The sequence below is a fragment of the Siphateles boraxobius genome, unplaced genomic scaffold (genome assembly GCF_051911475.1).
Source record: "Siphateles boraxobius isolate OS27281-9 unplaced genomic scaffold, OSU_SipBor_1 130, whole genome shotgun sequence".
In the NCBI taxonomy this organism is placed as follows: domain Eukaryota; kingdom Metazoa; phylum Chordata; class Actinopteri; order Cypriniformes; family Leuciscidae; genus Siphateles; species Siphateles boraxobius.
Window position 1 is genome coordinate 14,304,431 of NW_027508734.1, and position 72,089 is coordinate 14,376,519.

Here is a 72,089-nt window from a genome sequence, read left to right on the forward strand (position 1 = left end):
AGATTTAATCTCCTTCAGCGAATACCTTCTTTGCTGATCTCCGATCCTTCGCCATCGCCAAGCCCCTGCAGCGGAACGAGCGTCCTGAATCAGCGGACGCGGCACCTTTAACTCGGTGCCGCCTTCCCCTGAATCGCCGTTAACCTGCAGCTATCCGGTGAGATAAGCCTTATATCCTTTTTGCTACCTCTGTAAGGGTAGCAAAGGTAGCTACCCGCACTGCAAGAGCCTGCCCATCTCCATCCTGTGCTTGCGTCTAGGTAGGGGTGGGCGATATAGCCTCAAAATTATATCACGATATTTCAAGAATATTTGCGATAATGATATTTATGACGATATAGATTTTTTTTTTGTTGAAAATTTTCTTATTAGGTTTATCTCGCCTAAATGTTTGCTCACTCATTGCATTTTTACAATGTGGTAATTTTGTTGTTAAGAGTTTAAACAACACAAGGAAGCTTGATTTCAATCTTTGAATTAAATGTTAAATGTGTGTAGGTCTAACACCAGTATTCAGAAATACTACAGAAACATAATAAAGTAATCAAATTTAAAATAACACATAGTCTTTTAGTTCTGTTTCCTGGTTAAATTAAATACATAGGCTAATAATTCTCATTCATTACAATTAAAGCTATCTTTTGTTGTTTTGAAGACAACATTAATGACAGACCCATAGCCTATGGCTGCGGTCACTTTTACAGCTAGTGCACGGATCCATTGCTGTTTTCATTATACTGTCTGTCACACTGTCACATGCGTTTTATACATAACCGACTGTGTTTATGAGAATACTTACCAAGACCGGAAGTTTTACACAATTTTGCGTTTTTCCCCCCATTAAAGCGATATAATCCACGAAAAATAACTTTAGTTTCTCGCGAGCTGTAGGCTACTCTATGTATGCACGCAGTGCAACTCTCTCAGAGAGTGCGCGAGTAGCTTACTGGATAGTTTAAAACCGCTTGAATGTTTAAACTGATAAGAATTAAGAAGACTTGAAAATTATAAACTTTAGTTACGATGCACTGATGGCCCGATTGTGCAAGAGACCATTCAGTCATGTCCCGACTCCTAAACGCGCGCGAAAGACGACGCGCGTCGGCAGCCCCGCTGAACACTATAGCTGTTTGTGAAATTGCTAAATCGTCACCGGAGGCTGACAGGCTGCTCTCGCGCTCAGACAGGTGGTGTTGTTGTGCGTGCTAGGGAACGTAAATGCGCCATGCGTCATTGCGTCGCTATATCATTGATATCGCGATATCACACTTTTTTATCATGTAAAAATGTATACCGGTATTATCGTGGACGGTATGATATGGCACACCCCTACGTCTAGGTCTCCTTTTGGACGGTGACCCTGCCCCTCGCGCCCCTGCGCTTCCCTCCCTCCTCTATGCCCCTCCTCTCAAGCGTCAGGACTCGTTTCGTTTGGCACATCTGAGGAAGATGGCGACAACAGCCTGTCCCTGGCTGCATCTGAGGGAGAAGACTGGTCAGGCTCGACAGTTGAGCCCGCCCCTTAATCCCAAGCCAGCGGAGACAACGTTAGAGCAAGCGGGGACGCTGAACTAATTTGCGTCCTCACTAAAGCTGTCAAAGGCCTCGAGATCGAGTGGTCTCCGCCTCAGAAGCCCACCAGAAGCCGTCTCGATGGGTGGTTTCTGCCGGGGCGTCAGCAGACCCCTCGTCAAAGACCAGCACCCTGCTTCACCGAGGTACACGACGAGCTAACTAAATCATGGCGTGCCCCTTACTTGGTTTGCATAAAGATATCAAATACCGCAATGCTCTCCACTATTGACGACGCTGAGGAGAAGAGTTGCAACACGTTGCCCGCCCCAGAAGAAGCTGTGGCCGTGCATCTCTGCCCGCCCACCTCTGCCCGCCCATCTCTAGCAGATTGAGAACCAAGGCGGTCCACCCATCCAAGCCCTGCAGATGACATCAGCCCTCGCCGGTCGCGCCAGGCTGCATCGGCTTTGCACACCATGGCAATCCTCCAAGTGTTTCAGGCCAAGCTCCTCCGCTCTATGGCTGAGACTGGCCTTTGGGGACTTGCGCAGTGCCACTGACTTAGCCCTTAGGGGACCCCCGTTTGAGCCGCTCCAGGCGGCTGACCTTAAACCGTTTTTTTACTTAAAACTGCACTCCTGCTAGCGCTGACATCAGTCAAAAGAGTAAGCGACCTGCAAGCGCTTTCCATAAGTGCTGCATGCCTTGAGTTTGGGCCTGGCGACTCCAGAGTCGTGCTCAGACCGAGGCACGGCTATGTTTCTTAGGTGCTCTCAACACCGTTCAGAGCCCAGGTGATATCGCTATCAGCTCTTCCCCCGTCAGAAGATGATAATAATTTGAATCTGGTCTGCCTTGTCATGGCTCTCAGAATCTATCTGGAGCGCCCCACCGCATTCGGACAGTCGGAACAGCTCTTTGTGTGTTTCGGTGGCCGCACTAAAGATCTGCTGATCACAAAACAGAGACTTTCTAGATGGTATCTCTCTAGCCTACACCTCCATGGGCCTTCATTGCCCCATAGGTGTTAGATCTCATTCAACTAGAGGTATGGCCTCCTCATGGGCTTGGTCCAGTGGTGTACCAACCGAAGACATCTGTGCGGCGGCAGGCTGGTCCTCACTGTCCACATTTGTGAGATTCTATAACCTAGAGGTCCCTGCTCTGCAGGCACGGGTACTTTCTACCTAAAGGCCTCGGCCCCGAGTCTCTGCAACATTATACCTTAATAAAGAGCTTGACCTTTGTCTGGTCCTGGGGAGAATTGTAACTTTCAAACTTTACTGTTGACCTCGGGCCACTTAGCCCCAGGTAAGGGTTCAGGGCACTAGCTAATAGCGCGGCATTTTAAAATGGGTTCCCACTGCGTAAAGTGAACGTTCTCGAAAGGGAACGTACTCGGTTACTAACGTAACCTCGGTTCCCTGAGAGTAGGGAACGAGTATTGCATAGCATGCCGTGCTACTACGCTTGGCTCAGGTGCTGTCGCTTCAGTCGATTTAACCTGATTCTATGGCAAAATGGTCTGCTTATATAGGCATCAGCCACGCTAGTGATGCGCGGCTCGGCTTTTTTTCCAAACCGTGGGTCCCACTTTTATGAAATTATTTGGCCTGGCCCAGCCCGCCCCGCACCACTGTATCTATTTTTACAACCCACCCTGCCCCGCACCCGCGACCGTTAAATAGACATAGACATTGTAATGTAAATGAAAACAGCCTTTATTTCAGCCTGAAAGTGCTTGGAAACATCACCCTGTAAACTGGCAACAACATTGAACCATAAATTATTATGAATATGAACCATAAATCAGGTCATATTAATAAGATACATTTTCAACATTTACAAAGCAGCGTTTGTATTCATCTAATAGGCTAAACCATTTTTATTTCTTAGACCCCCCACAAATATGTCTTGACATGCTGGAAGTGCCCGTTTTGTGGCTCTCCTGTTTGTATATTTTTCACACGAGTTGCACTTCACGTAGCCGATACTGCTATTGTCTCCTGCTGCAACCATTTCTGAGAACCGGTCCCAAACATTAGATTTAGAGGCCTGACCTTTTTTTTCTTTTAATTATGTAAATTCCCGACCTCAATTTCTCCTGCACCTCGTCTTCCATCTCCACCTTTATTTCTCCGTTCTTGTTGTCGTGGCTGGCGGTGGGAGCTGCTTGGTGCGCCGCTTTCGTGACGTGTCACGTGATGCCAAAGGTTTTGGGACATCACGCAAGTTACGTTGCTACGGCATTCGTATTGTAACCTTATCAAAGAACCTAATAAAATATGCAAATAAATATTCCCAAATATTTGATATAGGCTGGAAATTGCAAAGTAACATACATGGATTTTTTTAAAATTTTGTTTTTAATGACCCGCCCCGCAAATAAAGTCAAGTCAAGTCAAGTCACCTTTATTTATATAGCACTTTTTACAATACAGATTGTATCAAAGCAGCTTCACAGTGATAACATGAAAATAATATAACAGAGTTTGTTTCTAAAAGAAAATTGAGTCAACGTCCACCTTAAGTAAGGCAGATCAATAATATTATTGAATATTAAATGTCCCCAACTAAGCAAGCCAAAAGCCAAGGCAACAGTGGCAAGGAACCAAAACTCCATCAGGTGACAGAATGGAGAAAAAAACCTTGGGAGAAACCAGACTCAGTTGGAGGGCCAGTTCTCCTCTGGCCAACAAAGGAACAGTGCATGATTTATGATTCGGGCAGCATTACAAGGCAGATTGGATCGGAACATTTAGAATATTTATCCATTTCCATCTTTTAGTAGTCCAAGTAATCACTCCGGTGTCGAGACGAGTTGTTGAGGATCAGTGCCGTCCACCATAGAGGGTCCATATCGCCGGTGTTGGGTCATCTCTTCACAGGCTTTGTGATTGGGGTATCTGAAGTCTCCATGAAAGGCTGAATACAAACTGGAGCTGACGAACGCCGTTTTTCTAGGGACTCGCGTCCCGAGATAACAGCAGAAAAGCAAAAAGGGAAAATAATTAGCGTAGCTGCTGTTCATAATGATTTCCATAACACGGGCGTAAATGATTAAAAACATGAAGACAGTGATTCTTGCGTCCCAGAGTCACCCCCCTCCGTCCCCCACTCAACTCAGCCCTGCTTACTGACCTCTACATCCCTCCTGCTGCTGAGACCCAACCACAATCTCACAATCTCTCCGCAGCCCAACCATACGCGCCGACCCGTTTGACTAAGGCTGTCGAGCCCCACTGTCGTCGTTAAAGCAGGTTCAGTGGCAACGGTTCCGTATGGCATACCACCTACCGCAAAACACAATATCTACCCAACCACCCGTCATTCACGCAATATACACAGGAACGTAATGACTGTAAATACTATGCAACCTATACAAATAACCTACAGACTCTTCAAGTTTTATGATATTAAATGCATTTGATCTGATTCAGCAGTGGTATAAAAGGTAAGCATTATGTAAATGCTTGGCTAAAGAGATGCGTCTTTAATCTAGTGACAAATAAAGTGACAATTTCTTTCCTTTTCCTTTCAATTTCTTACGAGTCGTTACGAGTCGTCAGCGGGTTACGAGTCGACCCGCGCATCACTAAGCCACGCCCATTCGGGCGGGTTCTGGTTTCCAATTTCTAATGTTAGGAATGTTTTTTTTTAACCATAAACAGTTTTTGTGTTACTTACAACCTAATAACAACGTTTTCTAACGTTTTCTGCTGATTTGTTTTATAACCATGAATTAGCTAACATTCCCATTGATAGATAACATTGAATAAACACCAGTGTTGGGTGTAATGCATTACTTAGTAAATTACTGTAATTTAATTACATTTCCCTTAAAAAAAGTATTCTTATTTTTTTTCTGTAATTTAATTAGTTACTTCTGTTATTGCATTAAATACTATATAGACTATAGAGCAATTCTATATAAAACAATATGGATTTTACATAAACATTTAATGTTTTTTATGTATCCTTCCTTTAAAAAGTTGGTCAGTTAAAAAAAAATGTATGCAATTTTATAATATTTATTTGAAGGAATTAAGAGTAGTTTAATTTCTATCCTTGTATTGTTCAACTGGTTGCGGTTGATATCAGATTTAGAAAGTAATTAAGGCACTACTTTTTAGAGAGATTATTTAGTACTGTTGAAAATGTAAATAGTAGCTAGCAATTAATTGCTTTTTTGGAGTAACTTACCCAACACTGAAAAACACCCATCCAACACAGAATGTACGTTCTCATTACTTTTTTCATTTCTAATGTCCTAGGAATGGTGGGTTTCATGGTTCATAAATACAAGCCAGAGTTACGCATAGTGTGAAAATCATACAGACGCATGCACTATGTAAATGATCATTTACAGCATTCGCAAGGCAAGTACTACATTACAATTTGTCATGTTTCACACTTTTCTTCTCATCATTCAGACTAAAACATTTTTTGGCAGGTGATTTCAGCCTTTCCGTATGCTGGGTTTGTTTTTCATTTATCTTTAAAAAGTTTGATAATCTACAACTGACAAATGGTACCATTGCTAGTAATTATATCACAGATGTAGTAATGATTGCACTCAACGTACTGTCAGAAACCAAACGGCAATATTACACAATGTGCAAACCACTGCAGCGTAAAATCAAAAGCAAGATTTTTCAGAAGTTTAAGCAACAGTCTTACAATAACTTTTAATACTAACAGTATACACAGATGTATGTAATTAAAACAGGGCATGTATACTAAGCTAAATTGATTCACTAGAGCCCTTACTACAGTGTGACGTGTAAAACTTTATTCAACATGAACACAGTGTATTCACAAACATAAATAATATCACTCGCACCTTTCACTCACTCGAATAAATGAACTATAGGAAAAATGTAAACCACAGTCTGTAATGAAGTGCAAAAAATCTGTTAAACCAGAGATCGCAGTCACGCACATAACTTGTAAAACATGTATTCTTTTATATTAAGTAATTTGTCTAATTTTCTTGCTAACAATCCTTGAGAAAAATGAAAATAAAAATTAAAGACACATTCTGGCAATGGTTTTAACATGCAAGCTTTGTTCATCACCAGAAATACACAGCCACCCCGAAAAGTAGTCCTAACATGAGAACTTAAACCCATTTAGTAATGCAAATTAAATTACTGCAATTATATAAATATTTTGCGGTTTACATACCAACATATTTTGTAAGTAAATAAATTTGAAGTGTAAAATGAAACAAAGGGACAAAACTTTGCGTAAATGTTTCATTGTAGCATGCACAATTCAAGATCTTGTACAGGGTGTTTGTAGGGGAAAAAGAGGGTAAAAAAAACATCTCTGCAATCTTCAGCTCAAATCTTCTTGATTTTCTCCCCAACGACAAGCGGGTTTTCTTGCCTTATTTTCTCAGCTGCATCAGCCTTATAATCAAAGCTACAGTTGTGAACATCTGAGTATCGGTGCATGCTGCAAAACAACTGTCCACACCGGCAGTCAAAGCCTGTTAGATAGAAACAAAAGTTAGATTAACTCAAGAGACCTTCATACAGGAAAAAAAAAGGAAAATCTCAGCAAACCATTTAGGTATCTCACAATGTTTTGTAACAAAGCCTGCGTGTATATGTAAGGAATAATCCACGGCCAGTTGTGCATTAAACGATTTTAATGCACAATGTGGAGGCAAAGAACCACCCGACGCCAAGCGGAGTGCATTCAAATCAGTTAATGCACAGCTAGCTATGAATTATTTCTCTTATACCATGGTCATTTGCCAGCATTGACAGGTTAAAGCTGTTATTGATGCTTGCAGTGCAATTTGGCCAAAAGGGTAAAAATGACAGTTATTTTCATCAGTTACGGCTTGTTAGATCTAGCATCCTGCCAGCTCTGAATCAGACACAGAGATAGAGCAGTAAGATTACCTTTATTTAAATGAATGAATTATAGCATTTATTTAAATTATTATTAGAGAGAGAGAGAGAGAGAGAGAGAGAGAGAGAGAGAGAGAGAGAGACTTGTGTGTGTGTTCACTTCAATTAAAGAAGTGCATTAATATAGAACACTGATTAAACTGACTGGAACTACCTGTGCATCAAACGGTTTTAATGCACACCTTCCAGCCAGTCAGTATAGAGTATTCAGACAGAGCATGGTATCAATTTAAATGTATAAATATAAAAATAATGTATAGTATATCATTTTGCATACCCGTGAGCCCCACTTTCTTGCGGCAGGTGAAGCAGCGGTTCTTCTTGGGTTTGGATTGCTCTGGCACATCCGAGGTCTGCTCTGAGACTTCTAATTCTGAAGCTGTTAAGAGTTTAATAAAGGTGGCAAAGATTTAGAAATGCTGCTAACAAGAAGAACATCTCAATGAGATTCTAAACATCAACAATTCTTGGTTGGCACCCGGTTAGAGTCTGAAACTTTTCCTCAGATATTACTGATTAAAATGTGCTGAAGGAGCGCATGTTCTCATAACTATGAAGTTATGGCAAGCATGAATCAAACCGATAACTATGAACTCTGTACTCACCTGACACTGCTTCTGTGGGTTCAGAAGTTTCATCTAACTTTCTCTTTCCTCTCGATGTGCCATCCTCCAGTGAGAAGCTACCTGCCGTAAGCAGCTTTTCTGTGGTGGATTCCTGAAGGTTTCTCGCCAGTTTACTGCATGATACTTCTATACAATCAAACACACAGGTCATTTTCCCTAAAGAATCTGCATGAAGGGTCCATAAACTCAAAGACTCTTAACACTAGTATACACCGATGTAACCCTGGGTTATAAAGCCCTGGTTTAAATAATGTTTTACATAATATTTATTCATGAAGTACTAAACTTGATGACTACTATGTTCTGATTCATATATATATATATATATATATATATATATATATATATATATATAAATAAATAAAGAAATGTTAGTCAAGTCCATTTCAGCTGTAAAGCAGCTCTACAATAGAGAATGGTGTCATTATTCAGTTCAATTTAGTAATATTGTTTCAATTCAGTTCAATAACTGTTAATGTTGCAAAGTTCATCTATTATGAAACAAGTTTAATTGAGCTAAAGTCATGTGAAAAATAAAGTACACCCTTTTGAAATCTATGGTTTTACGCATCAGGACATAATAATAAAAAAACATCTGGTCCTTGGCAGGTCTTAAAATTAGATAAATATAGGTTCAGATGAACAACACCACATGACATATTACACCGTGTCATGGTTTATTTAACAAAAACTAGGCCAAAATGGAAAAGCCATGTGTGAAAAACGAAGTACACCCTTACTGCTTCCATAGGAATTAAGAGGCTATATAGCAGTCAGGCACTGCTAATCAAATGCCTTTGAATAATTGATCATCAGCAAGCGTGGCCAACTCTATAAAAGCAGAAGTTTTGGCAGTTTGCTGGTCTGGAGCATGCAGGTGTGTGTTAACACAATGCCAAGGAGGAAAGACATCAGAAATGACCCGATGATTTTTCATTATGTCCCGATACGTAGAATTCAAACGGGTGTACTTTCTTTTTTTCACAATGGTGCCATTATTCAGCTCAAGACAGTTCAATGTTGATTCAATTCAGATCAATAACAGTGTCAGTGTTGCAAACAGTGCAGCAGAGGGATTAGACCCGATGAACAATTTCAAATGTGGACAGCCCATATGTAAAATAAACTACTCAACTAGCATTAGTTTGCTGGCAAAAGTTAAGTTTGGTAAACCAGTGTGCTCTGTTATTTAGTGACTTTCACTATTAATCTCTCTAATAAACAACTCTACCTAAGTAACAAGTAACAAACAAGAGTCTTTTGATCATTAGACAAAGACATTTACACTTGTTTAACACTGAAAAAAAAAGACAACAATGTAATCAAATGTAAAAAGGGAACTTTGAACAGTTTCTAGCCTGGTCTCAAAGCAAACAATCAGATGCATTTGAAATATGAGTTCTGGCTGTTTCTATGGAATTTGAGAGCTTTTGTCTCTTTCTGTTTCATGGTAATCTGTTCAATGTCTGGTTTTGGAGAGGTGGATGACATAATAAACAGGTCAAAGTGAAAAAGGGATGGTACCTTGCATTTTCAGGCCTGATTGAGCTGCTACTGAAGCACCATCTTTATGTGTAACTGCTGCTACTGCTGCTGTTGTTGAGAAACACTGACTGGAGAGGATGATGATGAGAAAAGATTATGTTATATAACTGAAAATACATCATGTCAGTGTAAAACATGTGGGAGTGGGTGCTATGACCAAAACCTTATATCACAGGATGAATAATTTTATATCGCAGCTGGAAATTAAATGAGAAAATATTTTAATAACCATGCTGTAATGCCTATTTGTGGATAATCATTTTAATCGAATACATTACAAATAAATGGTACTCATTTGATTGGCATATTTTGTAAATTTAATTGGAACTTGATGGACAGAAAATGAAAAAAAATAAGATTTATAAATGAGCAAGTCTGGCATCAGGGCAAAAACAGCTTCACGTTATGCAATATGTAATACCAGAGTTTAACAAAAGAATCAAAACCTTAGAACTGCCCACTGATAACCATACAAATATATCTATTGTTATATACAGGGTTCCAAATTTCCTACACATTTTCCATTTCAAAATTCCATACTTTTCCACACTCAAATTTCAAAACCTGTAGGTTTTTGAGCCCATATTTGTTGGTTCATACAGCATTATTTTCAGCATTAAATTTAGTATATAGGACAGTCATCTGTAAATATTCTTATTTTCCCCGGGGTTTTTTGTCATTGATATTCTCGAACTGATAACATGCGCTTACATGATGAGAAGAAACCTAGGTAACATTTTAATTTACAGTGTCATTGTTACAAGTTATATATAGTCACTGTAGTAATAACTATAAATTATGCATAATTACATGCTATTAACCCTAAACCAACCCCCATTCCTTACCCTAACCCGATAGTAAGTGCATGTAGTTAATTATTATTACTCAGTACTTAAATGATACCTTAAAATAAAGTGTAACCAAAACATAAAACACTTTATAAACTGCATATATTCACCTCACATGGGTTTGATACTGTAATCATGGTTTGATGTTGAATGATCACCAAACAGCAAAGTACAGTCTGATTTAGATGATTGTTCGTTCCTTTATCTGCTTCTGGTTTGAGTGGCACACGCACATTCATTTAGTGAAGTTCAAAAGAGACTCGCTTATGGTACAAGACAAAGAGCTTTGCATAATAAAAGTGTGCCTTGAATTTATTCAATTGTGTTCGACAGTCACAAAAGGATCACTAAATTTTTGCCATGAAAACACTGGTTGTATGATACATTTTTTTTTTTTAGAAATTCTTAATTTTATATTTTAGTAAACTGAATAGGGTTGATTGTCTGTAAACAAATATTTTCCATACTTATTCACCTGGAAAATAATCAAATTCCACATTTTCCATACTTTTCCAAACTGCCTAGGAACCAATATGAAATGGTAGAGCAGAATGATACATAGGGCTGAAAACAAGCTTTTGATATAATAGCCCTTCTGATATAAAAGTTGCACAAATAAACTAGATCCTATGCAATTGCAACAACTTTCAAAACTGCTATGAGACATTTTGGAGGGGTGGTAAAGAGGAAGATGTTGTACCTGTTTTGTTCATGCTGTGACGTCGATTGTACAGTCATAGATTCTCCTTTACTGCTTATGCTGGAAGACGCTGCAGGAAATAAAAGAGCAGGAATTCCAAAATGTCAACACTTCCATTTTAACTTCTCCTTATGTGAGGGTTTGTTTTTTGAGACACGTTTCCGTATGACACTGTGTCCCAACCAGGCATGACGGAACAACTTACAAGTTTCCAGTGGCATTGCATTCCTGAATGAAGGTTAAATGCTGTAGAGAATAATGAAATTACAGAATAAGCAGATGAAATGTAGATAAGCAGGATTTTGGTCCAATGATATTTCATTGTGGGAGGTGTTGCACAACACACACACCTAAGACCATAATGAGACTAAATATTAGAAACTAATTTAGAACAAAATCTCAGCGTTAGCGATAGACACACTGCAGTTCAAAAGTTCAGGAAAAGTCAAAAAAAATTAACCCGTTTATTCATCAAGGATGCATTAAACTGATCAAAAGTAAGAGAAGGCTTTTACTATATATTGTTACTGCAAAAAAAAAACTATTCATCACTTGTCGTATTTTAATGTTGATGTTCTCGTCAACAGCATTTTGGTTGTTTTTCTCTCCGCTATAGCTATACCTTTGCAAGAATTTAAATTTCATGCATTTCAATTTGTCAAATGGCTTCAATATTTGTAGATGTACTTGTTGTTGTGATATTTTAGGATGGCTGCTGCAGAAGCATGTATAGGGTCAGGAATGAAAGAAAATATGTGGGACTGTCATGTAGAGGGAGTAAGAGTTGATGATTATCAGCATTTTCCATACCTTAGCTTTTGGTGAACTGATGCCACTGCCTGACATGATCAAATACCATTGTATTTTTACACAGGGTAAAAGTAAAACAGTGCTTGGTAACAAAGAACAGTTGGAAAGGAGTCTATTTTTGTGTGACTTCTGACTCACCTGGATCACTGGATCTGCCACTGTTGTTCTGCCGCTGTAAGGAGTCTTTGTAGCAGACCGAGCACATGCTGTTATTACGTGGGTTCCCATAAAACCCGCAACCATTAGAACAAAGCACTTGGGTCTGATTGGTCTCCTGAGCCATATCCCTTTCCTGTGGAAAACAAAACAAGAGATTACTATTAAAAAGTCACAATTGTATGTGGTACAATTTCAGAAATCTTTTCACCTATAAATTGGTCACATTGGAGTAACAGTTACTTTGATGACAAAATCCATAATTCATGAATTTATCCTTTTTGGGGGCAAACAACAGACAATTGCATGCATGAGAAACGAATGGTCCGTTTCACCTTAAAAGAGCTCTGAGTCTACGATCTGTGCTTTGAATACTGAGTGCATGGCTGAATTACACTTTGTGCAGATGTTTGAGTGAATAAGACACTTATCTGATTGTCCTCTGACATGTTCTAACTGTCTCCCTGCACCTGCCTGTAAGGGTCTGGTTCTAAGACTACCTCTACAGCTGTCTCACACTCATACTGTACAGAAAATATCCTCGCTGTGTTGGGAGAAAGGAGGCATTAATAGATGGATAGATACAGATAGACATAGACCTAGAGAGACAGACAGATAGACCAAGACAGACCGAGAGAAACAGACCGATAGGACAAGTGTTGCAAATTAGCAGTTTTGCTATAATGTATCTGGCTAGTCCAATGCTATTGTTATGTCCATATCAAATAAACAAATAAATAAATAAATAAAAAATAGATCCAGACCGAGACAAACAAACCGATAGAAAGATGCATACAGAAAGATAGATAGACAGACCGAGACGGACCGACAGATAGACCGAGACAGACAGACCGAGGCAGTCAGACAGACCAACCGACAGATAGACCGAAACAGTTAGACTGAGACAGACAGACAGACAGATAGACCGAGACGGACCAACAGACAGACCGATAGACCGGGACAGACAGACATAGACGGACCGACAGACAGATAGACCGAGACAGACGGACCAACAGATAGACCGAGACAGATAGACATAGACCGAGACAGTCAGACAGATAGACAGAGACAGACAGACAGATAGACAGAGACAGACAGACAGACAGACAGATAGACTGAGACAGACAGATAGACTTACCGACTGTTAGACTGAGACAGACAGACAGATAGACCGAGTCGGACCGACAGACAGATAGACCGAGACGGACCGACAGATAGACCGAGACGGACCGACAGACAGCTGGACCGAGACGGACCGACAGACAGACAGATAGACCGGGACCGACAGACAGACAGATAGACCGGGACCGACAGACAGATAGACCGGGACCGACAGACAGATAGACCGGGACCGACAGACAGACAGATAGACCGGGACCGACAGACAGACAGATCGAGACAGTCAGACAGACAGATAGACCGAGACAGTCAGACAGACCAACTGACAGTTAGACTGAGACAAACAGACAGATAGACCGAGACAGACCGACAGATAGGCAGAGACAGACAGATAGACCGAGACAGACAGATAGACCGAGACAGACAGATAGACCGAGACAGACAGATAGACCGAGACAGACAGATAGACCGAGACAGACAGATAGACCGAGACAGACAGATAGACCGAGACAGACAGACAGACAGACAGATAGACCGAGACAGACAGATAGACCGAGACAGACAGACAGATAGACCGAGACACACAGACAGACAGACAGATAGACCGAGACAGACAGACAGATAGACCGAGACAGACAGACAGATAGACCGAGACACACAGACAGACAGACAGATAGACCGAGACAGACAGACAGATAGACCCAGACAGACAGACAATCATAGCTAGACCAGGAGAAACAGACAGATAGACAGATAAACATATAGACATAGATAGATAGACAGAGCGAGAGACAGACAGATAGATCCAGACAGACAGGTAGACAGACCAAGACAGACAGAAAAAGAAAAATAGACAGATATATAAAGACAGACAATATGCATTTTAATAAAAGTATTATTAAATAAAATAAACAAACAAACCAGGTATAAACACTGATCTGTCTTGCCTGCCCACTTGAGATCGGGTCACACTAGGTAGATGCTTTTGGTTTAACACAGGTACAACTCCATTTAGATGCAAAATAACTGGAAAACAAAAAAATTAAATAGTCACTACTGCTTCCATGTTTACTTTAGCATTACACAAACACTCAATAGATTTCAGTAGCACTAGAGTGAAACCAAACACAATGATTCAACATATCAGTGTTCAGTCAATGTTTAAGCCAAACAGCAGCTTTAAATCAACTTTCAAAAAGGTTTAAGTTGGACCTAGTGCTGACACGAGGCATGAAAAATAGCTTAATTCTGTTGTAAAGGTTAAAAACTGAAGCCACCAAGCAATTGAAGTTGCTTCAGAACAATTATATTACTCAAATCATACTCATCAAAAACAACATGCAGACAAACCTACACTGTCTGGCTAGTGTACAGTAAGCCGGTGTGCTCACATGTGTTGCCCTGTGAGAAGGTTATTAAGCGACATGCCCTGGCACTAGATCAAAAGGTCAGATAAAGACAGTTTCACTCCAGCCCCATGCAACAGGAAGTCAAGAACACTAACCAAGACCATCATAATTATCACTGCTCGAGTTCAGTATGAACTACTAACACTGAATATTAAACTTTGGGGTGTAACTTGTCACACACTTTAAATAATTTACTTGTACTGTACATCGGGAACAGGGAAGCTGAGCGCATTTCATTTCCTAAGGTCAGAAACTCAATCTCATTTACAATTAGAATAGACAAGGTGATCCAATAACAAATGCGATAAAGCCAGGTCTAAACATTGTCCAAATTATGTGTAACTGGATTTTTCAATCAAATGTAACTTAACAACATTGTAATAGGTTTGCGGTGACGATTGTGTGCATGTAAATACTCACTGTTTAGTACAAAGCCTATAGTCTTCATAAATCACAATGAGTTTGTTTCATTATCAATTAACGTTAGACTGACTACAAATAAAACTTGTAACAGTCGGATCTGAGCAACTGGGGTAATCAGGTTTCCACGGTAACTCTTGCACTATTTACACTGTCCTTTGTTTAAAAAATCATATACTATAAATGACAACACCACAAGACGTAGATTTCAACGTAATATCTCGCTCATATGTCGATACGTTTGCCTTCCTTACCTGGTAAATGGTTTATAGTGAGCACCTCTGTTTATCTACTAAGTAACGTCGCTAGCTGTTTAAATGAAAGCTGGACATCGTAAAACACATTGAGTAATAATAGAAAGGGTTACGTACACGCCCACTGAAACGCTATTGGCTGCGTGCTGTAAGCCACGCCCACGTGCATCACGATAGTCTTCCAGTCATGGTAAGTCCGATTCATTTTAGAGAATCGGTTCATTTGAAAAGTATATTTAAAGGTCAATTCGGTCTGATTTGTAAATGAAACGTTCAGACCGTTTTGTGAACTGGTTTAAACAATTCATTGATTGGAATCGACTCTGCAGAACGATTCGTCACGAATCAGTCATCGCTATTTTCTTTAACTTACGCGTAAAGTTAAAGAAAGGTGCATGTTGAGTGATGTCGTGGACGATTTTTGGGATCATTACGGATTAGCAGCAACAACTATGGGGAATATGAATACTATATGGGAAATGTTAAAAAATGTATTGACATCACAGCTACTTCCCTAAAGATATAAACAGAAGTTTAAACATCTGGCATGCAAATTTGTTTGTTTGCACAGACCTTGTAAACTAAAAGGCAGCAAATGGACAACGTACTAGTTACCATTGCACCAATGTTTGTTTACTTTTCCAACTAAGTTAATTATCTCGCTGTTAGCTTGTTAGTGACAAATGTACAAAGCTTTTCTAAACTAACAACTATTTCCTCTCTTACGAATAAATAAGTAATTATTAAGTAGCTTTCGCCACGCGACCTTATATAACAACAGGTTTTGCTCTTGTCAAGTTGGTTAGCAATCACAAAACGCCGCAGCTGTTTCACTGAATCAATTGACTAACATTCGCATTTACACTCACCTCCCGACTCCTGACGATTACTATATCAATATCGCTGGGTTAAAAGAGTTTGGTTTATTGTCTTGCACTATTAAAATGTTTGCGAAGTGTTTTCGACGTTCACCAGCTTCCCTTCCCCCACCGAGAAACAGCCTGTTTGTTAGTTTTGACACTCCAGCCCCCACTTTAACCTACCCAGTGACGTCATGATGCGACTCGTTTGTGAAACACCACCAAATAAAAACATATTTTGGACTCTTTTTGTTTTTTATATATTTAGTCCAGAATGTTGTTGTATTGCTATTCTTTTAAAGTTACTTTTAGAACAAAACCAAGTATGATATCCAAACATGCATGTAACCTCCATGTGATTAAAAAAAATAAAAAAAAAATAAATATATATATATATATATATATATATATATATATATATATATATATATATATATATATATATATATATTACCAGGAAAAATGACTTATAAAACATAACCCTCACATTGCTTTGTATTATGATTATGATGAATCATACCATTGGTCTGTATAAAATAATAATAAAATCCTCTCATCATGTACTCACTGTCACCCTCATGATGTTACAAACACATATACTTTATTATTTGAATGTGTATTTTGTGTTGTGTGTTTATGTGAAACTTATGGTACAGTCATCTTGGCCAGGACTTCCTAGAAGAAGAGATTTGTATCCCAACGGGACCTTCCTGGTAGAATAAAGGATAAATAAATAAATACCACAGGCCACCAAAGGTTAGGCAAATGGTCTGTGATCATGCACTTTCATTGTAGGCCTATGCCAATAAAAGACGAAGTAAAAGAGAAGGGCAACTCAGGCTGTCAGTCCTTAAAAGTCTGTCAAAAATCCTATTTTGTGTCCCACGGAATATATTAAAGTAAATCGAGTTTGTAAAAACACGAGGGTGGGTTTTCAAAAGACTTTTAATTTGGGGGTGAGGCTTTTCCTGGGTTTTTCCTTGAATGTTCATGTTTCCTCGAAAGGCATGAGCTGTAAACTAACTCCGCCCACTCAGGATGGCTAATCCATTTTTACACTGGCCACGCCAACTCAGGACGACTAATCTATCCCGTATGAATAGATTACACGCACATGTGCAGACTCCACTGATGTTATCACTTTCTCACGAGTTAATAATTAATTGAGCTGCTGCAATGATTACAACGATCTGTATTTTAGTGTGTCTGTTTGCAGTCTGAGTGGATTTGAGCAGTGCAGATTCATTATGGCAGCTTTGCGTGCAGCAAAACAAGCTTTAAGAAGAGAAATCAAGAGTCGAGTGGCTGCAGTGAGTGATCAGGAGAAACTCAGACAGTCTCGAGTTGTCTCTCAAAAGGTAAATGTCATCGATGTGTCAGTTGAGCGACACGAGCTTTCAGGGGTCTTGTAATATACGGGACAGTAGTTAGATTGTACTTTGCACATAGGATCTCTACATATACGCGAGTACTTAGAAACTTTACCTGATATCCACCATAAAAAAATATTTTTTTTTGCAAATATTTGAGAGCATAGCAAATATGCACAATCACACTAACTTTTTCTTATTTATAATTTTGAATATGTAATCTCACACCTTTTTTTACGTTATTGACAACTTTTTTGCTACCACAAATTTCCTTTTGAGATTTTGGATATAAAATAAGCAGTGTTTCTCATAGACAGTAAAATGTATTTCTGCACATGACTCAGGAGTTTCTTTGCCCCCTGGTCTTTTTTCTTTTTTCTTTTCTTTTTTTCAATGGCTGTACCTTTCTTGCACAATGTCCCTGTATGGACAGTTTTAGCACATGGGTTTTCAAACTTTGGTCCAGGGGGCCACAAGGGAGTGCTGGGGTGTTGGTGGAAATGTTACAAACAACATTTTTGTTTTTTAAACAAAAAATAAATGCATTTAAAAATAAGATTTGAATAAATAAATGCAGGTAGGTTTCTTCAAGCGACTTCGAGACGTTGCCACAGTTCTTCTGGATTTAGCCTTAGTTTTTTCTGTTTCTTCATGTAATGCCAGATGGACTCGATAATGGTGAGATCAGATCTCTGTGTGGATCATACCAGCTGTTGTCAGACTCCTTGTGCATACAAAAATCTCACTGGATTCTAATGGCTGGAAATGTAAACGTAAATGGATTATGTTTAGAAATCTAAACTGATATTTCCTACTGACACACTACAGCAGAAGATATAAATAACTGGCTTTAAAACCATTTTGTGTGTGAGAATACTAACGTGCCTAAGACTTTTGCACAGTACTGTGTGTGTGTGTGTGTGTGTGTGTATTTTATATATATATATATATATATATATATATATATATACTTATACACGCATACATGGTCAGAATTATTGGAGCCCTTGGTCAATATAATCAATGAATGCTGTGAAAATATATCAGCATTGTTTATCCTTTTGATCTTTCATACATTTTTTTTTTTTAAATCACAAAAATCTAACCTTTCATTCAAGTAAAACTAATAAATGTGGCGAGAAAATCACATTATGAAATAAATCTTTTTCTTTAATACACGTTGGCAACAATTATAGGTACCCCTAGAAATGCGTATGAGTAAAGTCTCATATGAGTAAAAGTATATTTCCTCTTCATATTTACAGTTTTTAGCCCACCAGGGTGACTAGGAACATTAAATTGTCGTTTCACAGGAGTATAAATATGAGGAAACACAAAGGGCAAATTCCTTTAATCATCCATCACAGTAAAACTAAAGAATGTAGTTCTGATGTGCATCAAAAGATTGTTGAGCATCACAAAACAGAAAGTAACTGTAAGAAAATAACTAAAGCATTGAAAATTCCAAATTTCTACCATCGGGGCTATAATTAAGAAGTTCCAAACAACAGGAAATGTCACGAATCTGCCAGGAAGAGGACGTGTGTCTATATTGTCTTAATGCACGGTGAGGAGGAAAGTTTGACAGGCCAAAGACTCTTTAGGGATCACAGATGAAGAATTGCAGAAAATAGTTGAGTCATGGGCTCAGAAAGCATTAAAAAATATCAAACAGCACCTACATCACAAGCTTGCGATGGTTTCAAGAAAAATCCTCTGTTCTCATTAAAATCTCATAATGGGCTGTGGTTGGATCTTCCATCAGGACCATGATCCAAAACAAACATCAAAATCATCACAAAAATGGGTCGTTAAGTACAACATGAATCTTCTGCCAGGACCATCCCAGTCCCTTGAGCTGAACCCTACAGAAAACTGAAGAGGAGAGTCTCTGATCTCTTCAGGAATTATAGGAGAAAACTCAGAGCTGTTACCTTGGCAAATAGTTGCAAGAAGTATTAATTGTTTCCATTAATTGTGGCCAATGTGTATTGGAGAAAAACATTATTTCATAAAGAGATTTTCCCCACATTTTCAATTATTTTACTTCAATGAAAGAATTGTTGTTGTTGTTTTGAAAAAAAAGGTCAAAAGGATTAACAATGAAGATTTTTTTTTTGCAGAGACTTATTTTATTTACCAAGTGTGCTAATAATTCTGACCATGACTTGTATATGTGTTAGACACACTCTTGAACCTAATCAGATTTGCGAAACTACTCCCTTATTGAGGCATTTTGAACCTATTTTCATACTGAGACATTATTACATACAGTATCCTATATGGAGCAAAATACAACTAAGAAACATGGCCTATGTTACTGTAATCATATATTGCAGTAAAACATTTATGTTAAGCATGTTACAAAATAAATAAATGATTGTAAATATGGTTTGTGTTTATTAACTACTATCCAAATGTATGTATGTAGTTGTTCAGGCATCCCAAATACCTGTCCAGCCAGCGTGTCGCTGTCTTCCTGAACATGTATGATGAGGTGCGCACAGAGGACATCATCAAGGACATCTTCAAGAGGGGCAAAGTGTGCTTCATTCCCAGATACTTCACCAAGAGCAGTCATATGGACATGTTACGACTTCAAGACATGGAGGACATGAACACGCTGCCCCTCACGTCCTGGGACATCCGGCAGCCAGCAGACGAGGACACTGAGAGAGAGGAAGCCCTAGATACAGGTGGGTTAGAACAGAAGATTTAGACTATGTACCTGCCCTAAAGAAGCTTGTGTCTGCCACGGGAAAAAAGGGTTTTTAACTCAGAAAAAAGTCAGAATTACGAGTTATAAACTTCCAATTGTGAGAAATAAAGTTGGAATTGTGAGATATAAAGTCTGAATTGCGTGAAAAAAGTTAGATTGTGAGATATAAACTCACAATGGTGAGAAAAGTCCGAATTGGAAGATTAAAATACGCAGTTACCTTTTCTAATTGCAAGTTTATTGCAAAATGTTCGAATTGCGAACTATAAACTTGTAATTGTGATAAAATAAGAATTGCGAGTTATAAAGTCAGAATTGCAAGATATAAACTCACAATTGTCTGTGTATGAAATCCAAATTGTGAGATATAAACTCTCAGTTGCAAGAAAAAAATTCAGAACTGTGAGATAGAAAGCAGAACTTACCTTTTATATATTTTTTTATTCTGTGGCAGAAACAAGTTTCCATACTACCCTCTTACAATATTTTTTAAAATTATGGGTAAAATAAAATGCATGTTTAAAAAACAGCCGAATGCTGCACATTTTTCCAGATATTGTGTTGTTGACTAGTTATATTCTCAACCTAATTCATCATAATTTAGTTGGAACTATTAGCTGATTTATTGCATTTCATTTATTCTAAAACACAGTTTGTAACATGTATTAAGACGAGGGGAAATTATCCCATCAGACTGAATTTATTTGTTATTTAATTTACTTAAAAACAGCAAAAACAGCCGTTGAAGGTCTGTGTCAAATACTGAAAAAATTGGTATATATATGACTTTGCTTAAGCTCAAAAAACACATCAAAGTTCAACAAGGCGAGGAGCTCACACACATAATACACAAACGCTTTGTCATTGCATTTGGCCTCTAAATAAAGTATTGTTTGTAAGAAATCTTCTATTATTATGTGTGCAAGCTCTTCTCCCTGTTGAACTGATTTAATTTACTTGTAATAAAATGTACAAAAATAAATTAAAAATACAGCACATATTTGCAAAGCTATTATAATTGATAATTATATAATATACTATTATAATGTGAGGAAAGTGTTGTACAGGTATGTAGTGTTGAAAGGAAATATATTGTACCATTAGATGGTGCTCTCACCCCACAGGTTAATTTGGCGTCATATTCACTTACACTATAATCAGATTTTGATGTTTTGTACCATAGAACACAAGATTTTGCATCTAAACATTAACATTAGGATATTTATTTTAGTTTGATACTTTAATATTGCATTTTGTGGTTGAGCATTTGCACTTTCCAAGATAGAAAAGGTGGGTTACTGCATTGCAGTATTTAGGAATTGTAGGCTACAAATGCTGACTAGTAGTAGTTACACCAAACTGCTCAAATCATGTTTTTTAAAGTCCCTTATGAGTTTACAGCTTAGAAATAGACTAAAAGACCACAGTGACACCTAATTTTACTGTAATCTCAATATATTATCTCTGAATGTTTGATTTGGAGTCATTTATCAAACATGAAATGCACTTAGAAACAAAATTCACTTCCATAATTTTTGCATATTTCAATTAATGCAGAAATTGCTTCATAAATTGATGGTGAAAAGTGGGTAATACCAGAAGGGAATCAGGTGGTTAGAGATGGTGTATTTGTTTCTTTTCAATAATATGCCCCAATGAATCATGCACAATAAGGCCAGATATGTGTATTAAGAAAATGAATGTTGAAATTAAAGCATTAGCAGGAGGTTTAATTAGTGTATCATTTCTTCATTAATGTGTAATTTAGTAGGCTAATTGACACGCTGTTTATATTCAGACTTGTGTTGTATATTATGTTATAGTGCCTGAGTCAGGAACCTACCATCATATTTAATTTATTCCCCACATTTACTTGCTGTAAGTGAATTATGATTCATAAATCATGCTGTTTCCTGCACACAGCTAGTATTTATGGGGTTTGTGACTGAGGACTGTTTATGTTTACCAAAGACGTGCTTTTTTCTAATCGTCCTAATTTTTCATCTATACAACTGTACTGTTTACTTTATCTCTGTAATTTATCATCAGGCTAATTATAGCTTACGTTAATCTTACGTTTAGCAGAAATGCTTGTTTTATAAAGAAAATAGGAAAGAAATCACCCCATCAATGTGGTGGAGAATATAAACTAGGCAGAACTGAGCAGGTGTTACAGGACGACAGAGGCAGGCCAAAGCCTCTCGCCCCTGTTGAGTAAGTAATGACTCTGAGATTAAAGTCTGTGTGTTTTAGACACACATTTGATGGGGTGTTTGTGTATATGTGAATTAAAGAGAGAGAGGAGCGGATGAAAAATACAGCCATTCAGGAGAAAGCGATAGAAATGGGGGTTGATATGTGAAATGCACATGAGGAGGGGTGTAATCGTACTGAAGTATGCCAGTGTGAGATGAAGGTGGGTGTTTTTTTGCATTTTGTACCCGCAGAGTGAAACCGTGACTTTGAGCTCGGGACATCCTTTGGACTTTACTGGTACTCTCCTTTGAAGTCAACATGAAATAAAAAATGACCTTATTTGTTTTCCTAGGCCCGTTCAAGCACAATAGCAATAAAGATATATTTTTAAAAAATGTTCTAAATATAAAAGAATGGCAGAGTCCACACCACAACAATTATAGGCCTATATAATGATAACGACACATTATCGATAACAATATTGTTGGAATCAAGTTTGAGAAAAAAAATTTCCCAGTTGATAAACGATAAAAACATTGACAGCCAATCAGAATTCAACCTGCTTTAAGAGCTTAAGCATAAAGTGGCAAACGACAAAACCGCAGTGAGTGTTTATAATAAACAGAATAATATTGTCCACTGGTGTGGGCGCGAATATAGTTCTCGTAAATGTTATCATTATATTTATTGTTGTTGGTGTGATTCAACGGAGCTTTATTGTGGAGTCATCAGTGCACGTTATTCCTAAGAAAATTTTTCTATTTTAATCAAACCTTTACCTTAACCACTTTCCTTTATATTGTAATAACTATATAATAGCCATTTAGATATTATTTTAGGTAAAGGGTTCCTACACGGCTTGGAAAAGTATGGAATTTGATTTGAGTAATTTCCTGGTCTGGATAAGTTTCTCAGGTCTGTATAAGTGTGGAAAAAATATTGTGTTGCAAGACTATTCAGTATTCTAAAATATAAAATTAAGAATTAGCCTACTAAAAATAAATTTGTCTTGCATGCAGGTTATATATAATTATGCAGGTTGTAAATCGTTTTAGGTTTCGTCTCATCATGTTAAGCGCATGTTATCACTTCGTGAAAACCAATGGGGGAAAAAGAGAAAATAAAAATATTACAGATCACCGTACTATATACCAAATATAATGCTATATGAACCATGTTAAATATGGTCTGAAAAATCTACAGATAGGTTTGGATATTTGATTCTGGAAAAGTATGGAATTCTGAAAAGAAAATGGAATTCCCTGAGGTTAATGTTATGATTAAATTGACATTGACTTTAAATGTTGCCAACAAAAAGAAATGAAAGAGAGCTGAGACTAGATAAAAATGTCAGGTGTGTGTGTTTGAAGGAGGGACAAGCATTGAATCTGTGTGTGTAAACTGACCAATCTTTGCACGCTTGTATTGGTAGTACATCACTGTGACACTAAGTGCTAACAAGACTGAATGGTTTGAATCCACCGAAGTGCACTTCATTGCCTATCTGTTGGTGTGTCTGATTGAGGTGCTCCGAAAGCATTTAATCCCGCAATAACACTCCATACCTCACTGTCTTCCCTTAAGGTCAAACCGTGCCGCTTGTAAATCAACAAGTTTTTATGAGATTCCAACAAAGATTTGGACTTAATGAACTGTGCTGTCTGGTTAAAATGACTCTCACATTTCCGTTTCCAGTTGTAAAACCATCTCATAGATGCAATTGTGAGATATAAACTCGCAATTGTGAGTTATAAAGTCCAATTCTGTGGGGGGAAAAAATACTTTTTTCCTCTCAGAATAGTTATCTTACGAGAGGTTCTCTCGTATTGCGTAAGTTTAGCTTACGCTACGGGAAAGATTCATCTTCTCGAGATACTGAAGCCAAAAAATTATCCTTAATTTTGTATTCCTTGTCAAGGCAGTGCAGCAGCTAGCAGACCTAGAGCAGGCCATCTCGCGTGCTCATTGGCTGCCCTGAGGTGCAGAAGACCACGCAGGCCATGAACCTCTTCCTGCCGCGACGCTCGAGTTCCGCCACAGGCCGCTCTCGCGAGAGACGGAGCCAGCCGCCCGTGCGAACCAGCACCCAGCGTCCACCACAGCCTCAGCCTTCGCAGCGACGCCAGGGCGGCCGCCCTAGATTGCGCTCAGACAGCCGTCACAGACCGCCGCCCCCCAGAGGGCCTCGGCAAAGAATTACGCTGAAGTCTGAGCACGCGAAGCCTTCCTAACAGCGAGAGAGAAAAGACGCGCGTGTCCCGCTGCGGCCTGACCGCCGTCAAGGTTCATTTCCCTGTCAGTCCCCTTCAAACAGGCTACTGCAGTGGTTCAATTAGCAGCCAACGAGCCGGTTTATTCACCCTTTCGCCTGCACACAAACGCCGTTTTCACGGCGACCCAGAGAAATCTCAAAAAGAGTATAATGTCTGGTCCGGCTCACGCCGTCAGTGTTTTAAGTGTAGTGAAAGTGCCCACACCCCAGTGTTCACCCCTACACATAAGCACTCCGAATCCCGTGTCACTCACAGAGCACACTCTCATAAAACACTCATCGAGTGTTGAATGTAAGAAATGTGTCCACAGGTCTGTGCCCACTATCTGCCCGCTCTGTTACACGATCAAAAAAGCAGGTTATGAATGTAAGTCTCGTGCCCGCCAGAGAGCACTCATGCTTGCTAACACAAACCTCCCCCCGGGCCCCGCCCGCGCGTCTAAGTGTTATCACAAAACGCAGGGCGTTAATAAAACGCTCCCCATCCAGTATGATCGGGACTTACAGTTGTAAGTCTCGTGCCCGCGTACACGCTCACGCTTACAGAAAGCTTTTCCGCCCGGTGCGCTGCTCGCGCGTCAAAGTGTCGTAAAAGTATGTTCCCCATCCCTTATGATTGGGACATCTCACATAAGTCAGCCGGTTTCGGCTGTCAGCGAGCAGCCATTGCCCAGAACCGAGAGCGCGCGCGCCGCGCTTTCGGCTCCGGTTCAGTTTCACAAGCCTGCAAATGGCGGCGGTCTGAACCCGGAGGCCATACGCCTCCTAGCGGCTCACATAGCTGCGTGGGAAACTATTCCAGGGATTTCAGAATGGTTATTGAACACAATAAAGCAGGGCTATACACTTCAATTCATTCGCCGTTCCCCGCGCTTTCAAGCCCGGACCGCGACGATAGTGAATGCGGAAGTAGCACACCTACTTCACGCAGAAATAGCAAAGCTGCTGTGCAAAGGGGCTATAGAAAAGGTACCGCCTTCTCTGAGCGAGTCAGGCTTTTACAGCCGATATTTTCTCGTACCCAAGAAGGACGGAGCCTTCAGACCTATCCTAGATCTGAGACATTTGAACAAAGTACTTGCGAAAAGACCTTTCAAAATGCTTACGACCAGAAAAATCCTCACGCACGTTCGCCCGAGGGATTGGTTTATTTATCTAGATCTGAAGGATGCCTATTTTCAGATTCAGATAGTACCCCGTCACAGGCGATTTTTGAGATTCGCCTTCGACGGTCAGGTATATCAATACACCGTCCTGCCGTTCGGCCTGTCCCTAGCACCACGTACATTTACGAAGTGCATGGACGCGGCGCTCGCCCCCCTGAGAAGTCAGGGGCTGCGAATAATGAACTATCTGGACGATTGGCTGATACTGGCACAGTCAGAGACAGAACTGCTATCTCACAGAACAGTGCTTCTCAGTCATCTGGAAAGCTTGGGTCTCACGGTCAACTTGACCAAGAGCTCATTACTGCCCAGCCAGTCAATTTCCTTTTTAGGAATTGAACTGGACTCGGTGACCATGACGGCTCGTTTATCGACACAGAGCGCGCCGTGTTCGCCACCTAGCCGCGTCTTTCCAGAAGGGCAGCTTTCTCCCTTTGAAAACTTTTCAGAGGATATTGGGCTGTATGGCATCAGCTGCAGCGGTGCTTCAGCTGAGCCTACTGCGCATGCGCCCGCTCCAACGCTGGTTGAGTGCTCGCGTGTCCCGCCGAGCCTGGGTGTCTGGCGGCCAGAAAATCAGAGTGACTCAGACCTGCATAGCGGCTCTGCAGCCCTGGTTAGTGGCCGACTGGTACCAGCAGGGAGTAATGATGGGAACCATCTCTTATCGGAAAGTCATCTCGACAGACGCGTCCAACTCAGGTCTTTGGCCAGTGGTCAGACCAGGAGAAGGGTTTTCACATAAACTGTCTGGAGATGATAGCGGTCGAGAACGCGCTGAAGTGCTTCCTCCCGTTCATACAGGACCAGCATGTTCTTGTCCGCTCGGACAACATGTCTGTGGTATCCTATGTAAACCGTCAGGGCGGTGTCAGATCCAGAAATCTCTGCAATCTGACGGAACGCCTCCTTATTTGGTCTCAGATGCACCTGCGCTCGCTGAGTGCGGCGCATGTGCCTGGCCACTTGAACGACGGCCCAGACAAACTGTCCAGGGACAATGTTCCCCCTGGGGAATGGTCCCTGCACCCCCAAACGGTCCAGAAACTGTGGCGCCTATTCAGCAGAGCGGAAGTCGACCTATTTGCGTCAAAAGACAACGCTCAATGCCCGACGTTCTTCTCGAAGGACAAGGAAGCGCTGGCCCAGGTTTGGCCCAGCCTCCCGCTATATGCTTTCCCTCCGGTCTCTCTGTTCCCACAGGTGATCAAGAGAATCAGGGAAACGCGCCACTCGGTGCTCCTCATAGCCCCGCGTTGGGAGAATCAGATTTGGTTCCCGGAACTAGCACGGCTGTCACATACAGCTCCGTGGCCGATTCCGGTGAGGGCAGATCTCCTCTCTCAGGCTCGCGGCACGATCTGGCATCCCCATCCAGAGCGCTGGTCTCTGCATGCATGGTTGATCAACGGACACTCGTTGCCCTGCCTGAAGGAGTGATGAACACGATCACGCAGTCTAGAGCCCCTTCCACGAGAAGGCTCTACGCGTCTAAATGGTCGGTGTTCTCTGGATGGTGCACCGACAGAGGTCTGGACCCGCGAACATGCGGGGTGGCGCATCTGCTCACCTTCCTACAAGAGCTGCTGGATAAGGGAAGATCCCCATCCACGCTCAAAGTATACGTGGCGGCCGTGGCAGCGTTCGCAGAATCGACGCATGGCCAGTCACTGGGAAGACACGAGTTGGTCATCCGCTTCCTTAGAGGAGCTAGAAGGATGAATCCGCCGCGCCCCCCGTCGGTTCCCATGTGGGATCTTTCGTTGGTCCTCGAGGCCCTGAAAGCTTTTCCATTTGAACCACTAGACTCCATGGGGTTGAAACATCTATCACTGAAAACCGTCTTTCTGACTGCACTGTCGTCAGTAAAACGTGTGGGGGACTTGCATGCGCTGTCTATCAGCGCGTCGTGCCTTGAGTTCGGGCCGAATGACTCTAAGGTCATCCTCAGACCTAGACATGGCTATGTCCCTAAAGTGATGGGCACTCCATTCAGTGCGCAAGTTATTTAATTGTCAGCTCTCCCAGCATCTGACAGCGAAAGTGATGTAAATCTCCTCTGCCCCGTCAGAGCGCTGAGGGTTTACATTACGCGCTCCGCCTCCTTCAGGCGTTCGGAACAGCTTTTTGTTTCGTTTGGTGGGCGCACCAAGGGTCTCGCCTCCTCGAAACAGAGCCTGTCCAGATGGATAGTAGACACTATAGCAGCCGCTTATGCTTCGAAAGGTCTGCAATGCCCTCTGGGCATCAGGGCTCATTCCACGAGAGGCGTGGCCTCTTCGTGGGCATGGTCCAGTGGAATTTCAATCCATGACATATGTGTAGCGGCGGGCTGGAGCTCCCCGTCTACCTTTGTCAGGTTTTATAACCTAGAAATTCCTGCCTTGCAGGCTAAACTGGTGTCAGTTTGAAGGAGAGGTGTATTCTGCCCAGATCTCCTGCTCAGATCACTCTCACATGACTCAGCTCTCCTGGTTGAGCTGCACTAAGTAGCATGTGCCTATACAGACCGGCGCGCTGCTCTGTATTTCCTACGTGTGCTTATGTACAAGTGATGGCTCGGGTGGCTGGCCACCTTATTTTTCACTTATGGGGTTCCCCTGAAAGTTCGGGGTCTTATGGTGAATGCTTGGCGCGCACGGCGTTGACAAAGTGTTCCCGTAGCGTAAGCTAAACTTACGCAATACGAGAGAACCTCTCGTAAGAGAACGATACTCGGTTACTAACGTAACCTCGGTTCTCTCTAGAGAGGGAACGAGTATTGCGTTTTCGACCGTGCTCGCACCACGAGCGACTTCGCTTCAGTCGACGAAAAACCAGAGAATTCAGCCTACAGCCCCTACTTTTATACGCTAAGCCACGCCCATTCTGGCGGGCTGTGACGCTATGAAGGCGCGGGCGCCCTTCATTGGGCGTGACGTCACGCTGGGCTCACTGGTAGGCTGCAGCAGTTGCCGCAGGGCAGCCAATGAGCACGCGAGATGGCCTGCTCTAGGTCTGCTAGCTGCTGCACTGCGTTGACAAGGAATACAAAATTAAGGATAATTTTTTGGCTTTAGTATCTTGAGAAGATGAATCTTTCCCGTAGCGTAAGCTAAACTTACGCAATACTCGTTCCCTCTCTAGAGAGAACTGAGGTTACGTTAGTAACCGAGTATCGTTTATATCACGCAATTCTGACTTTATTACACGCAATTGCGACTTTATATCTCACAATTCTGACTTTATAACCCGCAATTGCGACTTTATATCACGCAATTCTGACTTCATAACACGCAATTCTGACTTTATATCACGCAATTGTGACTTTATATCACGCAATTGTGACTTTCTATCACGCAATTCTGACTTTATAACACGCAATTGCGACTTTATATCTCGCAATTCTGACGTTATAACACGCAATTGCGACTATTTCACGCAATTCTGACTTTATAACACAATTGCGACTTTATATCTCACAATTCTGACTTTATAACACGCAAGTGCGACTTTATATCACGCAATTCGACTTTATAACACGCAATTGCGACTTTACATCACGCAATTTTGAATTTATATCTTGCAATTCTGACGTTATAACACGCAATTGTGACTTTATTTCACGCAATTCTGACTTTATATCTCGCAATTCTGAGAAATAAAGTCAGAATTGTGAGATAAAAAAGTCGCAATTACCTTTTTTATTTTTCATTCTGTGGTGGGAACAAGCTTCCATACAGTTTCAACAAAAAATTATAAAGCAAATGTTTTCAATATTGATAATAAGAAGAACCATTATTCATTTTACTGTTCACTCTTTTTTTTTATCAAATATATGCAGCCTTGGTGAGTCTGAGATCGTAATTGTTCCAATTATCTTAAACTTTTGATCGGTAGTGTATATATATAATTATATAGTATATAGTTTATAAAAATGCATTTAAATGTACTAATTTTAATTTTAAAATACATTTATATATATATATATATATATATATATATATATATTTAATGTATACGTATTTATAGCAAAAAGAGCAGCAGGATATTCTCAATTTATCTCTTTTCTTTTTTTAGCAGCACAATATGACTAAAGGTTTATCATTGAAAAAAGAAATGAAAGCAATCATAAAAGTGTGCTCTTCATCTAATGTAAAAAAAAAAAAAAAAAACTGTGGAATCCCCATCGGCAAACTCCTGTGTTTCTTCAGATCCTTTCTACTTCACCTTTTACACCAGAGGATCGTGAACTGGGATAGGCAGATAAATAGATGAGATGAAGAGATAAAAAGACAGAACAATTTTTGAAATCCTGCAAAGAACTGATGAACTTTCAGATTGAAACCTTGAGCAACTTGGCGACAAATCAGGGATTGATTTGGAGGTACCGGACAGTCCTAGGTGTTGCTCTGAGTTGAAGCCTGCAGGCCTGAGAAACATGTTTTGCAGAACTGATAAAAGAATAGGATCTGTGATGGCTTGTACATTAAATACCTTGTCTTGTTTATATTGGAGATGGTCTAATTGGTTCAGGCTCATTAATAACACTTTTTTTTATTTAAATCGACTGTTTACGATTTGTCAGCATAATCATATTAAGTTGAATAATGTGTATGTAATAATTCCGCGTAGATACATTATTAATGAATGTTGAAGACAGGCTTATTAGAACAGAGCCGAGAGTGAAATATGGAACGAGGTGCAGGAACAGGCTGTAATTGTGAGATCATTGATATTAATATTTAATGGTTTTGCTTGTGTTTGAAATTCAGACTCGTAACATATTTCATGTAAACCATAAATCAGACTCTCTGGCCACTGTCATTTGTTTTATTTTCAAAATGGACAAATTTGTAAAGCCTTTATATCCAATGAGCCTTATTCATGAATGTAGACACAACGTAAATCCTTTTGTACTTAAGTACAATTTACATACAGAAGCATTTACAAAAATGCAGAAAATCATTGATTATTCATGAATGAGGCCCATTGTGCTCATTAGAAATGTAGAGTTCTTGTGGCTATAGTAGCAGAACACAAATATATTTGTATTGAACTGAATGTAACATTTATGCTACATTTATGCAACACTTCTGCACATGTGAGTTCATGAACAGTTAATGCAGGAATTCGCTCTGCTCTTTTAGGAGCAGAGTGTTTTAGTCTGAATTTAATATGTATTGTTTGTTTGCTTCTCTACACAAGCAGAAAGTAAATTCATTTGTACATAATTTGGTGAATGCAGTTCAAAGACAGTTTACATACTGATGGATGTATGTATGATATGCATAGAAACTGGTTCCACTTGCGTTTCATTTGCAACAAATTGGTTTACAAACAGTTTACCTACACATTTGTTCTACTCATGGTTCTTGTGGCCAAAATTGTGAAATTAAACTGTATAGTGTTTTTGGGTACATGATCAGTGCTTGAATCCATTTGTAAATACATACTTTGCGTACATATGGATTTACGCATGATTTGAACTACAATTTGTTTGGTTTGTTTCTTGATCGAGGCCCAAGGAGTGATTTTGAAATGTATAATGTTAAATCTATACACAAGCAAACCTTTGCACTGAGCTTTTTACATATGAACAGTTAACAGAAATTTGCTCACATTTCATGAGGCTCATTTTGTGAGCTTGAAAGTAGAATGTTTTTTGGCAATGCATAGACTGCAAAACAAGCTACTTTTTTCCTGGAGAGGTTCAAATCAAGAGGTCAGAATAACGTCAGAATAAATTTAATTCTTTTTCAGAATTAAATTTTAGTTTAAATCAAAGTTTATACATATTTTGCAGTGTCTTCATTGCTACATTTTTGTATGATACCATAATTATCCACTAATTAGCTGTCATTGCATCTGCAACTATCAAGTAGCTTAGTCAGAAATAGACATGCATTGGTTATTATATCTGTCAATTAGGAAAAATGCATGAAGAATATGTTTGCATAGTTTTTGTCACCATTTGTGAACAAGCTTACAATTAGGCAATATACATATCAAGCTTACTATATATCTTAAGGTTTTCTTTTAGTTGAAAACATTAAACAATATGTTAAAACAAAAAATATAAAGAACAAAAGCATTTAAGCTCAAGCAGCTTGAACGGGGTGAAAAACGCAAATAAAGCAGACTGCGCAGTTATCGTACAGAACGTACATGCACTCGAGTCAGCTTATGGTTATCGTGTTTTTATTGTTTCACGTTCATTTTGAGAAAAACAATAATATCCACATGCTCGTGGAAACAATGAACTGGACCAGTCGGTCATTAAAAGATCATTTTCATCTCAATAATTCCAAACTTCGCGAGCCAGACGACCACGTTAAGTGATCAAATAGGCCTACCATCCACTTAAACACGCTCCACCGCGTCATCCAGTGCATTTAATTATAACTGTGAGTTAGTGCTTGCGTTTTATCATAGATTCACTGCATTAACGGCCAGCAAAGCAACGTAGTAAAATTCGAATAGTATTATATTTTTCGAATAATAATTACAGATCGAAAATTCAAAAATTCCTGCACATCCCTTGTGGATGAAAATAAGTTATTCTATAAAACACATGTATCTTTCAAACACCTGTCTGTAAGCACAGAGATGTTAGTCTGTACTGTAAATTTCTACTTGGTGAATGTTTGGCTTCCCTGCATGAAATTCACTGTATTGTGCTGTAATGTTGTAATTTGAGCTCCAAAAACAAATCTGCATAATCCACATAATCTTATTTAATTAGTCTTTTCATTTTTTAATTTTGTTACAGGAGGACTAGATCTTATCCTCATGCCTGGTTTGGGATTTGATAAGAATGGGAATCGGCTTGGCAGAGGAAAGGGTTTCTATGACACGTATCTGGAGCGCTGTACGAAGCACCCTAAGGGAAAGCCGTACACCATTGCCTTGGCTTTCAAAGAGCAGCTGTGTGCCGAAGTCCCAGTGGGAGAACATGATATTCTTATTGATGAAGTCCTCTATGAAGACGAGTAAGGAACTGGACCAGTCGGACCATGATTTCAGTGCTGTTGATTTGAATTCAAAGGATTCCTAACAATATGGATCCTGTTGCTGAATTAAATCCATTAAATCTCTTTGAACGCAATCTATTTATATCATAATGTTTCAACGCAAACTCTTTTCAGAAAAGATTCGAAATATCTATCTTTATCAATAGAAGATTTACCAAACTCTGACGTTCTTAAAAATAGTGGTTCTTTTTTGTCATTAGGTTCCATAAAGAACCTTTTAACATCCATGGGACTTTTCAATTCCAATTCTTTATAGAGGAAAAATTTTGCATTAATTTTATTTAAAAAAGTCTTTAAAGGTTCTTGGGGAACCAAAATTGGTGGTTCTATGGTGTCACTACAAAAACACTTGTTCGAAAGCTTTTTAAGAGTATACCAAAAGGCTAAATATGCAGTCTGTCCTTACATTAACTCTTTCCCCACCATTGATGACATTTTTCATCATTTATGAGACAATGCTTCCCTGCCATTGACAGCATTTTCCGGTTTTCTTTGTTTTAGAGTAGAGTACGCTATTATGCATTTATTCTGAAAGACTACCAAATCTCCAAATCAAAACACAAGAAAAAAGCTGCAGAAACAAGCAATAAAAGCATTGCTTATACACGGTGTAGTCGCTTTTTTATGAAACACGATTTTCTCAACTTTTTGTTAAATTTTTTGCTTTTTTTTAATAAAAATTATCCATATTCAACCCTCATGAAGCTGGAATTAATATATATAAGCAGAGGCTCTGTTCTTTTTTTTTGATATGTTGTATGTGGTTCGCTATTTGTAGATCTCATGTGAGTGACGGGTCTCACACCAGTAAATGTGTCAGAGAAGGAGAGGGAGAAGTTGTTTTGATATAGATCATGACACATGATTTTTCAATTAAAAAATGTTGTGTCTGGATAAATCATTCATAATAAACACTGCAATATTCCATAAAAAAGTCCATTTTGACTTTAATCTTGCAACTCTAAATAAATTTCAGAATTTTGACGGTATAAACAGTTATCAGTAATAAGTTGAATTTCTTTCCGTCCTTACACAAACTTATTACATGGACTTCTTGTATGGTACATTTATGGTGTTTTTATTGTCCTTTTTGGTGTTTTGAAATCTGTGTTCCACAGAAATACTACAGCATGAGGTATGGGATGAGGGTGAGTAAATAATGACAGAAGTTGCCATTTGGGTGAACATTTGCTTATCTTCTGTGCCTGATCCATTCTTGATTTCATTTGTATCATGTTCCTGAAATGCTGTAGCTCCGGAGTGTCCAAACTCGGTCCTGTAGAATTTATCTCCAGGTTGCCTCAACACAAATACCTGAAAGTTTCTAGCATAAGACCTTGATTAGCTGGTTCAGGTGTGTATAATTGGGGTTGGAGCCGAACTCTGCAGGACAGTGGCCCTCCAGGACTGAGTTTAGACACCCCTGCTATAGCTGTATATCTTCTAGTCTTTTATATGGGATCTTCCCATCATGGAGGACTAATCAATCTTGCTTCATTAGCTCATGTGGTCAAACTTCAAATAGAATATCCATAATATCCTCCAATTTAAACTGCTTGAACACTTGTGATATACTGGCCAAAATATGTCTGATTTTGGCTAAAAGAAGTCTTTGCTCTACTCTAATTTGCATCTGAATTAAATTTGTTAGAAACAGCTTTTGACATCGTAAGCCGCAGAAGCATTGAGACTTGCCCTGGTGCTCTTTGTTGACAAACAGCATGTGAATTAAGACATGCATAATGAGCAGTCTTTCATATGGTCTGTCAATGACTCACTATAGTCCCTGTGACACTTTCTCCTGCTCTCCCTCCCCTTTATTCTCCATATGTCTCTGCTTTGACTTAATTGCAGGGAACATGTCTGGGACAGACTTGTCCTGAAATTCTAAATTTCATTGCTTATTTCTTTGTTGATTATGGCAAGAAAGTGCATCCTCCCAAAAATATGTTCAAGACATATAGCTTACACGATCTTATGTATTTGTTTAAAACCAATTATAGATGATAATGTATTCTTATAAAAAAAAATTAAAAAGACAATACAAGCAGAGTGTTTAAGTATTTGGTCTTTTTGTTTGGAAGTTGTTTTTGTTGATTATTATATGGGAATGAGAAATTATTGGTTGTTGAAATTCAGCTTTGCCATCCCAGGAATACATTTATATTATAATAATAGAAAACTGTAATCTTAAAATTATTATAATATTTCACAAAATTACAGTTTCTATTGTATTTTTCTTCACTTTTAAAAGAATAGTTCCCCCAAAATAAATTCCCCCATTATTTATTCAGCTTCAGTCATTCCAAACTTGAATTATATTCTGTTTCCCATGTAACACAAAAGGAGAATTTCTTTGGTAAAACTTTATAACTAAAAATGTACTAACAGTAAGCAGTATATTCTAACTGTTGTTAATGTTATTAATAAAAAATGTTCATATTAGCTAGTTCACAATGCATTAACTAATGTTAACAGATACAACTTTTGATCTTAAAATGTATTGACATTAACATTAACTAAGATTAATAAATGCCATATTCATGTTAACTTAAGGTTAACTAATATTAACAATTGAAACCTTAATGAAAAGTGTTACCGACACTTTATGGCACTTTTATGGTGTGTTTTTTTTGTGTGTGATGATTCTTCAAAATATCTTTCTGTTCTATGGAAATAAAAATGAAAGTAAACAAGTAAATAATGAGAGATTTTAATTTCGGAGAACTGTTTCTTATAAGTTTAGCTGAACACAATTTTGGCTTGTGGCATTTCAGTCACTAGAAATGAATCCGCCACTATATACATTTTGATTGTGCTTCTATAAAATATATTCAGAATACTCATGCCTCTAAGCTCTGAGATGGAGAAGAAGGTGGAAAGCAAACACTCCCACACCTGAACTGAGGGAAAATGAGAGGTTATAATTGCTATGAGAACGTAATGCAGATGAGTCCTTCTGTGTGTAATCAATACACTGAGATCAGATGCAGCAATAAACAAAAACAAGATGTACACAGTTGCGCAGAGCAGTTTACAACGACTAAAGGAACAAGTATTATTGTGCTTTATTTTGTCCTTTTCAGATGATGAAAGAGGTAGAAATTGGAGAAAATCATGGAGTGCACTTACACAAATGACTCATTCTGTTCTCAGTGAATTCATAAAGCAGTGTTCAGTAAGTGCATGCTGACTTCATGTAGAACATTATTATTAAATCATAGGTACATTGATTGTTTTGTATTTCAAAAACAGACTCAAATTTCTGTGCTTCTTTGTCCATTGGGTCCTGCGGTGACTTGCGGGTATCTAACAAAAACATGGGCCGTGTTCATTTATTTTTAACAAACAGGCTAGATTAAAAGTGAATGTAAATGCATTTATAATGTTACAAAAAAATCTATTTAAAGGCACACTATGCAGGAATTCCCTTTTTGTCTCCCCTAGAGTCGCTGTGGAATACGTGTATTTAACGTTACTGCTGTAAATACCACTCATGCAGAGCGTCTCTGCACTCACAGTATGATATCCCCCCTCCTCCGAAGATGCCCATTGACCAGGTAATATTTCACGATTTCATACAAATATTAGGCTACTGCATGATTGTATATATTGTGCTATCGAAGATGAACTACTGATGATGGTAAAAGGATAATAATAAGTTTGCCAAGCGTTAGCCTACTTATAGTAATAACGTTAAAGTATAGCCAACCTCGTTTGATGGCTTATAACGTTTTTACATGGTTGCAGCTGAATAAATAAGTAAATAGCCTAGGTCTTGTAGGCGTTTGGTTAAGTGATTATGCAGTTTGTTTATTACAAGCCACCGTAGGTTGTTGTCTCATCCAATCAGAACGCCCGGTGGCCGGGTTTAACTTGTATATCTGTTCTGTATCGTTCTGGCAGTTACCTCTGATGTTTGGATTAAATGCAGTCATATACATTCGGTGTGATCATTGACTCATACTAACAAATGAGAACGTTCTACATGGTGTCAGAAGTGAGTACGGACCTCTCGCCAGTGAGTGTTTTTTTTTTTCTCTCTGTCGCCGTTGAACATCCTGTTGCATTGGACTGTGCTAGCATAGCTATCGCCACTTGACATAGTTATCCTCTACCCAACATGATGGCGGATGGACTCCGCAGACCCGACCCTCTCGTTTTTGATGAAAATATCGCCGGGAATTGGCGTATTTTTGAGAGGGAGTACGATATTTTTATTGCAAGTCCACAAAAAACCCAAGCTTATATCCTTCTCAACATTGCCGGCCCAGACGCCATCGAACGAGAGTGTTCTTTTACTTACACTGCTGAAGTGCGTGCGCCAGGAGACGATGGAAGGATCATTACCCCTGCTGAATGTCGAGAGGACCCCGAATGTTTGAAAAAAAAGTTTCGGGAAATCTGCAATCCTCAAAACAACAGGACTATGGAAAGACACAAATTTCACACCAGAGGTCAGAAACAAGGTGAGAGCATCGAATCATTCATTAGTGATTTAAGGATTAAGGCTAAATGTTGCCACTTTGGAGACCTAACAGAGGAGCTAATCTGTGACCGCATTGTGTGTGGCGTGTGACACGTTGAGAAGAGCTCTGTTAAGAGATAGCGAGCTAACACTTGCCAAAGCCATTTCAATCTGTCGGATACACGAGATGACCGAGGAAAGTAGCAAGACGTTAGCATCACAAAGTAACTCTGCATGGAGTGTGGATGCAGTTAAGCTAGTTTAAAATAGAATGCAATAGCACAAAGTCGCATCAGCGGAAAGAGCCCCTCCAGCTCCACCCTGTTCCAGATCTGCCATGGTCCACAGTGGCCGCAGACATTCTTGAGTGGCATGGCAAACATTATCAAGTTCTCGTGGATTCATATTCCGGTTGGTTTGAAGTCAACCTCCTTCGAGCCTTAACCTCATCAGCCGTCATATCCAAATTAAAAAGACACTTTTCGGTACATGGTACACCTCACATACTCATCACTGACAATGCTAGACAATACACCAGCCGGCACTTCATGGATTTTGCTGAGCAATGGGATTTTACTCATACCACAAGCAGCCCAGAGTTTCCCCAATCAAACGGACTCGCGGAAAGAGCAGTCCACAGTGCCAAGCAACTCATGGAGAAATCGCACAGGGATGGGTCTGATGTGTTTCTCAATATCCTGAACCTCAGAAACATTCCCCGTGAACCAACATTAGGCTCTCCAGCTGAGCGCCTTATGTCTCGCCAAACTCGTGCAGCCATTCCGGTGAGCACTAAACTGCTGGAGCCTACCACAAGGAATGTCAAGCAGGTCACCGCCCAACTCCTCAACAAAAGGCTCACGCTGAAGCGCTACTATGACAAGTCGAGCCACCCACTACAGCCGCTGGCAGAGGGACAAGTGGTCCGCATGCAGACAGCGAAAGGCTACGACAAACTTGGAACGGTAAAGGAGATGAGTAGGGAACCTCGTTCCTACATAGTTCAAGCAGATGGGAAGACTAAAAGGGGAAATCGCCGCCACATACTCCCTGTGGCTGAACCACAACCACCGCAGCTCCTGGATGACCCAGACCCTAAATAAACCCAACAGATCATTAGGATTACATCAGCTAGAAATACCAAGGGTTCACTCAAAGCAAGGAGAGTCTGCTTTTAGTTATTATGCAAGCCGCAGCTGGAAACACCTTCACAGATCTTCATTTGAGATTTTTTACTTAAAGGATTAGTTCACTTTTTAAAAAACTTTTGCTGATAATTTACTCACCCCCATGTCATCCAGGATGTCCATGTCTTTCTTTCTTCAGTCGAAAAGAAATGAAGGTTTTTGATGAAAACATTCTATATTTTTCTCCATATAATGGACTTCATGGGGTACCAAATAGGGTTGTAACGGTATGAGATTTTCACGGTATGATAATAGTCTCAGAAAATATCACGGTTTCACGGTTTACGGTATTAAACAATGATTATTATTATCAGCTGCAATGAACCTTAAATTAATGAAAACTGATAGGGTTTTTTGGTTGAACATATGGTTTATTAAAACAAACTTTTTTAATCTACCTTTTGAAAAAATAAGAAAGAAAAAATAAAGCTGCAGATCTCCCATTTGAACAAACATGTTTGATCAATTGAATTAATAAAATTCTTAATTTATTAATTATTATTTAAGATCATTTTTATTTTGACAGGTTGTACTAAACTCCTATGAGTTTCAGTCAGAGTGTATTTGACAATGATTATTTTCAACAAAATTATGAAATGCTCATTTAGTTCTCTCAGAGCAGCTCTGGATATGTTCAGGTGTTCACGTCCTTATATAGTGAGTGAGACGGCAGACGCTTTAAACACCATGAGCGTCCCACATACTTGAGTATATACTAAGTGAAACGGTGCTGCTCATTCACACAGACACGCTGAACAAGCAGAATATAGATTTACAGTTTTTTGCGCTGTTTAATAGACACACTCATATAGCGATTTTATTTATTGCACAGCAATATTTTAGATTTATTCATCCATCTATCAAATCGCGCATTTTACGTGACATCAGCGTTATATTGTAAATTCCCTCAGCAACACGTAAATAATATGGACTTAAGTTATAAATGGAACTTTATCTGCAGGGAGGGAAGGTGTTCGCGAATATGGGAGAACATATTTGACATATTTCTTCATTTTGCAGCCACTCTTCGTCCATATCTCTGGACACAACTGTATATCAATCTTCAAGGAAAAACCCACGTTCGTTTTTCGGATACCCAAAGTATTCCCACACTGCAGATTTTAACTTTTTTTTTCGAAGAATTCGCAGCCTCAGTCTCAGACATTTTCTCCAGTGCACATGTATAGGTGGAGTAGTCAAGTGGAAATAAGTTGCATATGCGCATTTGAGATCTGCTTTAATTTTTTTTCCAAAACCGCGGATAAGCAAATGTTCACGATATGATAATCGTACAAGTCAATATCGCGATAAACCGCTATACCGGTATACCGTTACAACCCTAGTACCAAACGGTCCAAGGTCCAAATGACAGTTTCAGTGCAGCTTCAAATTGCTTTAAACGACACCAAACGATGCATAAGGGTCTTATCTTGCGCAACGATCGGTCATTTCAAAAATAAATAAAAATGTTTAAGTTTTATAAGCACAAATGCTCGCCTTGCTCTGTTCTGTGATGCACGTTCGTGACTCTTCTGTTCGAACTCGTTCATCAAAATGAACGAATCTTTTTTCGAGTCATTTCGTTCATTCAATGAACGAAATGACTCGAAAAAAGATTTGTTAATTTTGAACGAGTCTTTTTTCGAGTCATTTCGTTTATTCAACGAAAAAAATTGTAGACAAAGAAAAAATTAAAAGGGAACCGTTTATTACTGGGTATTGATCCCCGGGAATGAATACTTGGCAACAACCACTGCGTGGGCGAGTAGACACATGTGTTTTTGACTTAACACTCAAAATCAAGCATCATCATGTCACATGCGTCGTAGAGGTTGTAGAAGCGCCGGTTCAGTTGTCTGTGGATGAACAGCAGATCTGGAGAGAAGAGCATTAGAGAGAAGTGCTGAGAAGAGAAAAAGTAAGCAAGTTAGTACTTCTGACTAGGGTCAGAAAATATCAGAGAGGACAAGTTCTTGTTTGACCTTTATTGTATGAGATTGTGTAAAAAAAAAACACAGTGTGTGATATTAAGAATTTGGGTAAGACAAAAGGCCAAAACTTTAAACTTAACATATATATAAGTTTATTTTAAGGCCCTTTGAGGGAATCCAGCCGTTGTCTAATCTGATTGGACACTGGAAAATTGGGCTAGTGTTCATTCCATTTGGGCGGGTTTTGAGCTGTCATTGGGTTTGAAATATTTCTGCGACCTGGCAACCCTGGTCCAAGCTGGCTCTCTCAAGCCTCAACACTCGAGCTGCATGTAGCATTTATTGAGCTGGTGCTCGATGGTACAGTGGACAGGCACGGTCTGCTTCTGTTCTCAGGTGCTGTTACACAGGGCCGGCCTGTGCTATAGGCGGACTAGGCAAATGCTGGGGGCGCCACTCAATAGTGATTTAAAAAAAAAAAATTTTTTTACTAATACTATTTTTAAAACATTAATTCAAAATACTACAAAATAAAGCAAAAAAAAAAAAAAAACCTCCACAAAAACTTAACTTAAGTCCCCCGACTCCGGTCCGGTGCATCAATCTTCCCCCGCCCAGCGAGTGCTTGAAGTGCGTCAGAAACAGAGCGCGCGCGATCAGTTTACTGTTGGTAATTTGTTTGTAATTTGTAATTTGTAAATTTCGCCCCTCGCTGCATCCAATGTAGACAGCATTTCTTTCGTTTGAGGGCACTTAACACACTCAAGCACCCCGTAGAAACGGGCCTGGCAGCTCGCGCCAGGTCGAGACATGGTGAAAGTTACCTGATTGTGACGGATGGCCAAATTTACATGACATATTTTAGATTAGCATTATAGTCTGCAATAGATACAGTGCCAAACGGAAGAGAAGAGGATAAAAGGGGATAAAGACAGAGGTAATGTAATGAATGAACAGTTTATCTAATTGCATAGTAGTAAGATATATAATTTAATGGCAGTTATTTTTACCTTAAACTTTAAGCTAACAATTGTTCTGAGTTCTCCAGAGGCCCCAGACAGTGTGATTTGTAACAATCACGTCAGTTGTTTTAGACGCATTCAGTATCACTTTTTTTAATTAATGTTTTACTCTACAGTTGTGCACTTTTGAGGGGGATATATGGCATTTTTTAAATTGATTTGCCAAAATTATTAATGATATTTATATAGGCTACAGGTTTATTTAAAGTAGCTACGTTTTATGTGAAATTAACATTAAAGAAGACATTTCGCAATTTCATTCATGGTGAAAACATGAAACGTGCCATAGTTTAGTGGAAGATTGCTGCCATCAACTGCAAAACAAACACTTTTGCTAGCGCTCAATGAATAGTTTGTGCATGAATGCAGGGCTCTCAAGTTTTATCAAAAGTTTAGAGTGAGATTTAGGGGAGGAGCCACCCAAATATTTACAGCAGCGGTCCCTCGACCCAACCAAATTTGCTTCAATTTTTGCTAGCAGTTCAATTTCGCCTATTGTTCATAATTGACCAGCACAAATGGAAATTATAACAATTGTTAAATCTGATAAAAAGACAAATTCATCCAAATAAAATAAATAGTTATATTTAAAAAATACAAATTTATTGAAAAATAAAAATAAATGTGACCCCAAACAAGCCAACTGAACATCAGTGCTCAATGTACATAACATTGTGTCATAACAACTTGCCCTGAGCATGTATGTCAAGACCCAAACCGGTCACCTTTACAGGGGTCATCGGATGCCCATTTTCCACAAGTTGGAATGATTCTTTTGGGTCTTCATGTAAAGTTTGTAACATACTTTGGTTAAAATTTCTCAATGGTTGTGTAAAACAACACCCTTTTTACCTCTTCAAAAACAGCTCTGTTCACAGTGACCCGTTTCGGTGCATGTCTCTTTAAATGATAATGAGCAACAACTTTTTGGCTTTTTGAGGATTAAAAAAAAGTTAATGGACTTTTTTCATTGCATGGTGATTGTGTCCACACACTGCAAAGACACATTTATTTGCAAATACCATATAAAAGTGTATTTTGCATCCGATGACCCCTTTAAAAGCAGTTAGAGAGTTTTTGAATGCATCAAAAATAATTTAGCACGAATTTGGCTAGAGATATCGTCCAGGAATAGTAAAATCAAAATGCTAAAAAAAATAAAAAATAAATGAAGATGTCCGCAAAGCGCATTCATCAGATCGTGCTCTTTCAACTTCACTCCGTGTGTGCGCGTGTTGTCTAGTAACGAACGTGCTTGCAGCGGGAACACATAATTTACCCGGAAACAACTAATTCTAATTTCTGATTGGCTGGTAGCTAGCATTTAACTCTGTATAACTCGAGACAGATGCTATGAACTCGGCAGAGAACTTCCCTCCGTATGCCTGCGCCTCGTCCATTAATTGTGGACAAGTTCCCTTACTCCTCAGCGTGAGAAATACAAGGTGTGGCGTGTGAGCGTGTGAACGGGTTGAAATGCGACTTGAGAGCCCTGTGAATGACATTTGGACGATGACATCACTGTTTTATCCAGAGCGGCTATACTGAACAAAATTATAAACGCAACAAAACTGTAAAGCTGTAAATCTGCCTTGAAATAATCTATATTGTAAAAAGTGCTATAAAAATAAATGGGACTTGACTTGAATGCTAGGTGTAATGCTCTTGCTATTTGTGTTTAGGCTGTAATGTGTGTGTATATATATATATATATATATATATATATATATATATATATATATATATATATATATATATATAGGATAAATAATCATGAACACAACGACAGGGCGAATTGGGCTGTGATGCATGGGGCACCAGGTAAAATCTTGCCTAGGGCAGCAAATTGGCCAGGGCCGGCCCTGCTGTTACAGATACGCCACTGTTACAGATACGGCACTAGCCGTTTTTGAGGAAACCACAGGGACTTGAGGCGACCGTATGGAAGCAGTGGAGATTATGGATGATTTAAACAATGTTCCCCTGATAACTCCGGGGTTTAATCAGGGATTGGAGTGTTGGGAGGAGGACTCGGTCTCGCTTGAAGCAGCCGAGGAATACTTCGACGATAATTTTCAGCTCGGAGCAGGTCACGGCTTCCTACTCACCCTCCGAGGCGACAGGTGGAAGTGAGTTTATGGAGGAGTCCTACATTGAACTGTGTCAGAGGGCGGCAGTAAAGCTGTCAGTGGAGTGGCCTGCCCCTCCCCGGATTAAAAAAAGCGAACGAAGGGGGATCAAAATGAAATGACATTTTTTTGTCTAAAGACTACATATAAAATAGCTACCAAAATGAATGTCAGTAACTGCAGTTTGGCTAAAAGTAATGACTAAAAATTGACAAAAAATGCAGTGACGCTTCGTCGACAAAACTAGACTAAAATTATGAAAGACAAAAATGTGAGTAAGACTAATAAGCATTTTCGTCTGAAGATGAAGACTAAGACTAAATCAAAAATGGCTGCCAAAATTATGCATGCAATGGGAAGTAATTTGTTTATGGTCATGTGACCCAGGGTGACAAGTCCTCATGATTCATTTTAAATCCAGATATGGAGGGAGAGTTGAAATTAACATATAAGCAGAAAGACTGAAAAAAGTTGTTTTGTTTTATTGTGATATATTACACACATTTTCCTCATGCAATTCATATTAAGTAAAAAAAAATGTAAAAGATAAGTGTGTATAATACTTTATGCGTTAAATGCTTAAGTTAATAACAGATCGGGAACACACACAACACACACACACACACACACACACACACACACACACACACACACACACACACACACACACACACACACGCATATTTTAAAAACGTAATTATAAATGTACATTTATTTGTAATAGCAGCAATAATAAGATATTCCTGTTGTCACGACCTAGCATTGTTGTGGTAATATTCCATGTGAAGTTTACAAGGCCTTTCATTGCTCCCTTAGCCAAGTGAGTTCCAAATGGCTTCATTGTGACACACAAATACCCAAAGTCCCCACTTCCAAGACTCTGTCCTACGAAGTGAGTAGGGCACAGGGATACTCAATTACGATTGGAATTTGCCCAATGAAAAACAAAGTAAAGTCCAAGAAAATGAAACTGATACAACAACTGAATGTGACAAATCAGCGTATTAGAATTATTTCTGAAGGATCATGTGACACTGAAGACTGCAGTAATGAATATGTAGACTCAAATTGAAAACAGTTATTTTAATTTGTAATAATATTTCACAATATTACTGTTTTTACTTTATTCTTGATCAAATAAATGCAGCCTCGGTGAGCATAAGAGATTGAGCAGTGTATAAATGCATCTATAAAATATACTGATTTTATAAATGGTATATGAAATAGTGTGTAACACAAATGTTTTAAACTGCATGTACAATCAGATTTTATCTTAAATTCCATGCATTTCATAATTAAAATGATTTATACATCATAGATGAATCATGCACAATAAAACCAGGAGCCATGCATTACGAAGAGTCAACAGGGTCACTTCTAGGAGCGTATTATTGTACAGTCATGCACAAAGTGGGATGATATGCTTCATAAAGCAATAAAACCATCTGAATTCAGCATTGGCCTTTTGGGCGACTGGTCAAGAAGGAACAGAAATAGTGAAACTTGTCAGGTGCACGTTGGCGTTATACTTTCTTATTCTGAATGTCTGGCATTTACAGAGATATCCCTGTAGACATGATGACTAAAATAAAACTGCTCTTTGCCTGATATGAGGGTGGTTTCATTGTGCAGCAGAAGGTTTCCTCGCCCAGCACTATGTTTATCTTCTCAAACTGCCTGCTGCTTAATCAAAAACAGTAGGTTCCAAGGAATGATTAATTGGAGGGGGGAAAAATCAGAGGGAATGCCAGCTCACAGCATGGGCACTCATTATAAGAAATTAATAAGATGAAACGAAGACGATTGCTGGATGAGTTTTACGGTCTGAAAGGTGAATTTGGATGATGCAGAATGTGCCAAGAAATCAGTAGTTCACATATGGAGTTTGATCGATCGATCTATCTACCATCGATCTATCTATCTATCTATCTATCTATCTATCTATCTATCTATCTATCAGTCTGTCTGTCTGTCTGTCTGTATTTCTTCATCTAACCATCCATCCTAAATATTCAACTTAATAAAGGCTATACAACCATTAAACTTTCAGGCAAGGTTATGGCAATCTGACGTCAAAGCTGGTCTTGAATTCTATATTTTTTGTGCTTTTTATCTTTCAATAGTTTTGACGGAATTAATTTTCTTCAAAGTTAGGTTGGTTACAACAGCCGCCAAAAAGGCTTTAATTTTTTTGTGCACTAACAAAAAAATCCATTGTATAACCATGTGTTCTGGACATACAATAGTAATCTCATAGCATTCTTTGATTTACTTTTGTGGACAATAAAAAAAAAAAAGGTAATCAAATCATTCAGTTGCGGTACTATAACTAAAATATCACTAAAATATCGCAAGATTAACGTTTGTTTCAGGGTTACTACAGGACTCCAAATAAACAAATTAAAGAAGAAAGAGAGTAACCATCCTAAAACAACAACAAAGGTTAAAATCATACTAAGAAAATAATGACATAGAAAATAATGATTGATAGGTCTGCTGTAGTCTTCCACCAAATTTATCACTCCTTCATAAATGTTTTATTCTGTATTAATGGAGATTACCGTGAACAGTAGTAAGAGAAATAAATCAGAATGTCACCAGAAAAACTGGACTGAGAAGGAACCAGGGTTGAGCTCATTGACAATCTGAAGCATGATTTTTGAGGGATAAGGTATAAAATCAGTTCTCTTTCGAGGGAACTCGCACTTCGTGGATGACAACACTCTGGGGAATGCCCCCAGCGTGGCACGTCTGAAGCATAAATTAAACTATTCCAATCCTGATTGGCGTTGCGTCATGACGTAATGTGACAGCATACACAGAAGCTACAAAGGGAGGCTGGCACACAACAGAGTTAGCTTTTTGCTCTTCAGCAAGTGTTCTGTGTCAAACTGTCTGTCCTATTTGGCATTGGTTGGCCTGTGAGAACTTCAAATAAAGATTCTGTGGCTGGGATCTTGTGTTTGCCGAGGCAGCGCGTAGATTAAAGGTCTGCATTACAATATAGAATGTGAGTGTGATACTGTTTGGGTGCGAGGCATGCACAGTCAGTTCCGTGTAGATTACGAGACCATATAAATAAATATTAAAACAGTATTGTCTGGTGATTATGGCTGCATTTAATTGTAAGGAATTAAAATGATGGAATATTATCTGACTTTAAGAAGTTAGAAATTTAATTCAGCCTACCATTCAGACCGTGTTTCACTTATCCAGTGTTTATGGTTGCATTTAATTCTGAGGAAGTAAAATGATGAAATATAATCGGACTTTGAGAAGTTAGATATTTTAATTCATACTACCATAAAGAACAGAAGGAGAGTGTTGCTTCTAGAGGTCCCCCTCAGAGAGCTTAGGACTCTGCGGCGCTCTCGCCCACAGCCTCCTGAGAAGACGGATCTTAGGACTGTCCTTCAGGCCAGGAAGGCGTCGGGAAAGAGGTCCCACTTATGTGATTGATTATTCCCTGCCGGTCTTCTGCTTCAGGGTATCGTGAAGGGCTCTCACAAGACACCCGACACCAGCCCCGAGGGGAATTTTGTCGAGGTATGGCAAGGTCTTCCCAATATATATCCATGGGGCCTGTGCACTGAAGAAATAGGGTGCAGGTTGCAGTTCCGGGTCCGCCCACCAATGTTCAACGGGGCGGTCTGGACTGCAGTAGACCCACAGCAGGGTCAGGTGTTGGAACAGGAAGTTCACTTCCTGCTGGTAAGGAGGCCATAGAACATGTTCCTCCACCAGACAGGGAGTCCGGGTTCTATAGCCAGTGCTTCATAGTTCCAAAGAAGGATGGAGGGTTGCGTCCAATATTAGATCTAAGACATCTGAACGGGTCTCTGAGGAGATTCAGGTTTAAGATGCTCACTATTCCTATTATCGTGAGCCAAATCAGATCCGAGGACTGGTTTGTCATGATAGATATAAAAGACGCATGCTTCCACGTCTCCATCCTTCCATCTCACAGGAAGTTCCTGAGGTTCGCTTTCAGGGGCGAAGCATACCAATATCGGGTTCTTCCATTCAGCCTAGCACTCTCCCCTCGCACTTTCACTAAGTGCATGGATGCAACCCTGGCCCCGCTGAGGCTTCAGGGCATCCGTGTGCTACATCGACGACTGGCTTATTTTGGCTCAGTCTCTAGAACTAGCAGTTCAGCATCGAGATGTCGTCCATGGCCACATTCAAGCTTGGGGTTGAGACTCAACACGAGGAAGAGCGTGTTGATACCCTCCCAGTGGAATACGTTCCTGTGGGTGGGGTGGGACTCTACTATGATGCGGGCACGGAGGTCTCCTGCACAAATCGATTCCATCCTGGCCATGGTGACCAGGATAAAGCTAGGCTGCACCATCACTGTAAAACAGTTTCAGAGACTGTTGGGGCTCTGCGTCCAATGTGATACCTTTGGCCTGCTGCACATGAGGGCCCTACAGTGGTGGTTGGAAACCAAGGGGTTTTCGCCGAGGGGAAATCCATTCCGAATGGAGGCCCGGGGAATGGAGACTTCACACCGAGGTGGTGAAGTCGATTTGCGAGAGGTTTGGCCCAGTGAAAGTGGATTTGTTCACGTCTTTAGGAACATCCCACTGTCCACTGTGGTTTTCTCTCACCCATCAAGCCCCATTGGGGTTGGATGCCATTGTACACACATGGCTGAGGCTTCGCCCGTGTGCTTTTTCCACGATCGCTCTGCCTCCGGGAGTTCTGGAGAGGGTCCGTAGAGATGGGATCAGCCTACTTCTAGTAGCCCCCTACTGGCCGGCCCGAGTATGGTTTTCAGACATCATAACACTCGTTTATTTTGTTTATTTATTTATATAGCACCTTACAGACTATCACCGTAGTTCCAAAGTGTTGTACATTGCAGTAAAAACCAACAGAACAAGAAGACAAAACATAAAAAGCATCCATGTACTAATGTACTAAAACGTCAGAGAGTAGAGATAAGGTTTTAAGCGGTCCTTAAAAACATTTAGGTTCAAGGAAGATCTGATATCCAATGGCAGATTATTCCACAATCTAGGACCAGCGACAGAGAAAGCACGATCACATTTCATTTTGAGACGCGCACAGGGATAGTTAGAAGAAACTTGTTTGCCGATCTTAGTCTTACGCTTGAAATGTAGGGCTTAATAAGCTTAGATAAGTATTCTGGTTCCATGTGGGAGTTCCCACATGTGGGAGTACTAGAGTTTCCACATGGAACCTGGCAATGGTTCTCGAAGGGCTGGTGGAGGCCCCCTTCGAACCTCACTCCTGGCAGGCCAGCCTTGGCAGATCACTCTGAGGAGGGACCTGCTTCCGTAGGCCAGGGGCTCAATATTCACCTTCGACCAGACCTGTGGAAACTTTAGGCCTGGCCCCTGAGGGGGCTCAGTACCTAGAGGCTGGCCTGTCGGCTGGAGTGGTTGAGACCATACTCCGTTCCAGAGCTCCTTCCACGAGGAGATTGTACGCCCTAAAGTGGAATGTGTTTCCACTTGATGTAGAGAGTGTGAGGTGGACCCAGTTAACTGCCCGGTTGGCTTCAGTGCTGGAGCTCCTCCAAGATCACTTCTCGGCTTGTCTTACCCCGTCCCCACTCAAGGTGTACGTGGCTGCCATTGCGGCTTTCCACGCTTTCCTCCGTGGGGCTCGGTTCGTACCAGAGTTCCCACATGGAACCTGGCAGTGGTTCTCGAAGGGCTTGTGGAGGCCCCCTTCGAACCTCTGGAGTCGGCTGAGGCCAAGAACCTTTCCCTCAATGTAGTTTTTTTATTAGCCATTACTTCTCTGAGAAGAGTGGGAGATCTTCAGGCACTCTCTATATCTAATGGGTGCCTGGAGTTTTCTCTTACATCCCAGGCCGGGCTATGTGCCTAAAGTTCCATCTAATGTGGCACGGCCTACGGTTCTGCAGGCTTTTCATCCTCCACCTCACGTGACACCGGATGAAGAAATACTTTATTTGCTCTGCACTGTCAGAGCTCTCAAGATTTATGTCCAGAGGTCTTCTTCATGGTGGAAGTCAGATCAGTTGCTGGTGTGTTTCGGGGTCGCCCAAGAAGGGGCGTCCTGCATCCAAACAGACCCTCAGCAACTGGATTGTTAAGGCTATATATATGGCCTATCAGGTGCACAGTTTGCCTTCACCTTTGGCCGTGAGGGCTCATGCAACCAGAGGCATGATATCCTCTAGAGCCCTCCTTTCAGGGGCCCTGATCCAAGAAGTGTGCGATGAGGCAGGATGGGCCACCCCTCTTTTATCAGATTCTGTTGTCTGGACATTCCTTCTATGCCAGGCACTCTAGTGCTCTCGTCTTCAGTAAGCCGGTGCGCAGCTCAACACTGGGACAGGCAGGGCTTGTTGTGGCATAGTGGGTACTCGTTCCCAAAGTGTCGTCATCGATGCAGTGCGAGTTCCCTCAAAAGGGAACGTCTCGGGTTACGACTTTAACCCTTGTTCCCTGAGAAGGGAACGAGACACTGCGTCCCTTTGCCACGCCTTCCCCTGCCTCCCTCTGCCACTGCGACGCAGTGTCTCGTTCCCTTCTCAGGTAACAAGGGTTACAGTCGTAACCCGAGATGTTTTCTGTTTGTCATTTAAATGGCTGCTCAAGCCTCGAAACAAGACCCCAAACATTTCAACAACCTACAACTAGACACATTTTGAAAACACGGAAAATGTGTTTGACACTTGTATTGACACTTTTAATAACTTCCTCTGTAATTGCACTGAATATTGATTAGCATTTTTGTATTATTATTTCAGGAAGTAGAATGAAAATAAACTAATTAATTATCATTGTCATACACAGCACATTTTGTATACTTAGAGATTTATTAGATGATACTAATATTTAATTAATAATTTTATATTTAACTAATAATTTTATTTATTCCAATGTTTAATAGTGTTAATTTACAATAACAACACTTGGAAGAGCATGTCTTGCATGAAGTTTCAAAGTTTCAAAGCAATAAAAATTTTCCCTGAATTCTACATAATGGTACATACATTTGTAAGTATTTCTAATCTTTTTTTTTAACTCCTAAATCCTGACATGAATTGTTCATGTAGTCGTAGATTCTATTTGAGCACTGAACATTCATTGAACAAATCTCAAAGCAGCACTTCACAGGATTCTTTTGGGCATGAATGACAATCATGTGAGACTAAGGAAAGGAACAGTTTAGAATCCTTTGAAGAATTAAAGGCTTGTTTCTACACATTCATGCTCTAATGGCTTGGCAAATGGACCCCGCTCATTGTGGCTCCACAGAAGCCCAGAAACTGATTCCTCTGTGCCAGAGGATGAGGGCTGTTCACCACAGCTTACATAGCACTTAGTGAGAGGCCTTCATGGGTGGAAATCACACCATCTCCGGTTGGCATCCACTGGGGTCTGTCTTGGCAGGACAGTGAGACAGAGATCCAGAACAGAAATGAGAGGAAAAGGGAGATGCTGCAAATAGCCAATTGTTTTATTAGTTCGAAGCAAAATTTACCTAGAAAGTCCAACAAATTGGTGTTTCTTCTGAAATTTAGTTTGACTTCTTGGTCCAAACCAGAGTTTTATTCTAACTGCCTCCATCTGCCCTGCAGGATTATATTTTCACCAATTTTGGGGGAGCTACTTCAGAGTTAAAGTTCAAATTAAAGGTTGGTTTAAAATTAAACTACAGTCATACCGTTTACCAAAGTTTTTCTCAATCATTTAACATTATCTAATGCAGGGGTGTCCAAACTCGGTCCTGGAGGGCCACTGCCCTGCAGAGTTTAGCTCCAACCCCAATTAAACACACCTGAAACAGCTAATCAAGGTCTTGATTAGCTGTTGAAGGTCATTAGGCATAATAAAAACTTACAAGCAGGTGTGTTGAGGCAAGTTGGAACTAAACTCTGCAGGACAGTGGCCCTCCAGGACCGAGTTTGTACACCCCTGATCTAATGTGTAACTGTCACAACTGTAAACTGGAACATTGGAACTCTAATGTATATCTGTAAAATGTAAATTTAAAATTGAATTCATGCTTCAAAATCTAGTTCCCCTTCGTCAGCTCACTATGACGTGAATCTGAAGGGATTCTGACGAATGGGGATCGCTTGCGAGAGCCTATCTACTTCGAATGAAACCAAACGAGCCAATGCACATTGGCATGCGATAACTGCACCAGCTGATGTGCATCGCGGCACAAGCATATAATGAGCAGCAGGTGCCTCGCATTCTTGTCTTTCGCTTTGGGGCCAGACAGTGAATGCTGTTCCTGTCTCTTGCAAGATCTTCTGACGGTGATTTCGAGTATCTGCAAGGAAGCCTGTGTTTGGTGTTGGTGTGACGGCGCGAAGAGCGGTGGTCGCGATCTCTCCATTTCAACGGTTGTGAGCAAAAACAGCTGTTTTCACAGCTTTGTTGGTTCGGAGGGCGTGACATAGAGAGTGAGTGCACACACAGGATTGTACTATTTCCCTGTGTGAAGCCGCGGCAACCCCCCTGTGCGTTTCAGCACTCAGAGCTCTTCTGAAAGAGCTAACACAGTCAGTCTGCGTCTTTTTCAAGATGTCATTCAGATCATGTGTTTATGGATGCGGCCAATGTTTGACTCCTACTGACTGGCAAGATCGCTGTATCACGTGCTAGGGCTATATATAGGCAACCTGAAATGGTGCTCATGGATGACTCATGTTCTCATTGCGGGTACATGATCTTCAGGGTGTTACGGTCGAGACTCCGTTACTTCGAAAGAGGTGGAGCCCCTTCACTTATTCCCTGATCTAGTGCTTCTTCTGCCCAGCAGAAGAAGCCTACTTCGGTTAATAGCCTTGGTGACCTGAGGATCACAGTGAGAGGTAACCCGCTGAGCCAGTCTCCTCGGGCCCCTCACTCCTCTATAGCGCTTCCCGCGGAGCCTCCAAGAGAGCGCGCTGGGCCACCTGCAGTGGTCCCAGTCGTTTCTTTTGGAGCTCCACCAGATGATCAAATGTTGGTCGCTGCATCGGAGGGTGAGCTAATATCCTCTGGGGATGATGACTCGGCTGTGCTGCCTCCTTCGGGTGCGCCAGCGTTGTCCGAGTCAGACCCAGAGCTCATGGCTATGCTTTCCCAGGCTGCCGCAAGTGTTGGGCTCGAGAGGAACCCTCCACCGTGTCCCGAACCTTCGCGGATGGACGATTGGTATCTCGGGGCGGCCCATGCTGGTTCTCAGCGCCCCGCCCCAGTGCCTTTCTTTCCAGAAGTGCATGAGGAGGTTACCAGAGCATGGACGGCACCTTTTTCTGCCTGAAACCGCTCTGGTGCCTCTTCTTTCCTCATTACCCTCGACGTCGGAGCAGCTAAGGGTTACGTGGAGATCCCCCCGGTGGAGCGGTCTGTGGTGATGCAGCTGTGTCCCAAGACCGCTACCTCCTGGCGGGGTAATCCGTGCTTCCCCTCCCGGGCGTGTAAGTTCTCCTTACTCAGCCAGTGGAGAAGCTGCCTCCGCCCTGCATGCCATGGCGTTCCTGCAGGTCTACCAGGCAAAGGAGCTCAAGGAAATGCACGAGGGTAGTTCCGACCCAGGGGTTATGCAGGAACTGCGTACAGCGACCGACCTTGCCATCCGGGCGACGAAAGTCACTGCACTTTACCTGGGTCAGGCGATATCCACGTTAGAGGTCCAGGAGCGACACCTGTGGCTGACATGCGTGAGCCCGACAATGTGCGGTCAATGCCCCTGTCTGCCAGGCCGGCCTCTCCGTTGACGCTGTGGAAAACTTTGCACTGCAGTTTTCCGCTGCACAGAAGCAGACGGAGGCGATTAAACACATCCTGCCCCGACGACCAGCTGCTGCCTCCACCAAGTCGTCGTCGGCGCACCCCCTTCTGCTGCCTCCACCCCTGCTCAGCCTAAGCAGCAGCCTCCACTCTGGCAGCAGGTGCCCGATTGCAAGAGGAGTGCCCAGCCCGTCCAGGCCCCCGCTAAATCAGGCGGCAAGCGTCAGGGCAAGCGGCCCTGAGACAGGCAACGCAGCGATGGAGGAAGTTGCTCTTCGGTAGATAGTGTCTGCACCTCTCCCTCCCCTGGAGGAGGACCAGGTGGAGAATCCTTTGTTTCATTTTGTTTCTGTTCCACATTTTCAATAAAAGAGCAATTTCTTTCATATCTGGGTCACAAGAGTGCGCGGATTGCAGTAAGCAATGCTCCCATGCCTTGCAACTCCTTTCCCTCTCTTCCAACGCCAATGGGCAGCAGTGTGCGGCTCGGGGACGCCACTAATCTTTCCCACGCACCCTCTTCCCTACCCTCGAACCAGGTAAGTGTGGCACAACACACTCAGACTCCCTTTTGGGCCGCCTCAGTGCCTCCCGAGCCGAGTCCCTGCGTTGCACCTCGCTGCCCCACCCCGGGTATGTCTGTGGTCCCGTTGGTCCCGCTTGCACGGTGTCTGGGAGCCTGGCTAGTGCTTCCCAGCCCCTTATACGACCTACCTACTGGCGAAGGACGCGATCGAGCTGGTTCCTCCAGCCGATATGAAGACAGGGTTTTACAGCCCTTACTTCAGTGTACCCGAAAAAGGTGGTTGGTTACGGCCGATCTTGGACCTGTGAACCTTGAATCGGGCCCTGCACAAGCTCCCGTTCAAGATGCTCACACAGAAACGCATTTTCGAATGCATCCGTCCCCAAGATTGGTTTGCAGCGATCGACCTGGAGGACGCCTACTTTCATGTCTCGATTCTTCCTCGACAGACCGTTCCTGCGGTTTGTGTTCGAGGGACGGGCATATCAGTACAAAGTCCTGGCCTTCGGGCTGTCCCTGTTGCCCCGCTTCTTCACGAAAGTCGCGAAGGCAGCCATTGTTCCACTCCGAGGACGCGGCGTTCGTATTCTCAACTATCTGGCTGACTACTTTCTATACAAGAATATTTTGTCTCTGTATGACACTGAGATTTTTTAAAAGTAGGTAAATATTTATTGTAAACCCTACTGTAGTACACTACAGTAGGGTTTAAATTATAAACACTAAATTATATAAACATCCAAGTTGATTTAACTTAATTTAAGGCAGCAACTTTTCTTTTTACAGTGTAAAAAAATTGACAAACTTCATGCTTCCAAACATGATTGGTAAGATTGTGATGACTATTTAATTACAATGGCAGGTCACTTGCCAATTTAGCAGACATAACAATCATTCCATGTCAGATATTTACATAATATGCATGCATGTTTAGAAGTTGCAAAGAGTTTGACAATTTTACTGAGAATCAACTCACCACATTTGTTCAACAAGCCATGTGCATTTAGTCACTGTGCAAATTGTAGACAACTTACTCTTTTGCACTCATGCCAAAACACTTTGTTTTGAGAACACCAAACTAATTGTTCAGAGATCTGAAGATTTTTAGAGATTTCTTTTAAGAGAAAACAAATCTCATTCGAGAATTGAGCCAATAGAATTAAGAAAAACTAGGCTATAATGAAGTAGGATAAGTAAAAGTAGTTTAGTAGATTGAAGCTATTTTTTAAAGGACAATTAATTGATAAGCGTGGAACCATATAGCCTATGAAATGTCAAAAACTAGTTTAATGTAAAATTATAATTTAATGTAAGTCATAATGTTAAGAATTCCGCAAGTAAGCTGTCCGCCGAGGGAAGAATCGTGCATACCTTCTGTCAGTGCATTATTTTATATTAGTAACCTCGATCTACAGCATGTGGTGTCTTTCCACTGAGAGAGAAGATAATACCCACGTTTCAGTGTTATGTCTGAGGATAAATTGTCTCGTTTCGTTCCAGCTCTGGGAGCGAAACAGCGGTGTTTGACGGAAACAGACAGCTCCGGAGGGACATGCGAGTAATTCACAGGAAGAGCAATGAGAGGATAAGGGAAGGTGTGCAAATTGGGTAGGTTTACTGCGCCAGGCACAGGAGCTGTTGACAGTCATCAAGCCTGTCTCAAAGGGGTGAGGGAAAACAACGTTAAAGTGCTTAGTCTCCTGTGATCGAATACACATAAATGTCAGGCTATTTTCATTCTTAGCTATTGGATGTCAGTGTATTTCGTGTATAGCATAGCCTACTTACATTATATATTACACTATCAGACATTATTCTAGGCTATAAGTTGTCTAAACTCCAAATGTAATTGAGTATAATTAAACTGATTAAACTAAAAGTTTAACCATTTATTATAATAAATAATCTAAAAAATGTTTTAAAAGAAATTAAAAATTAAATAGTCTTTATTTGGATATTTAAAAATAATTTTGTGATCCACTGGAAATATACATATAAATATATATATATATATATATATATATATATATATATTTTTTAAGGACATGATTAATATATAAAAAATAAATAATATAATAATTATTTGAAAACAAATACAATATCATTTTGTGGATCCTGACAGGTCACTAGCTTAGCTAGCTTAAATCCCAAAGACGATGCATTACGCAGAATGAACGATGAATTAACTTTTTTTAATAGACACAAAGAACGATAATACTTCACATGAAGCATAAACGTTAACAAGAGACAATGAACAATAGAAGACAGAAGTCTTAAATACATGAGGAAGTTAATCAACAGAACAGGGAACAGGTGAGGACCTATTAGAATCTATGAGATCTAATGAACGACTAGGGCCACGTTTACACATAGCCGGGTATTTGGAGAAATGAATACCCGAAATGAATAATCGTTTTCTGTGATAAAAACGGGGTTTTCGTGTAAATGAGAGGCCAAACCACAGGGAATTATCTGCGTCTTCCCTTCGTGTAAACTCGCAACGAGAACTCGCAGCGACAAAGACAATGAAAACTAAAGACTAAGGGGCCGTTTACATTACACCTTTTTTAACTAAAAACAGAAAACTATTTATGCGTTTTTTCACCGTTCGTTTACACTACAACAGCTTTTGGGGGCTAGAAAACAATTTTTTATTTTATAAAATGGTACCGTTATTGCCACTGTTTAAATGACAAAAATGCGAATTTGTGAAAATGGTGATGTCATGTGCATGCTTATTACGTGTTCAGTCTTTAGGCACGCAGTTTTATTTTACAAAGTGGCATCGTTTTGACAACGTTGTCTGTACACAAATAACGCAAAGGAAAAACTTTTCCGTTTTAATACATCTTGTTTTGTAAATGTACCGTAAGGGGCCGTTTGGTAAATATTGAGCACTGAAATTATTCTCCAAAGTTTTGCTTTAGGGGGGGGGTGCTACCACAGAAACCGAAAATTCTCGGGACAGCGGCATTTGTCCAAATTTCAATCTTAACCGTTCTATTTCATCAGAAACGATCTTAAAACAGGGCTTTACGTGTAAAATACCAAACTTGTCCTTTAACTACTGAAAAAGAGCAAAATAAATTGAATGCTCTGCTTGCCTGGAAAATAACATCTTGCAGGTTTGGAATGAACTTTTTGGTTGAACTATTCCTTGACAGTAAATGCAGTGTAGCTGTTATGTAAAGATCGGTCTGAAGGAGAATATAATGAGGGGAGATGGTGGACAGTCCAGTTGTAGGTTGTCAGATGGTCATTCAGCGGTCTGACAGCTTGTAGTAAGAAACTGCCTTATTTGGATCACTTTGACCTCAATGCTGTGCTTACATTTCATTGTATTATTATATTGATAAATCATTTTATCTCCATACATGTTTTATATAAAAAGTAGTGAACCACGATTAAATATAAACACACACACAATTTTGGTGCCAAACGTATAATGTAAAAACAGACCTGTGGAGGCATATGGGTGTAGTCGAACTCTGTTTTGAACTAAACAATCAAACCAAATGTGTTTGACTTGTCTATGAAGGTGTAGCATATAGTTTCACTATCTTTGGCTGAGCCTTTGCTTAGCCTAACCCATCAGAAGTCTAAACACAGCTGCATATTTTCATGAAAAAGCACAAGAGCGTGCAAAATGTTGGCTGATGCAGCTTCCCTTCAGTCACTGAGATTTGACCTTCTCACGAAACCAATTACAGGAGTGATTTTCCCAGAACTGAGAAGGGAAAAAACTTCAATCATTCATAATCACTCTCTGTAATTAAGGCTATCGAGACACACACAGCTCCAAAAAATATACACATGACACAAACACACACCAGGTTTTTCCCATTTCCATTGAAGCAAGTTGTTGCCATAACCATAAGAAGTAGCATGATATAGCAGTTTTATATTGAAAAACAGAAATTATTGCTAATATTATTTGACGGTTTTGTTTGTTAAGTCTTCTAAATTAATCTACAAGAGATGGTAGGCTACAGAAAGTTACATATTGTAACAAAGGGTCAGAGTCGTGCGGATCCATTCGCAGTAGTTTTATTAACAGAGTGCCATGAGAGCAAGCAGCTTTTATAGAGGGGAGAAGTGGCTGCACCTGTGTAGGTGATTAGAGATGAGGCTCGAACTGAGAGGGAGACAGATGGGAAATGTAGTTCAGTACTCGGGAGACCTGATGTACTCCAGATTACGATGGTCTGTAAGAACAGTGAAAGGCTGACGAGCTCCCTCCAGCCAGTGACGCCACTCCTCTAGTGCCGCTTTCATAGCTAAGAGCTCCCTGTCGCCCACGTCGTAATTTCGTTCAGCTGAAGAGAGCTTACAGGAAAAATAGGCACAGGGAAACATCTTAGCGGGGTCTCCATGCCGTTGAGACAGAATAGCACCAATGCCCGTGCTGGAAGCGTCAACTTCTACAAAGAATTCCTGCTTGGGATCAGGATGATGGAGGATGGGAGCGGTGGTGAATTTCCCCTTTAGCTGGTTGAAGGCGGATAAACTCTCGGGAGACCACTTTAGTTGATGTCCCCCTCCCCGTAGGAGGGATGTGAGTGGAGCTGCGGTGATGCTGAAATTGCGGATGAACCGTCTGTAAAAATTAGCAAAGCCCAGGAACCGTTGCAGCTCTTTAACGGTTGTGGGTTGTGGCCAGTTAACTAAGGATCGAACCTTGCTGTCATCCATGGTGACTCCCTCTGCACCGATGACGTACCCCAGAAAGGTGATCTGAGTTTGGTGAAACTCACATTTCTGCACTTTGGCATACAGACGGTTCTTGATGAGGCGTTGGAGTACAGCTCGCACATCCCGAACATGAGATTCCAGTGTGTCTGAGAAGATCAGGATGTCGTCGATGTATACTATTACCCTCTGGTTGAGCATATCGCGGAAAATCTCATTTACAAAGGAAAGGCCGAACGGCATGACCCGGTATTCATAATGCCCTGTGGTAGTTGAAAATGGGGTCTTCCACTCGTCACCCCCTCTGATACGGATCAGGTTGTATGCAGTGCGCAGATCCAGGTTAGAGAAATATTTGGCGGTGCGGAGTTGTTCCAGGGCGGCTGGGACCAGGGGTAAAGGATAGCGAAACTTGACCGTAATCTCGTTGAGGCCGCGATAGTCAATGCAGGGTCGAAGTCCGCCGTCCTTCTTTTTTACGAAAAAGAAACCGGCTGAAGCAGGTGAAGTAGAAGTGGTGATAAAGCCCTTGGCAAGTTGCTCATCAATATAAGCCTTCATGGCGTCAGTCTCCGGCTGAGATAAGGGGTATACTCTCTTCCCCGCGGGAGGGTGGCACCGGGGATTAAATCAATAGCGCAGTCGCTGGATCTGTGCGGAGCAAGTTGAGAAGCTCTATTCACGCTGAAAGCCAGGGAGAGATCATGATATACAGCTGGTACCCCCTGCAGGTCTGGATTCTCAGAACAGTGGTTAGACGGTGGGTTTCTGATGGGAGTGCATAAGCATTTCTTCAGACATGGATCGGACCACCGAATAATTCGTTTGTCGGACCACGAGATGGAAGGGTTGTGCTGTTCTAACCAGGGAAGACCCAGTATGAGGGGATGATGAGGTGAGTCAATAGTGAAGAATTGAATGAATTCGGTGTGCTGAGTGTCCGTGATTAACGTGATTCTTGCGTCTGTCTATTGCTGCCATTCACATGGAATGAGAGAGAGGTTGTTAGACTTAGCAAAACTCAGATCGATAAAATTCCCTGCAGCTCCTGAATCTATCAAAGCACACGTCTCAATGCCCCTCTCGTCGAAGTGAAGAGTGAGATGCAATACAAGTGATTTATAAGTTTGAGGATTGTAACTCACCACAGCGGAGTCTCGGGAAGTAGGTCTGATGGGACAAGTCGCCCTCCTGTGGACAGACCGGGCGCAGTATAGACATAAGTGATTGCGCATTCTTCTCTCTTTCTCTTCGGGGGTGAGACGAGTGAAACCAATCTGCATAGGTTCAGATACCTGACTTGCGGAGGGAGATTCGACGACTCGCTGCTTAATGGGTGCTCGTCTGGCTCGCATCAGGTTGTCCAAGCGAATGGTTAACTCCATAAATTGACTGAGGGTTCTGCCCTTCCCGGCATGCCAACTCCGCCTGCAGATCTGGGTTGAGACTCACACAATTATTCCAGATCCATTCGCAGTAGTTTCATTAACAGAGTGCACACAGAGAGTATACACAGGTAACAGGATACACACGATAACAGGCTGGGGTCGGGACAGGCAGCAGACAAACTCGTAGATCAGAAGGGCAGGCTAGGATCAGGAAACCAGGAAAGTCAAATAGAATGTAGAATGCTCAGTGGTGTACAAGTCCTTCTCAAAAAATTTGCATATTGTGATAAAGTTCATTATTTTCCATAATGTAATGATAAAAGTTAAACTTTCATATATTTTAGATTCATTGCACACCAACTGAAATATTTCAGGTCTTTTATTGTTTTAATACTGATGATTTTGGCATACAGCTCATGAAAACCCAAAATTCCTATCTCAAAAAATTAGCATATCATGAAAAGGGTCTCTAAACGAGCTATTAACCTAATCATCTGAATCAACTAATTAACTCTAAACACCTGCAAAAGATTCCTGAGGCTTTTAAAAACTCCCAGCCTGTTTCATTACTCAAAACCGCAATCATGGGTAAGACTGCTGACCTGACTGCTGTCCAGAAGGCCATCATTGACACCCTCAAGCAAGAGGGTAAGACAGAAAGAAATTTCTGAACAAATAGGCTGTTCCCAGAGTGCTGTATCAAGGCACCTCAGTGGGAAGTCTGTGGGAAGGAAAAAGTGTGGCAAAAAACGCTGCACAACGAGAAGAGGTGACCGGACCCTGAGGAAGATTGTGGAGAAGGACCGATTCCAGACCTTGGGGGACCTGCGGAAGCAGTGGACTGAGTCTGGAGTAGAAACATCCAGAGCCACCGTGCACAGGCGTGTGCAGGAAATGGGCTACAGGTGCCGCATTCCCCAGGTCAAGCCACTTTGGAACCAGAAACAGCGGCAGAAGCGCCTGACCTGGGCTACAGAGAAGCAGCACTGGACTGTTGCTCAGTGGTCCAAAGTACTTTTTTCGGATGAAAGCAAATTTTGCATGTCATTCGGAAATCAAGGTGCCAGATAGGGCTGTCGCGATAACCGCAATATTGCAGTACCGCTCTACTGACAGGCCAACTGCAGAGGAATGCAAGTAACCGCACCAACCGCGAACCGCGTTTTCTTTTTTCATAAGGCCACCCTTCGTAGTTCGTACCATGTGTATTGAATGTTAAATAAGTTAATTTTTATTATTTAAACAAGACTGTTTATTATGGTGATTTGTACAGAGGATTCATGGATTTGGACTTAAGCCTAAACAGACAGTGAATGTGTTCGACTGAGCGTGTGCGATTACCTGCGTCTGTCTTTGAAGTCAAGTCATGTATATTCGTGAAAAGGTTGCTGTTTCCAAGGAAAGCGAAATATTTGTCGTAGGCTATCATCCTTTTAACGTGTAAGGGTATTTACCATGAATGGCGTCAGCGCTGGTCAGCATTACACAGCACGAGGAAGCCGTGGGGGGAAAGCAGCGAGTCACGCATTGAATCAATGCCATTGGTCTCTATTAAGTGAAGCATTGCTTGCCAGCTGAGCCTTGAAAAGTGGAGCTCAAAGTTAAAAAATAATTAACACCTTGTTTCATTAGATCTATCATTTAAGGAATCAGCTTTTTTGAACGTTTTTGTTGAATGAACGGTTTAATGACTCACTCAAAGACAGTCCGTTGGCATAACAACTGCGCACTGAGTGACAGTCTTTCAATGCGCAGAGACGCTGTTTAGTTTCAGTTACATTGGTTACATTGTTTTTGTGTATGCTGACCACATCATAACACGTATTTATATAGCAACAAATAAATATAAATAAATAAATGGCGGTAAAACCGCATATCACGCTATTGAGCCACTCAAAATTACCGCAAGGGAAATTCCTTCACCGCGACAGCTTTAGTGCCAGAGTCTGGAGGAAGACTGGAGAGAAGGAAATGCCAAAATGCCTGAAGTCCAGTGTCAAGTACCCACAGTCAGTGATGGTCTGGGGTGCCATTTCAGCTGCTGGTGTTGGTCCACTGTGTTTTATCAAGGGCAGGGTCAATGCAGCTAGCTATCAGGAGATTTTGGAGCACTCCATGCTTCCATCTGCTGAAAAGCTTTATGGAGATGAAGATTTCATTTTTCAGCACGACCTGGCACCTGCTCACAGTGCCAAAAACACTAGTAAATGGTTTACTGACCATGGTATTACTGTGCTCAATTGGCCTGCCAACTCTCCTGACCTTAACCCCATAGAGAATCTGTGGGATATTGTGAAGAGAAAGTTGAGAGACGCAAGACCCAACACTCTGGATGAGCTTAAGGCCGCTATCGAAGCATCCTGGGCCTCCATAACACCTCAGCAGTGCCACAGGCTGATTGCCTCCATGCCACGCCGCATTGAAGCAGTCATTTCTGCAAAAGGATTCCCGACCAAGTATTGAGTGCATAACTGAACATAATTATTTGAAAGTTGACTTTTTTTTGTATTAAAAACACTTCTTTTATTGGTCGGATGAAATATGCTAATTCTTTGAGATAGGAATTTTGGGTTTTCATGAGCTGTATGCCAAAATCATCAGTATTAAAACAATAAAAGACCTGAAATATTTCAGTTGGTGTGCAATGAATCTAAAATAGATGAAAGTTTAATTTTTATCATGACATTATGGAAAATAATGAGCTTTATCACAATATGCTAATTGTTTGAGAAGGACCTGTATGCCGAGGCTGATACAAGACTTTGCAAGGAGCCATGAGAGCAAGCAGCTTTTATAGAGGGGAGAAGTGGCTCCACCTGTGTAGGTGATTAGAGATGAGGCTCGAACTGAGAGGGAGACAGATGGGAAATGTAGTTCAGTACTCGGGAGACAATGATCTCTGATGACTAGGGAGAGGCGACGAAGAGCGATCTATGACACATATGCACACACAATAGATTATATATATATTTGCAAAGGGTTAGGATTATAATAGGTCCTTCAGAAATCATAATATGCTGATTTGCTGCTCAAGAAACATTTCTTAATATTATCAATGTTGAAAACAGTTTTGCTGTTTCTGTGGAAGGTATGATACATCAGAATTATTTGATGAATAGAAAGTTTTTGTAACATAAATGTATAGGCCACCCATTCGCCCAACGACAGAATCCAACGGCGTGGGTCGAAGGTATAATGCGTTTATGTCTTTTTAGCTCTCCAGTGAAGTTCACTTAATTTATTTGAATTTACTTTCAATATAACTTTAGCTCTATGCTTAATCTGACTCCAATTTCTAATGATAATCAAATTTAGATTGTGTTTCTTATTAGAAAATAGTCATAAATATTGATTATAATTTCATTTAAATCTTTGATAATTCTGGGTATCCCATACTTTCAATTATTCGTTCATTAAAGGACCCGGTATCGCTTTGAGACGTCACGTCACGAATGTGCGCTCACCAACACTCTAGTCAGTTCTGAATTAGTCAGAGGATACAGTGCAAACTATTTTACCCTTAAGCGGTCGCTCTCTGCTTACTCATAACAGAAGGTGTCATTTTTTAATAGTCGCGAGCTGCAACTTGCCAAGTCAGTGATAGACAGAAATCAGAAGGTCTCCTTAATGTTGTGCTCCATGCTCCATTCATTAGTGCCTTCAGTTTGCTCTATCCTGGAAGAGATTTGAGGTAACACCAGACTCCACATTAATTCATAATAGAAAAAATTATGTCAGAATAATGCAGAACTAATCAAAACACATTTTATTTGTCAGGTAAAAACGTATCATGCCAATTACACAAGTAAATTAATAAAAGTAAATTCAGAAATAATAAATACATGACACCAATTACTTAAAGATGACTCTAAGAGTAAAAAATGTATACCTGACAGAGACACACAGTGGTGTGTGAGTGTGTTTCGAGTGTAAGCCTCGGGAAGACACTGACACAGCACTGCATGGGGGTTTTCTGGTTACAGGTTCCCAAAGACTGCTCTGCCACTTAACCTTATATACCCAGACCAGAACAAAAGGCTTAAACAAATATTAGTTTGAGTTGTTTTGGGTCTATTCGTGTACCCCAGGGGGTAACCCCTGGTTTCGGGGGAGAGCGGATAATTATCAGATATCTTGAAGAGACACGACCCAAAGAGGAGAACGTCTCGGTTACGTATGTAACCCTCGTTCCCTGAGTAGGGAACGGAGACGTTACGTCGGATGACGACGAATGGGGTTTCGCTTAGAACACCTATCGACTTCGAGTATTACAAAACGAGCCAATGGCAAAGAAATGCCATGGGTCTGCGGAATTTGCATAGCGTATCTCCGCCTTACCTCGTGGGTATAAAAGGAGGACGCCGGCAACAGGCAGATATGTTTCTTCGCTGAGGAGCCAAGACTGAGCTCAGGCGATCCCCGCGGTACAGCGGAAAGTGGCAGGAAGACGTAACGTCTCCGTTCCCTACTCAGGGAACGAGGGTTACATACGTAACCGAGACGTTCCCTTTCGTTGTCACTCCGAGTTACGTCGGATGACGACGAATGGGGTTACCAGTCTAATCACGCCACCTTCTCAGCTGTCTTCCAGTGCCCTGCGTAAATCTGAGATCCCTGTCGTGAGACTGGCACGGACGAAGGACTCCTATTTAGCACAGGAACACCAAGGTACACTGGGGAGCATATCCCAAAGTTTAGGGGAAATATGCAATTACTGCCAACCCAGAGGGGGGGGACTTAGAGAATACACATATGACCCGAAGGAGACATATGGAGAACACTGGGGTGTCCAGCCGCAGGTGGAATATTTCAACCCCAGGGGTGGCAAGGTGGCTTGCCAAGGGAAAGACACATGCTCAAAGAGGCTTACAGTGGAAATACACATGTGGGGGTCGCTCAGAGGAGGGACCATGCACACGGGAGGCACCTAGCCGACACGCAGGCAATAGACACTGGCGCCGACGTCAGGAGTGCTGGAGGAGCTCAGGGCTTCCGGGGAAGCTCACCTGAGGAGAATATCGCACGTATCCAGTCCGTGGAGTGGAATGGCGAGCAAGCGAAGACACCTGAGCGGGTCCGGTACTAGCTGGTTGAAGCGAGTACACGAGAGGACACTGGCTCCACTCGGAGATTAAAGAATCTGGCGAATGTGTTAGGTGTCGCCCAGCCTGCAGCTCTGCCGATGTCTGTTAGCGAGGCGCCATGCACTAGAGCCCAAGAGGATGCCACACTCCGGGTGGAGTGGGCAGTCACACCAAGGGGGCACGGTCGACCTTGCTGCTGGTATGCCAAAGCAATGGCGTCCACTATCCAGTGAGACAACCTTTGCTTTGAGAGAGCCTTTCCCTTCAGCTTCCCACCATAACAGACAAAGAGCTGGTCTGAGGTCCTGAAACACTGCGTCCTGTCTACATAGGCGCGGAGAGCGCGTACTGGACAGAGCAGTGCAAGGCTGGGTCTGCCTCCTCCAGGGGCAGCGCTTGCAGGTTCACCACCTGGTCCCGGAAGGGAGTGGTAGGAATCTTGGGCACGTATCCAGGCCGGGGTCTCAGGATCACGTGAGAGTAAGCCGGGCCGGACTCCAGGCACGCTTCGTCAACGGAGAATGCATGCAGGTCCCCTACCCTCTTGATGGAGGCCAGTGCAACCAGGAGCGCTGTCTTCATAGACAGGAATTTAAGCTCGACTGATTGCAGGGGCTCAGATGGAGCACTCTACAGGGCAGTTAGAACCACTGAGAGGTCCGAAGAGGGAACGAGAGGAGGGGGGCGGATTTAGTCTCCTCGCTCCTCTCAGGAACCTGATAACCAGGTCGTGCTTCCCCACCGACTTACCTTCGATGAGGTCATAGTGTGCGGCAATAGCGGCAACGTAGACCTTCAGGGTGGAGGGAGACAGCCTTCGCTCCAGCCCCTGTTGAAGGAAGGAAGGCACAACGCTGATCGAGCATCTCCGGGGGTCTTCTCGGTGAGAAGAGCACCAGCTGATGAAGAGGTTCCACTTCAACGCATAGACGTGTTAAGTGGACGACGCCCTAGCGGAAGTGATGGTAGCCACCACCGCTGGTGGTAGGGTACTCAAACCTGCCTCGTCCCATCGAGGAGCCACACGTGGAGGTTCCAGAGATCGGGACGAGGGTGCCATAGGTGGCCCCGTCCCTGAGGAAGAAGGTTCTTCCTCAGAGGGATCGGCCAGGGAGGTGCTGTCGCGAGGAGTACTAGTTCGGAGAACCAGGTCTGGGCGGGCCAGTATGGCGTGACCAGAATGACCTGCTCCGCGTCCTCCCTGACCTTGCGCAAGGTCTGCGCAAGAAGGCTCACTGGGGGAAACGCATACTTGCGGCCCTGCGGCCAACTGTGCGCCAGAGCATCCGTGCCGAGCGTGCCCTCGGTCAGGGAATAAAACTGGGCGCAATGGGTCGAGTTGTGGGAGGCAAACAGATCTATCTGTGCGTCCCCGAACTGGTCCCAAATCAGCTGAACCGACTGGGGATGGAGTCGCCAATCTCCCGGGAGGGGCTGAAGCCGTGAGAGCTCGTCGGCTGCACAGTTCAGGGCTCCGGGGATATAAATGGCATGAAGCGACCTCAGATGCTTCTGACTCCATATGAGGAGGTGGCGGGCGAGTTGCGACATGAGGCGGGAGCGTAGACCACCTTGATGGTTGATGTACGCTACAGAGGCAGTATAGTCTGAACGGACTAGTACGTGTTGGTTCTTGAGCACGGCCCGGAAGCGGCGCAAAGCAAGACGTACGGCCAGCAACTCGAGACAATTGACGTGCCAGAGGCGTCGGGGTCCTGTCCAGGAGCCCGCGGCAGCACGTCCATTGCACATGGCACCCCAGCCCGTGGAGGAGGCATCTGTCGTTACAACAACATGCCGCGAAGCTTGTTCCAGGGGTACTCGCCCGTAGAAAACTGAGGTTCGACCACGGGGTGAAGGTCTGACGGCAGGTCGGAGTAACTGGTACTCGGAGGGTGCCGTGTTGCCATGCCCACCTCGGGACTCGGTCGCGGAGCCAAAGCTGAAGCGGTCTCATATGAAGCAATCTGAGCGGCGAACCACGGCTGCAGATGCCATATGCCCCAGGAGCCTCTGAAGAATTGGAGCCTTCCTCGGTTGACCCGAAGGCCCAGACGAGCTAGGTGCCGAAGCACTGGGTCCCTGTATTCGCAAACCTGGTCTCAGGAGTGAGCTTAAGACAGCCAGTCACCGAGATAGTTCAGGATGCGAACCCCGTGTTCCCATGGAGGAACAAAGGCAGCCTCAACAACCTTGTGAAGGCGCGAAGAGACAGGGCTAGCCCGAATGGGAAAACAGCGTACTGATATGCGCGCGCCCTGACAGCAAACTGTAGGTATGGTCTGAGTCGAGGGAGAACGGAGACATAAAAGTAGGCGTCCTTCAGGTCGATCGCTGCAAACCAATCCTGTGGCCGCACACATCCAGAAATGCGTTTGGCCAGGAGCATCTTGAACGGCAGCCTGTGAAGGGAGCGGTTCGGACCAGGATTGGCCGTAACCCACCAGACTTCTCCGGGACAAGGAGGTAGGGGCTGTACCCCTGGACCTCCTTTCGGCTGGACGGACAGTCTCAATCGCACCCTTCGCCAGAAGGGTAGCAACCTCCGCTCTCATGATAGGGCATAGCCATCGACCAAAGTGGAGCGGACTCCCCTGAAGTGGGGAGGAGACCGTGCGAACTGAATCGCATAGCCGAGCCGATGGTTCGCGCGGAACAGAAGGGAAGCTCTAGGCAGGCTCCCAACTGTGCCAGCGGCGTCGAGAACCACAGACGTCCCTCCGGTGGTGCAGCGAAGCGGAATGACCGGCCCAGACGTGGACGGCATAGCGGCCCGGTGTGGGGGCAAGGTCAAAACCGCACCCTGACAGAGGAGGCCAGGGAAGGACCAGCGTTCCACAGGGGCCTGCTCTGTCAAGGGTCTGGCGACAGAGGGGGACAGGGGCGAAGCGGTCGTGGACGGCACGCCGTGTCAACCACCTCCGGGACAGAGGGGGACGAGGAGAGCACGGCATGTGGGCGGCGCTCTGTGTCGTCCGAACTCTCTGTGCTCAGAGACGGGAGAGTCAGTTCTTTGGAGAATAAGGATTCTTCCCCGGCCCTCACCCGGGGAAAGGAGTGGTCCTGCTACCAGCTCCTGGAAAGAACTGAGTCCCATCTCTGAGGAGCCCATCCCAAGAGCGCCGCTTAACCCGGCGTGTAGCGGGGGGCGGGGCTGGAGAGGACTGTTTTGGCGTCCGACCGCGGCCTCCAGAGCCGGCCCGGCTGAGCGGGCGGGGTGGGAGCCGCGGGGGAGCGCCCACGGCGGTGGGCAGACCGAGGGACCTGAGCGGACGGCGGGGACGTCGGGACAGAGTCAACCTCAGTCTGCTCCATCCCCGAGGAGCCCGTCTCAGGAGCGCCGCTTAACCCGGCGTGTAGCGGGGGGCGGGGCTGGAGAGGGGCTGTGGCGTCCGCCCGCGGCCCCCAGAGCCGGCCCGGGTGAACGGGCGGGGTGGGAGCCGCGGGGGGGCGCCTTCGGCGGTGGGCAGACCGAGGGACCTGGGCGGACGGCGGGGCCGTCGGGACAGAATCAACGTCAGTCTGCTCATGAGCGGGTGAGAGCTGTTGGTCAAGCCCTCAACCGCACCGCCGGAGAGGCCGACCTGGGATATGGGAATGTCGGACAGACGGGTCCGTGCGACATCCAGCACATCAGACAGGTTCAGCCACAGGGAGCGTACGGCCACTTTCGTCGCTCGGAGAGCAAGGTCAGTGACGGCGCGCAGCTCAGTGAAGAGCCCTGGGTCAGTCCCGCCCTCGTGCAGGTCCATGAGCATCTGGGTCAGCCATGGCATGCAGAGAGGCGGCTGCCAGTCCCGTGGCACTACAGGATCTCGCCACAAGCGTAGACGAAAAACTACAGGCCACGGGCGGGTGCTTAGGATTGCGCCGAGAAGATGCACTCTGAGGACACATAGCATCGCAACAGAGCGTTCAGCCGGGGGAACCCCAGTGTACCCAAGGGCAGCGGCCCCATCGAGGGGAGGAAAGGCGGATGAGATCAGCGAGCGGTCCTGAGAAGACAAGGGGGTCTTCTAGGACTTCGAGATCTCATCATGCACGTCCGGGAAGAGAGGTATTGGGGTTTGCCACGGACGAGGGTCGGCGGCCTTACCCAAAACCAATCGTCCCAGGAAAGCATGGCCGTCATCTCCGGATCAGACTCAGGCACAGCCGTATGCACACCGGAAGTTGGCAGCTGTGACGAGCCCTCACTTCCAGAAGACTCAAGCCCACCTAGTGATGCTGCAACAGACATGGCATCTTCCTCTGTAGCTTCAACTGAAACACGCGGGCCACCAGAGGGTAGACTCGCGGAAATCAGCAGTTCACTAGCGGGCACCGTCATTGAAGAGGGGGGCTGGGGTCACGGACACGTAGTCGGCGCCTTGTTCCAGACCGTAACCCTCAGGTCACCCTGGCCACCAGCCGAAGATCGGGGGGTGGATGAGGGGACTCTCACTCTTGCGAGTTCACCGAGTCTCGACCTATATATGACGCGATGATCACGTTCCCTTGCGAGAACATGAGTCACCCACGAGCGCTGTTCAAGCATGATCAAACACACTAGACAGCGCTCGTGCCCATCAGAGTCCGATACCAGTCCGCTGCAACCAGAAATGCACGGGCGAGCCGTCTTTAAAAAGACGTGCCGCGTGCGAGCTCTTTTATGAGAGGAGAGAAAAAAACTCCGCGATGTTGAAGCGCACAGGGAGACACACACACACTGGCAGATTACTGCACAGATCAGCAGGCACTGTGAGCTCGCTGCAGATCGCAGTCACACCAACACCGGAGAGAGAAGCTCGTCTCGTAGAGCGAAGTCAGAGATGACTGTGGAGTGAAGAAATACTCTTGGCTCCGAAGCGAAAACATATCTGCCTGTTGCCGGCGTCCTCCTTTTATACCCACGAGGTAAGGCGGAGATACGCTTTGCAAATTCCGCAGACCCATGGCATTTCTTTGCCATTGGCTCGTTTTGTAATACTCGAAGTCGATAGGTGTTCTAAGCGAAACCCCATTCGTCGTCATCCGACGTAACTCGGAGTGACAACGAAAGGGAACTGGATTCTCCTAAGTTTTCAATCTTTCTCATAATAATAAATTAAGACCATTTTACCAATCACACTGAGACATTTAAAATGATATCAAACATGAAAAGGAAAAACAATAGATTCACAAGATACATCTAAGTGAAATATAGACATTCTCAGTGAACTTTTAGTGATTTGAATCAGGGGGAAAGGCAGAGAGTAGGGAGAGGGGGATGCAGATATAAGGAAGGATAAAAGTTTGGACTAGACAATGTCCTGTGCTCTTTCTTTGCGATCTTCTGTCCAGGGTACAATTTATTGCTTTATTGCAGGATGAGTTTTTTTTTTATTGCTCAGATTGTGTCTTAGCAGGAAAATCAAGTCTTACATAAATATCACTTTTTATCAGTTTAATCAGTTTTATCTTGCTGTTTAAAAGTAAAAAAAAAAAAATATCCAGCTGCCCCAAACTGTTGCATTAATAGCTGCGTTTTATGCTTCAGATGCCAATGGCATAGTTTACTACTTATTGTACATCTCATCATCACCCTTCTATACCCTTCTTCATGACAGCATACAGACACACTCAAACAGGGTGTAAATAAGGGATGGCAGGCACAGCAGAGAGAGAAGAGAAAGTGTGCTGTGCCATGTGGGCAGGAGGAAAGAAGCTTTACCAAACACTTTGTGAGTGTGTGTGTGTGTGTGTGTGTGTGTGTGTGTGTGTGTGTGTGTGTGTGTGTGTGTGTGTGTGTGTGTGTGTGTGTGTGTGTGTGTGTGTGTGTGTGTGTGTGTCTAAGGCTAAGCACCATGAATAACTGTCTGGGGCCGAATGTGTCTAGACACCATGTCATCTCAAGTGGGCGTTCCTGCATGTGAAGGCGGAGTGTCTTCTGTTGGTCTGAAGATCACCTTCACAATCAGTTTAATTTGTTCGAATAATGGCAGTTAAATATAAAATTGCTTTGTTGTAAATAACTTTGAGGTGACATTTCTACATTACGCTTTTAGGGCTAAAATATCATGTACATTTTAATAACTATCGAACCGATTGCCGTGGTAAATTGTTTTCATTTTGCCTGGTTCCTTGGTTTCTGCCTATTGTCTATTAATTTTCAACATATTGCCCTCAGATTTGGATCAAATTATCTTGAGACCATTTGAAGTCAAACTAGTTGCATTGATGAATTTGATGCAACGACACCATTCAGAAATGATTTCATGTGTTGACATTGAACTTAATTTGTATTTTTGTTGCAATACCCTGAGCGATCTTGCTATCTTTAGCATTTGATAGGACGCCAATTAAATTAGGCTGTAACTTTGCAACACATTGGCTTACTGAAATGAACCCTAATAAATTATCATTGCCACTATTTCTTAGTCATGACCAAAAGTTTTGGCAGTGACAATTTTTTTGTTTCGCATAGTTTGCTGCATCATTTGTGGCGTTGACTCACATTGTTTCTAGATTATTGTGCAGAGTGATCAGGTTCATTTTAATAGAAAAAAACGTAATTGTCCAAAAAAATTAACTTCATCACAAAAAAACAAATTTCCCTGCTTTTTGGCCCTGGCACAAAAGGACCAGCTCATCATTTCACCAATCATATCATCAGCAGATGGGAAAGTGTGAACGAGTTCAAGTCACAATCATTCTGATTGGATTAAAGGAGCAGACTAATTGATATAAAAGGAAGACAGATGTGCGCCCAATCATTAGCCATGTTTCCATCAAAGTTAAACATTTAACTTTTGAGCAAAATTGGAATATCGCAAACAACATTTGTGAATAAAGCAGCATTTCCATATTTTTCTGGTTAATTGGCACAAAATATCTGAATTTAAAAAAGTTGCAGCAATCGAGGAAGCACTCACTGTGGCTGTTTTTTCCAACGCCATAAATGACTTGCGTCTCAGAGTGCGCAGGCGAAATGCAATAAACGCTGTCATGTTATCTTCCGTTCCGTTGCCTGGTGTTTGGGAATAAA

At 42.1% G+C, this 72,089-nt stretch overlaps 2 protein-coding genes across 6 annotated transcripts; one reads left to right on the forward strand and one right to left on the reverse strand.

Moving 5' to 3' along the window:
* Positions 1 to 6,285: 6,285 nt before the first annotated feature.
* zfand6 (zinc finger, AN1-type domain 6) lies at positions 6,286 to 16,357 on the reverse strand. Of its 4 annotated transcripts, none has more exons than XM_077228070.1 (8): positions 14,748 to 16,314; positions 14,191 to 14,269; positions 12,107 to 12,260; positions 11,159 to 11,228; positions 9,590 to 9,678; positions 8,045 to 8,191; positions 7,717 to 7,818; positions 6,286 to 7,009 (listed from the first exon to the last, which is right to left on the reverse strand). In XM_077228070.1, exons 3-8 carry the CDS (start codon positions 12,249 to 12,251, stop codon positions 6,861 to 6,863), a joined length of 702 nt encoding a protein of 233 aa, XP_077084185.1. In that variant the 5' UTR covers positions 12,252 to 12,260; positions 14,191 to 14,269; positions 14,748 to 16,314; the 3' UTR covers positions 6,286 to 6,860. The 4 variants fall into 4 exon arrangements, with proteins under 4 accessions (XP_077084185.1, XP_077084183.1, XP_077084182.1 ...); XM_077228068.1 differs by having other exon boundaries at positions 14,165 to 14,269; XM_077228067.1 differs by lacking the exon at positions 14,191 to 14,269 and having other exon boundaries at positions 16,196 to 16,357.
* Positions 16,358 to 17,211: 854 nt separating this feature from the next.
* On the forward strand, positions 17,212 to 35,623 carry mthfs (5,10-methenyltetrahydrofolate synthetase (5-formyltetrahydrofolate cyclo-ligase)). Of its 2 annotated transcripts, XM_077228074.1 has the most exons (4): positions 17,212 to 17,279; positions 17,403 to 17,544; positions 19,988 to 20,252; positions 32,661 to 35,623. In XM_077228074.1, exons 2-4 carry the CDS (start codon positions 17,434 to 17,436, stop codon positions 32,882 to 32,884), a joined length of 600 nt encoding a protein of 199 aa, XP_077084189.1. In that variant the 5' UTR covers positions 17,212 to 17,279; positions 17,403 to 17,433; the 3' UTR covers positions 32,885 to 35,623. The 2 variants fall into 2 exon arrangements, with proteins under 2 accessions (XP_077084189.1, XP_077084188.1); XM_077228073.1 differs by lacking the exon at positions 17,212 to 17,279 and having other exon boundaries at positions 17,300 to 17,544.
* The last annotated feature ends 36,466 nt before the right edge of the window (positions 35,624 to 72,089 follow it).

Bases quoted from the DNA above. Each gene is read 5' to 3' on its own strand.
- zfand6 (XM_077228067.1), bottom strand. From the start codon at position 12,251: ATGGCTCAGGAGACCAATCAGACCCAAGTGCTTTGTTCTAATGGTTGC. The intron at 8,192-9,589 runs GTACCATCCCTT...TTGATTGTATAG, and splicing joins ATCAGGCCTGAAAATGCAAG to AAGTATCATGCAGTAAACTG. The intron at 7,819-8,044 runs GTGAGTACAGAG...AACTCTTAACAG, and splicing joins ACCCACAGAAGCAGTGTCAG to CTTCAGAATTAGAAGTCTCA.
- mthfs (XM_077228074.1), top strand. From the start codon at position 17,434: ATGGCAGCTTTGCGTGCAGCAAAACAAGCTTTAAGAAGAGAAATCAAG. The intron at 17,545-19,987 runs GTAAATGTCATC...GTATGTATGTAG, and splicing joins CTCGAGTTGTCTCTCAAAAG to TTGTTCAGGCATCCCAAATA. The intron at 20,253-32,660 runs GTGGGTTAGAAC...ATTTTGTTACAG, and splicing joins AGAGGAAGCCCTAGATACAG to GAGGACTAGATCTTATCCTC.